The 62,936-nt window shown below is 40.4% G+C and overlaps 2 protein-coding genes and 1 long non-coding RNA gene across 5 annotated transcripts; 2 read left to right on the top strand and 1 right to left on the bottom strand.

Moving 5' to 3' along the window:
* The first annotated feature begins 2,238 nt into the window (after positions 1–2,238).
* Positions 2,239–15,069, top strand: CHRNA3 (cholinergic receptor nicotinic alpha 3 subunit). The gene is made up of 6 exons (XM_048867536.2): positions 2,239–2,576; positions 4,766–4,905; positions 4,998–5,042; positions 9,524–9,633; positions 11,038–12,049; positions 13,826–15,069. The coding sequence occupies exons 1-6, from the start codon at positions 2,498–2,500 to the stop codon at positions 13,952–13,954; spliced, it is 1,515 nt and encodes a 504-aa protein (XP_048723493.1). The 5' UTR covers positions 2,239–2,497; the 3' UTR covers positions 13,955–15,069.
* An 8,499-nt stretch (positions 15,070–23,568) lies between these two features.
* On the bottom strand, positions 23,569–51,918 carry CHRNA5 (cholinergic receptor nicotinic alpha 5 subunit). Of its 3 annotated transcripts, none has more exons than XM_048867333.2 (6): positions 51,641–51,918; positions 33,440–33,591; positions 32,339–32,383; positions 31,312–31,421; positions 29,413–30,244; positions 23,569–24,310 (listed from the first exon to the last, which is right to left on the bottom strand). In XM_048867333.2, the coding sequence occupies exons 1-6, from the start codon at positions 51,792–51,794 to the stop codon at positions 24,149–24,151; spliced, it is 1,455 nt and encodes a 484-aa protein (XP_048723290.1). In that variant the 5' UTR covers positions 51,795–51,918; the 3' UTR covers positions 23,569–24,148. The 3 variants fall into 3 exon arrangements, with proteins under 3 accessions (XP_048723290.1, XP_074989096.1, XP_074989095.1); XM_075132995.1 differs by lacking the exon at positions 51,641–51,918 and adding an exon at positions 37,826–37,956; XM_075132994.1 differs by lacking the exon at positions 51,641–51,918 and adding an exon at positions 35,410–35,652.
* LOC125643982 (uncharacterized) lies at positions 43,597–47,520 on the top strand. Its single transcript, XR_007358882.2, has 2 exons — positions 43,597–44,138; positions 45,798–47,520. It is a non-coding gene; the product is annotated as an uncharacterized LOC125643982 (long non-coding RNA).
* Positions 51,919–62,936: the final 11,018 nt, after the last annotated feature.

Consider the following 62,936-nt stretch of genomic DNA (forward strand, 5'->3'; position numbering starts at 1 on the left):
CGAATACAGACTAACACAGCTGTTACTCTGAAAACTGACTTCAATGTAACTGAGATCAGAATCTGGACTACTCAAAACTGCCATGCTCAAGAGGAAAAAATCCTGAGTAGCTCACCACACCCAAAAAATTCATGAGATTGGCCCCCCAAAATCATGTGTTTTGTTTTGTTTTTTTTAAGGATTATACTGTGTTTTTTGGTCAGTCTTGATTTTTTAACTCTCCTTTCCCATCCTCTGTATCTCTGAGTGACAGTTCATGCCCCCTATTCTACCATATGTATTGAGTAAGAGGATTTTGGCCCCTGCTACAGAAGCTCTTGCTGCCACATCTCCTGTCCCCTGCCCAGCAATTAATGCTGCCCCAAACTTCCAAATCAATACTGTGCAAAGCAACCCTGCATCAGTTCAGTGCCCACCAAGCCTCACCTCCGCTCCTCCTGGGGTTCTTCACCCCCACACCAAGTGTAAGGGGGCTGCAACAGGGCCCCATCTCTCACTTCCAGGCTAAGCGGGGCAGCCAAGAGGCTCTTCATCACCACCCCTTTATCCATTCTGCCTCTTTCCAAGCTAGGTGTTGCTCAGCCAAATTTAAGGAACCAGCCTGAGAAAGTCATGCTGGGGGAAAAGCTATGGTAAGAGCCCAGCCCCGCACGGAGGCGAACTGATAGTGACGAGGAAGGCACTCCATTGGTATGCTCCCCTTAGGGTGACCAGACAGCAAATGTGAAAAATCAGGACAGGAGGTGGGGGGTAATAGGAGCCTATATAAGACAAAGACCCCAAAATGGGGACTGTCCCTATAAAATTGGGACATCGGGTCACCCTTGTTCCCCTCTCTGCCTGGAGAGAGAGTTCTTTGCTGGAGCAAGATCCTAGGCCTGAGAATTATTCCTGAAATTAAAAAGATAAGCTCTCAACAAACAAGCCCTTAAACATCATCCACCCCCAGCTGCTTTCCACCTCCCTATGACTAGAGGGGTGTTAATGGACCTCTTCACCTTGAATGGTGAAGGTGACACCTTGACATATGGGGGAACTACTTACACGAAACAATCTGTTCCACCTTGTATTTAGTTGTCACTTTCTGAGTTAGTTTCCCAGGCCTGAGGAAGAGCTCTGAGTAAGCTTGAAAGCTTGTTTTTCTCATGAAAAGAAGTTGGTCCAATAAAAGACATTACCTCACCCACCTTTTCTCTCTAATATCCTGGGACCAACACAGCTACTGCATACAAAGAAAAACCCTGGCAATTGAAAAAAAAAAAATCAGTACATTTGATGCCTCATAGGAATTTGAAACAGTCTCCTGTTAAATTCCAAGGAGAGGCGCAAGTGAGCTTTTAAGCCACTATCCAGCCATTGCTAGAGATGGGCCTCAGCCAGAACATCAAACCCAACCCCTCTCCCTCAATGTTGGGTTTCGGAGGAATCAGTCTGGAGTCGCTGCATCCTCCCCTTCCCTTTTGAATTTGGTACCAACATTTAATTTTCCTGACCCAAGATGGCAGGATTCTAGCAAGCACAGCTGTTCTCTGGAGATTTCAGTGCTGTTGGACCCAAACTAGTTTAACCTCAAACCTGAGCTCTTGGCCTAACTGTGGTCACTGTACCTTATGTCAATCTCTGGGCCCCAATCCTGCAAACACTTAAGCATGTGCTTAACTTTCCTACTGTGGGTAGTCCCATTGATTTCAAAGTAGGGGAGCAAGTCTACTACTGCCCTCACAGAGCACCCCCATCAGGAAGCTGAAAGTGAAGCTAAAGTAGATGAAATGCAACATCAGGATGAAGTAGTAAATACTTTCACACGTGCCTACAGGATTGGGGCTCTCCTCACTACAAAGCCTCAAACAGGTACACATTTTTATCTGTGTCAGTTAATTAACTGTGCACCTGAAGAAGAGCTCTGTGTAAGCTTGAAAGCTTGTCTCCCTCACCCACAGAAGTTGGTTCAATAAAAGATATTACTTCACCCACCTTCTGGCGGTTTTGGTCTCTTGGGCTCAGTTTACTGATAATTTGAGTGTCTCTAATGTCAATATCCATTTCAGCACAGTTCAGTTATAAGATTTTTATTAATTAAACCTGTTCTAATGGCTTGGCACAAAGTTCCTATAAAGATTCATATCCTGTAAAGGAGCTGATTGGAAAAACTCTTAGCATTATCCAATTACTGGGCTCATTTATGCATCCACTAATGGCCTCTTGCCTACCCTTGTTGCCCGATGAATCGATGATTGCTTCTTGCCTACAGTAACTACATCTATTTGGTCTACGATTTATTTTGTGTTTCCAGTGCTCTCTGTTTATGACAATATGAACAGCTGAAAAGGGGGGCAGCACATCGTTGCTAATGGGATCTCCATGGTGCAGAACTGTTCTTCAGGGTCCTGCAGTCTGCCTTATACAAGGATTTTATACATTGGAAGATTGGAGCTGTCTGTATTTCCCATGCCTGTGCAATCCTAGCAGCTGAGCTTGTCGCCAGCAGTCTCTGTTGATGACAGTAATTCATAACGCCATGGGGAGCACATTCGCTCTATTTCTAGCTGCTGCTGCTGTTTTCTTTTTCTTTAAAGGTGAGTGGTCCTTGAATTTTTTTTTTAAAGGAGGGGGTTGAAAGAGGATGGGTTATGGCTTTGTACAATTGTTTTTAATTGGTCTGGACTTAGGTTCAGCACTAATAAGTGGCATGCTGCAGGATTCGTATGAATCCCAGCTTCTTTTGTTAAACAATTTTAAAATCTCACCTTATGAACTCGTAACAAATAGCAGCCCTGATTGGGCATGCCAAATGGGTCCCATGATCCCACAAAGCCATTTAAACTTTAAATTAAAAACTTCAATGTGGTTTTAAGGTTTAGCTCGCTGTGGATACGTGCTCTAAAGTGCTGGGGCATCAGCAGAAATAGGTGATGCCAAACAGCTGCTTGAGATAGCCTTAGAGGTGGCTCTGAACAGTGCACCTTATCTCTGCAGAACAAAGATCTCCTTCTTGCTATTACTGGTGCTCTGAGATGACAGCAACTTTAACCAGAATGTTGAAACACTGGTTTATATATACGTAGTTATTGTCTACAATGTGATGGATGCTGGATGTGTGGTAAACACAGAGATTTAATTCACATGTTATGGAAATGTAAGTTGGTCAACAGCATTTGGGAAGGAGCTGGCAAAAGGCTGAATATGAATCTTAAAACCCACCTACATAAAGGACTCAGGCATATTTAATCCAGGGGACTCCTGACTTGCTAATAATTATAGGTGAGATATCACTAAATGATTAAAGCAAGTCTACTGGCTAAAAAGTTAATTTTCCAGAAATAGGAAAGTATAAAGCTATCTATTTTAATCTGGTGTGTTGGTTTGAGTGACTTTACTACCCTTGAAAAAAATAGCCTTCAAAATGAGTAGAGAGTGGGGATTTTTAACTGTATGTGGTCTGACATTGTGCCAGTCTCAGACTGGATGTCAGCAGAACTTCCAGAATAGGTCGGAAGGTAGATATTTTGTTTGTGAAACTTTATAGATCAGTTATTGTGCAGATGAGTACTTCTGCTGCCCTTCTGTTTGCTGGAAAATACTAACCTAGTATGACTGGGGAAAAAAACCTCTCAAACATATCCTAGCAACTGCATGTAAATCTATATGCAGTCATGCTGTCATATTTTAAAAGATCAACAGACTCTGTGTAGCTATTCCAGATTTACACAAGTGTTTCTGAAAGCAGAATTTAGCCCTTACTGTTAGTTTGTCTCACCAGCCATGTTGAAATATAAAATTATCCATAAATGGAGAAGAGATCTAATTTTTTTTAATGAAAGGATTTGGGCATATCACATCCAAGTACCAGTAGAGAGTCTCTTTAGGACAAGGCCACTAAATTCCAGGCAGGATCTGCCTCCCACAGTGTTTATCTGTTGCCTATGAGAATGGAAGCATAGTTTAGGGGACAGAAGATTCCCAGTTGTGCTTTGAGACCTTCAGTTTATAGCCATAAGATACCACAGATAGCAAAACCAGCATCAGAAAGGGACAATTGCAAATAGAATGTACTACCTATTACCAGCAGGACAGTGGGGTGGGAGGAGGTATTGTTTCATGGTCTCTGTGTGTATATAATGTCTTCTGCAGTTTCCACGGTATGCATCCGATGAAGTGAGCTGTAGCTCACGAAAGCTCATGCTCAAATAAATTGGTTAGTCTCTAAGGTGCCACAAGTACTCCTTTTCTTTTTGCGAAGACAGACTAACATGGCTGTTACTCTGATACCTTTGAAATAGTGAATCAATTTTTAATCCTTGTTTCCTTATTTATAATGAGCAAGCTGTTAGCATCATTGCAACCATCCTATAATGAGCCTCAGTCTCCTGGGACAGTAAAATTTCCCAGGAGCTGGTCATATTAGAAAGTGTAGTTTTAGCTCCTCATGGGCTTAAGTTTGTAAGAAACATTTTTTTCTCTGACCTTGCTCAACCCCAGCTCCTTTTTGTAGTGGTGAGGGACAAGGTGAGCCAGGGAAAAGGGCTTTTTCAGCTCCAGTTTCTATGATTTTATTAAATTATCCTTTAAACTCCACTTGCAGAGACATATGAAAATCTCCATCTACCATTACATTTTATTCTTCTATTTTCATCTTAAATGAATGCCAAATTAACATCATGCAGATTTAATGTCTGGTTATTTAATTTTCAAAGGAAATAGCATTTGGCCACAAGAAGCTTCGTGGGTTGTTTCAAAACCAGAAGCCAACATAATCTCTTTTCAGGTTGCAGTTGTTCAGAAGCGGAGCACAGACTGTTTGCAGCCTTGTTTGCTAACTACAGTCAGTTTATCAGACCAGTGGAGAATGTGTCAGACCCTGCCATCATTCAGTTTGAGGTATCCATGTCACAGCTGGTGAAGGTGGTGAGTACAGGCTTCTTTCAGAACCTAGTAAGTATTACATTATTAGCCCAAAGAAAGGCCCACTCCTTTTTCAACATGGCTGTGTTTTTCAGGATGAAGTGAACCAGATAATGGAGACCAAGTTGTGGCTGAAACATGTGAGTAAATATAATCCCAGCACTGATAATATCAGCTCAGTTAATTTTTCTTTTAATGTCAATATGTAAGGTTTCTTGCTGTGTCCTCCACCCGCAATTTGCAAAGCAAAATGTTATATTGACCATCCTTTGCGTAATGCTCATTAATATCAACATTTAGCTAACTACTATAAAAGTGACATTGCACGTTACATTTATATACTACTTTTCATCCAGACATTTCAAAGCACTGGAGCTAGGTGGGAAAGCATTATTATTGCAATATTATAGTTGGGTGAACTGAACAAAAAGGTTAAATGATTTTGCCAAAAAACAGAATCCAGATCTGCTGCCTCCATGCTGTCACCATTCAACTACACTGGGTTCTTCCCTGTAACCATTAGGTCCCATGCTAGGAGTTCCAAGGTCTAACCATTAGGTTATCCTGAATCCCCATTTTTCCATTCAATCTCTTTAATGAAAAATGTAAACTGCTAACATTAAAGATTTGTAAATAGGAATATTTAGGTCAAAAGCAAGGAATACCAGCTAAATCTTATGCTCAAATACATCTGTTAGTCGATAAGGTACCACAGGACTCTGCCGCTTTTACAGCTAGATAAACTGACCTAGGAATATTTTGGGAGGAACAGAGGAGGAAAATGGTAAACATTTTGCTAAATACAAACTGTTTCTACTACGTAAAGTGTGACTATTGTGTAAAGTAAATAAAACGTCCTTTCAGTCATGAAAAACAGTACAACAGAAAAATGCCTCAGCATAAGTAAACAAAAACTTAAATAAGCCAATGCTCAAAGATGCTGGGACATTCTTCCTAGCCAGCATTTGTATAGATTTGACTCGCATTTAAGAAAAGGAAAGATCACAGCATCAGAGGTGCTGGCCTGGTAGGGTACTATGCTGCTTTGGTGCAGAGATTTGGGTTGGCCACACTTACCTTAATCCATTGCTGACACCTAGTGGCTGGCTATTTATTTGCATTGAATGATTATGCAGCCTCCTGTGATAAAACCCACTGGAGCAGCGCAGGAGGCCTAGGAAACTCTGTGAAGCTCATCTTGTGGAGCGTAATTACACCGGCTACAGCCAGTCACAGTGCAGACACTGTGCAAGTTTCCCCCTGCATGTCTGCTAGTGCACTTTAGTTCTGTGAGGCCTCTGCAAGCCTAGCTTGGAATTCTTCTCACTATAATCTTTGTTGAACTGGACTACAGGTTATTGTTATGGGTAGAGTCGGATTAATGCAGGGGCTTTAGGGGCCACAGCCCAGGGCCTCGGGCTAATGGGGACCCCACAGGCCGGATGCGGCCCGCTGCTGCTTTTAATCTGGCTCACAGCAAGTCTCTGAGCCACAGGCTGGACGCTGGTCCCCGAGCCTTGGCACCCCCGCCCAGGGCTAGAGCCGCGAGCGCTGGCTGGCCGATGTGCCCCTGTGGCCCCTAGGTGAGGGGAGTTCAGGGAACCTCTGCGCGCTGCCCCCAGCACCAGCTCCACAGCTCCCATTGGCCAGGTACTGTGGCCAATGGGAGCTGGGGGGCAGTGCCTGCGGTGCCTGTTGGCACAGGCAGTGTGCACCACACAGAGCGGCCTGGCTCCTCTGCCTTGGGAGTGGATGTGCCGGCCACCTCGGGGAGCGGAGCAGCACGGAGCCAGGGCAGGCAAGGGATCCTGCCTTAGCCCTGCTGCACCACCAACCAGGAGCCTGCATCCCCTCCTGCACCCCAACCCCCTACCCCAGCCTGGAGCCCCCTCCTGCACCCAACCTCCCTCCCAGACCCTGCACCTCCACCTGCACCCCAACCCCCTGTCCCAGCCCTGAGCCCCCTCCTGCACCCAAACTCCCACCTGGAGCCTATACCCCGAACCTCCTGCTGCACCCCACCCCCCGTCCCATCCCTGGCCCCACCCCAGAGCCCACTCCCCCAGCTGGAGCTGCATCCCCTCCTGTATCCCAATCCGCCGCCCCCACCCTGAGCCCACTTCCCCACTCCAAACCCCCAGGGGCCCAACAAAACCTAATAGCCCCTGGCCCACAGGAGAGTTAATCCAGCCCTGGTTATGGGCTGTGAACAAAATGCCTGTTGGAGACCAATATGGAACCAAACCCAAGGCCAGGTTGTGCTTGGCCTTTGGACAGGGGCAGAGGGAAATGAGGAAAGAAAGGATCCTTCCCCACCCCCTTTCTTGTATCTCCCATGAGAGTCCAGGCACACTTACAGTTCCTGGGCTTTGAAGATATTTACTTCAATGGGAGTTAGAGTCAAATCCTGCCTGAGCACCTGCATGACCTGCACAAGGTCACACAGCAAGTCAGTGGCAGAATTAGGAATAGAATTCCCAGTACAATATTATTATGCAAGGTTAAAAGCACTACAACCACCTAATATAGGAGACTGCTAAGAATAATCTCTGCCAGTCCTAAGGGATTTTTAGTGCCCTGAATTGTAGAATACTGTCTCCCAGGGAATAGCAGTACTGTAGAACATGTGCTGATTAAGGTGTTAACTACTGTTGGTCATACTGTTCAGAAATATGTCAGGCACACGATGAATCAATTAAATCGGTCATTAACTACAGTATTAACCTTTCCAAACTGAAAGCACAGACCCATTAACGATATCCTTTATCCAGAAGGATCCCAAACATACTAACTCTATAGACCTATCTATACCCAAGAATTACCTCACCCACAACTGAAATGCAGCCACCCCTGGAATGGAACATGGTAATAGCTTAACACCATACAGCAACACCACAGTACAGGACAAAAAACACAGAATATCTGACCCAGTTGGAACTACATGGAACTTTATGTAGAGACAATGTACGTACCTATCCGGGGCCTTGTCCTGGACAATAGCATTAACACCCTGACTCTGAAAAAGAACCATGGCATTTTAATGACCAAATTGACCAAGATTTTAGTTTTTGAGTCTCACCAAAACAATGATATCTGCCACACTCCTTAAAATATGCTGGATTCTTTGTTCAATACTGACTCGTTTTGTAGTATGCAGTGTTGCAGTAGCTGTGTTGCTCCTAGAATATTGGAGACACAAGGTAGGAGAGGTCATATCTTTTATTGGACCACTTCTGTTGGTGAGAGACAAGCTTTTGAACTTACACAGAGCTCTTCTTCAGCTCTGGGAAACTTACTCAGACTATATCTACAGTATCACTTTTGTTGGTAAAACTTATGTCACTCGGGTGTGAAAAAACACTCCCCTGACTGACATATGTTTCACCGACAGAAGCACAGGTGTGGACAGCGTTATGTCGGTGAGAGAGCATTCCCCACCCACATAGCTACTGCCGCTTTTTGGGGGTGATTTAATTATGCCAACCGGAGAGCTCTCTCCTGCTGGCATAGAGCAGCTATATGGGAGACCTTATGGCGGCACACCACTGCAAGGTCTGTAATGTGGCTATGTCCACACTGCGCACCTTACAGTGGCACAGCTGTGCTGCTGCAAGGTATACAGGGTGGCCACTCTTTGTCAGCAGGCGAGAACTGTCCTGCCAGCAAAATAAAGTTGCCCCCAATGAGACGCTCTCCCACCGACAAAGCAGTGTCCACACCGGCGCTTTTGTCAGTTGGGGGGTGAGGGGAGGGAGTTTCACAGCCCTGATGACAAAAGTTTTACCAATGGAAGTGCAGTGTAGACATAGCCTTAGTTTCCCAGAGCTGAAGAAGAGCTCTGTGTAAACTTGAAAGCTTCTCTCTCCAAAACAGAAGTTGGTCCAATAAAAGATATTACTTCACCCACATTGTGACTCAGAGGGAACTGTGTCACCTATTGAATTATCATCACTTTTTCTGATAGTACTTTGGCATTCCTTTGATATCTCCTATTCAAGCATTAACCAAGCCCTACCCTCCTGTGCTGCCTTAGCTGGAGGGATCTGGCGTGGAGCTAGTTTACAATCTCAGAAATCTCTCTGGTTGCTCTAGAGATAGAGCAAGATTGCTTTACCTTATGAGTGGTGATCATAGCATGAAAATATCAGGAGCAATTACATTCTAATATAATTGGGGGCTGAGAGGAAGAGGAGGCAGCCTGGTCTAGTGTAAAGGGAACTGGGACTGGGCATTAGGAGACCTGAGATGTATTCCTAGCTCTGCAACTGATCTGCTGTGTGACTTTGGTCAAATCACTTTACCTAATTGAGACTGTTTCCCATGTCACCCTTGGTCCATCTTGTCTATATAAAATGTATGCTCTTTGGGGTAGGAGCTTTCTCTTGCATGTATACAGCACCTGGCACAATGGGTTCCCAATGTGTGTGCTAATGAATACAAATAAATAACATGGTCTTAAAAGGTGATACATCTAGTCATTAGAGATTCTGAAAAAACAAACACCAACTTTATAAAAGTGACATTACAGCACTTTGTTTTTATGGAAAGAAGGGGCAGTAGTCCACAATTTGAGATGGGTCTTTTTGTAATTCTAATGAAGTTTGGTTTCTTCTGTGATTAGATCTGGAACGATTACAAACTTAAGTGGAATCCAGAGGAATATGGAGGTGTTGAGTTTATTCGAGTTCCAGCTGATAGGATCTGGAAGCCAGACATTGTCTTATATAACAAGTAAGACTATGCCTTATCAAGTGCCTTTACTCTTAATTTGTTTTGGTTTTGTATCATGCATTTTAAAAAAAATTGAGCATTCCCATGACTATTACAAAAGACTTAAGATTTTGATCAAACCTGGGTAGCAATACACAGCGACTACGGTATATATTGCAAACTGTTACTTCTCTAGTAGAACTACCCCCCAATCACTGCTTCTGTTGAACATCAATACTTTTGGAGTCTGTTGAGCTAATAAGTATTAAAAATTGAAAACACACACATTTTAATAAGAGAAACAGACAGGAAACTTTAGACTCTGCATCCCTGTGCTCCTTCTACTCCCCACTCTTTCTATAATTGTTTTTGGAACTATATGCAAGGCTGGCAGTAAGAAGGAGCAGATAGTTCTGCCACACAACTTTCCTCTCATTTACAGATGAGAAACTCTTCAGTAATTCAGACCTTTCATTGAAACGGAGTATTAGATCCAGACATTTTTGCAGTTAAAATTGCTACCCATCTGACATCAACACAGCATTAAATATAACTATATAAAAGCCCCAGGGTTGGTACACACTTAGGACTTTTGCTTCCAACACGTCAATAGGAGACCAAATGTGTTACTGAGATGATACGTTGGCTATACACTATGTAAGGAAGCTGGCCTCAGTGAAACATGCTTGAAATACTCTCCAATACAGGAGTTCCCAAAGTGTGGTCTGTACAGCACATGCTGGTAGGTCCATGAAGAGCTGGCTGGTCATGTGGTGCTGGCTTCTTCTCTTCTACAGTTTTCTAATCACATAAATAGCTAAAAATGCTTTCCCAGTCTTACTTTTCCATGTAAACAACAGCTGAAATTGCCCCAGGGATGTTATGTGATTGTGAACAGGGTGGACAGATGGCCCTGCTCTGATCCATGCATCCACAGTGACAAGCTGCGGCAGGAGCCCTGAATTCCTGCTTTCTTAGAGGAGTGACACTGCAAGGTACTGTGGGGATGGAGAGGAAAGAGAGAGTGAACCAAGCACAGTAAGGAAGATCAGCTTGTCCATCACTTTGTTCTGACACAAAAGAGCTCAAGTTTGCTGCCTTGGGTATGGATCACATTTAGCCAGGTTACAGGAGTAGAAAATACTACCATCTTGATCTTCAGCAGTTGTAAGTCCATGTAGCTCCACTGATGACAATGGAACTACGCTTATTTACATCAGCCATGGATCTAGTACTACACATGCAATTTAGCACAGTTAACATTATTGCTGGAATGCTGAAGTGTGCATTTGCTCACTTACAGTGCATGAATCCAGAGTCACTGTATATACATAAACCTATGTTCTTAACCTTTTCTTATATGAAAGTGATTTGATTAGTTGAAATGCTTATCTATTTTTTCCCACCCTGGTTTATTTTTTACAGTGCAGTTGGGAACTTCCAAGTTGATGACAAGACAAAGGCCTTTTTGAAATACACAGGAGAAGTGACCTGGATACCTCCAGCTATTTTTAAAAGTTCATGTAAAATAGATGTGACCTACTTTCCATTTGACTATCAAAACTGCACCATGAAGTTTGGTTCCTGGTCTTATGATAAAGTTAAAATTGACTTAGTTTTAATTGGCTCTACAATGAACCTCCAAGACTACTGGGAGAGTGGAGAATGGGTTATTATTAAAGCTCCTGGATATAAACATGACATTAAGTACAACTGTTGTGAAGAGGTATATCCAGATATCACTTATTCTCTTTATATTAGGCGCCTGCCTTTATTTTATACTATCAACATGATTATCCCATGTCTGTTGATTTCTTTCTTAACTGTTTTGGTGTTCTACTTGCCTTCAGACTGTGGTGAGAAGGTGACACTATGCATATCAGTCCTTTTATCCTTAACTGTATTTCTCCTAGTGATCACAGAGACCATCCCCTCTACCTCTTTGGTGATCCCACTTATTGGAGAATACCTCCTCTTCACCATGATATTTGTAACTCTTTCCATTGTCATTACTGTGTTTGTACTTAATGTGCATTATAGAACACCCAAGACACACACAATGCCTGAGTGGGTGAAGACCATTTTCTTGAACTTACTTCCCAAGATCATGTTTATGACCAGGCCTGCCCGCGATAGAGAGAAGAATCAGAAGCCAAAGCCACTTTACAGTGCTGAGCTCTCAGACTTAAATTGCTTCAGCAGCTCTGAAACCAAATGCTGCAAAGATGGCTTCATATGTCAAGATATAACATGCAGCTGTTGTTGGTGTCAACGAATAAAGTTTTCTGACTTCAGTGGCAATCTTACAAGGAGTACAAGCTATGAATCGGTAGATGCTCCACTTTCGTTTTCAGTTTTGTCACCAGAAATGAGAGATGCAATTGAAAGTGTCAAATACATTGCAGAGAATATGAAAATGCAGAATGAAGCCAAAGAGGTAAGAACAACTTTCAGCATTAGTTACTGAGGTTACAGGCATTATTTACCATGAGTGTCGGAGTGTGGGTTTGTTTTTTTTTGTAGGAGTAAACATCCCAGCTGCCTTTCATAAAAACATTGCAGAACAATTCACAATTTCTTGATACAAATAACCCACATTGATTCATGGCTCCATACACCTGTAATGTAAACAATCAGTGGATTGAAATTCATATTGGGGAAACACAGTGTTGCACTGAACTCCTTTTACTGCCAATGCCAACCCATCTGCTAAAGTGGAATCTATTACATTAACTCTTTTGGAGGGAGTAACAAGCACAAGATTTGCAGTCAGAATGAGAGCTTGGGAAATCCTAGCACCGCAGTTAGCTCACTGTGTGCCCTTGGGCAAGTCACCACTGCCGTAAAATGAATATTTACTTACCTGTAGTGAGGCTTTCCCTGATAATAATTCTCATGCTGAACTGCTTCTGTGGATAAATACAGAACAGCGAAGTTCAGGGCTCTCAATTCGGCATTTTTCTTAAGTGCTAAATTCACACAATTTTTCTGTTTCAAAAGCTAGGAGAGCTTCTGATGGTTATCACTACTTCTCAGTCATACAGAGAGCAGATACAAGTAACTCATATGCAGCAACTCTATCATTATCTTTACCACCTGTAGGTCATGTTCAGCAAAGCACTCAAGCACCTGCTTAAATTAAGTTTGGGCCTAAGTATTTTGTTGAATCTGGGCCTTATTCAGGATTCATGTGTTCTATATGCTCTTTTGATCTCCCTCAGCTTTAAGAATTATGGTTCTTTTCTAGAAAAATCTATTTTCTACATCAAAAGTAAAATGCATTGTTCTTATTTTTCATAATAGCATTCAAGAATGAAGTACGCACATATGCTATGTTCATCTAGGAAAGTTGAAGTAAAGATTGAAATTTATTAAGCTTAGCTTTACTTAGGATACTTATTTAACATTTATTTCCAACATTAACTTAAGGTTATGCATTATTTCAAAGCCATTTATCATTTTATTTCTTGTTATCAACATAATCATTCAATGTAAAAACCACTCCTGCTGGAAAGCTTTTTTTCCAGTCTTGATACAGTATATGAAGGAGAAAAGTTTTTACATCATACATAAGCATCTTGCTTTCTAATACAGTATTAAAAACTGTAAGAAATGTCAAGAGAATCTTTTAAAGTCATTGACAGATTAATTAAGTTGCATCCGCCCATGCACTTACCACTTCAACAGGAATGGTGCGTTTCAATAGGACTTAGATATGTAGGTGCCCAAGTGACTTTTGAAAGAGCTCCCTCTATAAAGTCTCTTTCACCTTCAAATTTCTGTCCCCATGGAAGAGGGGCCATATGTCCCCTGTGTGTTTAGTGAAAGGGACAGTTCTATTATCTTAAAATAGTGTTACGAAGTTGGAATTAATTTAGAAAGATAGCTTCTTCAACTCATGCAAAGCAAGTTTCAGCCATAATGAATCAAACCATTTGGGGGCCGAAGAGATAGTAAGTTAATTCTGCACTGTTTTTGGCCTGAATGTTTTTGGATGAATGATGGATGAATTTCTGCTGCCTCAAAAGCCAGGTTCGAAGTTGTGGTCTTATGAAAGAGGAAACATTCTGTACATGGAGGAGCTCCCATGTACATTTTTGCCGAACACAGAAAGGAGTTCTGATATTACCAACCAATTTAATGATTAGTAAACTTTACCTTTATCAGAACATGCCTGCTTCCTGTCTTATTTGTCTGTGTTTATATTTTTCAGATTCAGGATGATTGGAAGTATGTTGCCATGGTAATTGATCGCATTTTTCTGTGGGTTTTTATTCTGGTATGTATTCTAGGAACAGCAGGATTGTTTTTACAACCATTGATGGCTGGAGATGAAATGTAGGAATTCAAAATACTCTGTTGTAAAAGAAAGTTGTTTGCTGACCAAACATTTTATGCTCTTTTTTGTTACTTTAGCTGCTTCTGTATATACTGCTTTATGAGTAGGATAAAAGATGTCTGTAGACTCATTAAGCTTCACCCAGCAAAGCTTCATTATAAATGTGAAAAGCTTTAACTGATTTTAAAATGTAATGACAGCCAATCTGAAGGTAATATTCTCCAGACAGATATTACAAGAGCTGGGGAAAAGGAAGGTAGTGTATAAAAATTCACAGAAGTGAATGTTAAAAAGTATTTATGATATAGACATGTCCAACAGAAATTGGAAATCACAGCATTTCCACAGGAATGTTTAGAGGACTGTCAAAAGGCTGAAGAATTTAGGTTACCTGACCTACTTCCAACACTCATGTCCAGTGCTATATCCTCCAGGATGCGACATGCTTCAGTACAATTCTTCTGGGAGCAAGATCACAACTAGTGCCATAAAGCCACTCCAGTATATAGCCATTTAGAAACTGTAGCTCTTGAATTGCTGTACTAATATGCAACTTGTTGGTATATGATGTACCCATTATTATGCCGGGTTTTGAGGGGAACAAGTAGCGGGTAAGTTACTTTAGAACAAGGGGAACTCATTTATAGCTGGATATTATGTTAAGGTAGCAAAGTGGCCATTGCATGATTCTGCTCACCTCCCATTTTGGAAACAGAACAAAATCGCTAGCAAAATGTCAAGTTATTCAGACCTAATAATATCATTACACGCGCGCGTGCACACACACAGCTCACATGAAGGAATTAAGATATTACAGGATAATTTTGTTTCACGTGCTATAGACAAGTACTTAAATAAAAGGTAGGTAGATATAAAATTTTCCTGTAAAGTGTAGTAGAACTGCTTCTCATACATACATCCCATATGTTTTTACCAGTAACCGTAGAGATACTTAAACAGGAGCATGAATATAAATATAGTACACTAAAAGGGTCGGGGAAGGCACTTGGTAAAAATGTGAATTGTTCTCTCTGTGCAAATTGGAAATTTCATGGAAATGTGGAAGTAGTTATATAAAATTTTTGAAAAAATAAACAGAATTATGTAGTTTCAAAACATATTTGTTATTCTGGTTGCATGACACTCTGTGTAGAGTAACATTAACTACTGTTTGGTGCACTCAGACCCCCAGTAATTCACAGAAGCACAGACCCAGGAGTAGGGGGATCTATTAGAAATTATTTGGTTTTAAAATGCTTAGAGCAGCAATTTGAGGATGAACTGTAGAGCCCAATAATTGTGGTGTGAGCGATTTTGTCTTTATGTAATACATAAAAATTATGGAAGTGACTGAAAGCTTTTCTCCATTTTACAAAAAATGTTACTTAAATCAGGATTGGGGCCCTGTTGTATTAGAACCTGACAATCAGCTCAACTGTAAATACAGCATAATTTTCATTTTTGTATTGAAGCAAGAGGGGAAATAAACATTAGCAGCAAGAAGGTTAGAACCAGGTATCCAGTCCATACTGTTGCTCTCATTTTCATACAACGTGACTACAGTAACTAAACAATGTGCGCACTGCAACTGTAAGCAGAAGCAATGAAGAAAACATGAATGTGAGAGGAGATCCAAAACATGTTCTGTGTCACCACTCACAGGCAATGGACTAGGGTGCTGAAGCACCTTAATACTAGGAAAGATAAAAGTTGAGTCATACCACAGGTCAAATCAGATACCTTATTAGACGTCTACTTTTGAAATGAACTGTAACAACAAAGTAAGACAAGTTAATGTCTGATTACATATAACTATATACACAAAGGAGATAAGTTAGAATCTTTTCAATCACATGTACCTGTAAATTGAAGGCTGGCAATGTGCATTTTTTTCTCCTGTTTGTGAGTGTAATTATATACTCTGTACAACCTAGAAAGTTACTTCACAGATTAAATGTGTTGTGAAGTAACAAGCAACTATATTGAAAATGTTCACAAAATAACTTTTATAAATACTAAATATGAAGTAATTCCAACCAGTATGAAAGTCAGCATGACACCAGATCCAAATAGAAACAAAAAGAGAAATATCTAATTCCCCAACACTGCAGCCACTACCATATACCATTAACATCAAAGGACAGAATGTTGTAATTTTCACAAAAGAAACACCTCTCTGCAATTTACATGAAACTCTTCACAGTAGCTATCAAGGTTCCTTCCCCACTCTGAACTCTAGGGTACAGATGTGGGGACCTGCATTAAAATCCCCTAAACTTATTTTTACCAGCTTAGATTAAAACTTCCCCAAGGTACAAACTATTTTACCTTTTGCCCTTGGACTTTATTGCTGCCACCACCAAGCATCTAACCAATATATAACAGGGAAAGAGCCCGCTTGGAAACGTCTTTCCCCCCAAAATCCTCCCCAAACCCTACACCCCCTTTCCTGGGGAAGGCTTGATAAAAAGCCTCATCAATTTGCATAAGTGAACACAGACCCAAACCCTTGGAACTTAACAATGAAAAAGCAATCAGGTTCTTAAAATAAGAATTTTAATTGAAGAAAAAATAAGAGAATCACCTCTGTAAAATCAGGATGGTAAATACCTTACAGGGTAATCAGATTCAAAACATAGAGAATCCCTCTAAGCAAAACCTTAAGTTACAGAAAGACACAAAAACAGGAATCTACATTCCATTCAGCACAGCTTATTTTATCAGCTATTTAAACAAAACAGAATCTAAGGCATATCTAGCTAGGGATTATTTACTAAGTTCTAAGACTCTGTTCCTGGTAAAACAACACACAGACAGAGCAAACCTTTGTTTCTCCCCCCTCCAGCTTTGAAAGTATCTTGTCTCCTCATTGGTCATTTTGGTCAGGTGCCAGCAAGGTTATCCTAGCTTCTTAACCCTTTACAGGTGAAAGGGTTTTTCCTCTGGCCAGGAGGGATTTTAAAGGTGTTTACCCTTCCCTTTATATTTATGACAGTAGCTAAATAGCAAAATCAATATTTTTTCTAGCTTTTAAAACAAGTATTAAATAAAGATATTCTCTAAAATGTTCTTGTTTGGTTACTGAATTAAACTTGATGTGGGGGTGCTGCTATAGTCTGACATACTCATGTTAAAAACAGCAGTGTAGAATAGTCAGGGAGACCTTAGATTCCAGGGCACAATATGAGCATAAATTCAATCCAGATGGTGTTACTGAAACCTGATGGGAGGGTTGTAAGATTGGAATGTGACAATCAATGGTTATAACCTCTTACAAAGAACTGAGTGAGCAAAAGAAGAAAGGTAGTGGCACTCTTTCTCAAAAGTGGCATTACTTTGTTTCCAAGTCATTGATAATTCAGAAGAAAAATGATTTTGAATGCTTAAGGATCAATGTCCTAAGAGATAAAGCACAAGATGGAGTATTAGTTGGTGTCTGCTACAGACCACCCAATCACATGAGGGAACAGGATTACCATCTCCTTTTGCACCTATTTTTAATGTGCAGAGGGAAAAGCTGCATGATCATGGTGGACTTCAGTTTGAGTGACAAATGCTGGAAATCTCATGCTGCTGGTACTCAAACATCCTTGGGGTTTCTAAATATTATAGCTAATAATTTTCTAACTCAAGAAGTGTTGCATCCACCACGGGGGAATTCTATATTAGACAGCATCTTGACTGATAAAGAGGAAGTGATCATAGAACATGATCACACTCATAATGTGCAAACACATTAAAGTCCAGACCAGTAATATTTATACTTGGTGCTTTAAAGGGGCAATTTCACAAAGCTGAAAACAATTATGAGCCAAATCAGCTGGATGAATTTAATCAGAAAAATATGAATGATAATTGGGAATCATTTAAGGACACTTTACTAGATGCCCAAAAAGCCACAATTCCACAATCGAGGAAGAAGAACATACTGGCTAAAAACTGACTTGAAATTGAGAGGGGAAGTGAAGGGAGCTATACAAAAATAATATATAACAAATGGAAGAAAGGGGAAGTTAACAGTAATGAATATAAATCAAAAGCTAGGAATTGTAGAAAGATTGATAAGGGAAGCAAAGGGACACAAGGAGCAATCCATGGACAGCAGAGTTGAGGACAACAGTTTTGTTTACAAAAAGAATCCTGACAATGATATTGGTCGATTACTAGATGGAAATGGTAGAATCATTATTAATAACGCAGAAAAGGCAGAAGAGTTCAATAAACATTTCTGTTTTATATTTGGGAAAAAAACAAATGATATAGTCATATCATATGAGAACACTCTTTCCATTCCATTAGTATTACAGGAGGATGTTAAACAGCAGCTACTAAAGTTAGACATTTTTAAATCAGCAGGTCTAGAAAACTTGCATCTAAAAGTTTTTAAAGAACTAGATGGACCATTAATACTGATTTTTAATAAGTCTTGAAACTTCAGGAAAACTCCAGAAGACTGGAAGAAAGCTAAAGTTGTGCCAGTATTTAAAAAGGATAGATTGGATGACCCCAGTAATTATATACTTTTCAGTCTGAAAATGATCCCGCACAGAATAATGGAGCAGCTGATTCAGGAGTCTATTAATATAGAATTAAAAGAGGATAATATAATTAATATCAACAATCCTGGGTTTATGGAAAATAGATCCTGTCAAACAACTTGATATTTTTTGGATGAAATTACACGTTCAGTTGATAAAGGTAATAGTGTTGAAGTAATAGACTTAGACTTTTGTAAGATGTTTGTCTTGGAATCACACAACATTATGATTACAAAACTTGATCTATATAAAACTAACATGGCACACATTAAAAGGATTTAAAACTGGCTAACTAATAGGTCTCTAGATGTAGTTGTAAACAGGGAATCATTGAGAAGGTGTGTTTCTACTGGCATACTGCACAGATCTGTTCTTGTCCCTACGCTATTTAACATTTTTATCAATAACCTGGAATAAAACATAAAATCATCACTGAACGTTTGCAAAAGACAAAAATTGGAGGAGTGGTAAATAGTGTAAAGGACAAGTCATTGATGCAGAGTTATCTGGATCACTTGATAAAAGCTGGGTACGTGGGAACAATATACATTTTAATATGGCTCAATGTAAATGTATACATCTAGGAACAAAGAATGCAGGCCACACTTACATGATGGGGAACTCTACCCTGGGAAGCAGGATCTCTGAAGAAGATTTGGGGGAAGGAGGATGGATAATCTGCTGAACATGAGCTCCTAGTGAGACGCTGTGGCCAAAAAGGCTAATCTGATCAGTGGAGGCATAAACAGGGGAAGCTCAAGTAGATGATGGGTGCCCTCCATACTGGGGGGATACCAGCTAAAAGGGAGGACACATGACCTCTCCTCTCCTGGCTGTTCAGCTGCTCTCCTTGGCAGCCAGACACAGGCAGGGAGTGGGACTGAAGCACTCCTGGATGCTGCCCAGGGCAGCGCAGCAGCTGTCTGGGAGAGCACCTGGTGGCAGCGGTGGTGGGCTGCCTCCCGGGCTTGGCTTCTGGGACAGCGGCTGAGCGAGTTGGAGCGTCCTTCCCCACCCCCCACCCTCCAACCTTGGCATGTTCTGTGTCCAGCAGTGAGAGTCTGGCTGGGGAGGGATGGTGTCAATACCAAGAGAGAGAAAATTGCTTTTGTAGTGAGCCAGCCACTCCCAGTCCCTATTCAAGCCCAAATTATTGGTGTTAAGTTTGCAAATGAATTGTAGCTCTGCAGTTTCTCTTTGAAGTCTGTATTGACACCTCTTCATCAATTATTGGGAGTGGACCACAGCCACCCTGACTGAATTGGCCTTCAGCATTGGTTCTCCACTTGCAAAGTAACTCTCTTCTCTTCATATGCCAATATATATTTATGCCTGTATCTGTAATTTTCACTCCATGCATCTGAGGAAGTGGGGTTTTTACCCATGAAAGCTTATGCCCAAATAAATCTGTTAGTCTTTAAGGTGCCACCAGACTCCGCTGTTGTTTTTGTGGATACAGACTAACACGGCTACCTCTGATACTTGCGATGCACTAGGCAGCGTGGCAGGAAGAGGCTCTGGTCCCACCCCTTCTCTTCCGGCTGTGGCCCTGCCCCTTCCGCTCCCCCACTCATCCCCTTCCCCCCGCCCCACATGAATCACCTACAGTAGAGAGGTTATTTTACTGTGTTTTGTGTAGGCCTTGCTAGAGCCCTAGGCATAACTAACAGTGTGAACCAAAGGCTGTGAACCAGAGTAGGCCTGGCCTTGACAAAATAACAACACCCTACGTATTAGCTAACACCAAGTAACCACATTCCTGACCTGAGAGGATGGTGCAGGATGTCCAGAGTTCTCAAGTAACTACATAAACACATTCTTAAGAGGTGGCACAGGAACACACCAACCCCTCGTAAGATAAGGATTGGATGACAGGATAATGGTGTTTTGTTTGAACTAGCAAGTACAAGGTGTAGGGCTGGTAACTAACAACATATGGAGTGTAATACGTAACTTGTTTGTATCAGTGTATATAAGAAGTCATAGGAGAGGCATCTTTGACCGGCCTAGGGGGCAGTGTCCTGGTGCGCTGACTGAGCTGGTACCACTGTTGCAGGCATACATGTATTAGTGTACCTGTAGCTCCTATGGGACCCTAGTACCGTGCTTTGTCAGCCGCGTGCCTTCACCACTGAACCAAACCGGTGGTCGTTCTTATGAATAACATCAAGGTCTGCTGAATTAACATGTTTCAGTGTCTGCTAATGCAGCTGACATCAGAGCTCCAAGACCAGTAACAACACTGTTGGAGCAGCAACATAGAATCATAGAATCATAGAATATCAGGGTTGGAAGGGACCCCAGAAGGTCATCTAGTCCAACCCCCTGCTCAAAGCAGGACCAATTCCCAGTTAAATCATCCCAGCCAGGGCTTTGTCAAGCCTGACCTTAAAAACCTCTAAGGAAGGAGATTCTACCACCTCCCTAGGTAACGCATTCCAGTGTTTCACCACCCTCTTAGTGAAAAAGTTTTTCCTAATATCCAATCTAAACCTCCCCCACTGCAACTTGAGACCATTACTCCTCATTCCGTCATCTGCTACCATTGAGAACAGTCTAGAGCCATCCTCTTTGGAACCCCCTTTCAGGTAGTTGAAAGCAGCTATCAAATCCCCCCTCATTCTTCTCTTCTGCAGGCTAAACAATCCCAGCTCCCTCAGCCTCTCCTCATAACTCATGTGTTCCAGACCCCTAATCATTTTTGTTGCCCTTCGCTGGACTCTCTCCAATTTATCCACATCCTTCTTGAAGTGTGGGGCCCAAAACTGGACACAGTACTCCAGATGAGGCCTCACCAATGTCGAATAGAGGGGAACGATCACGTCCCTCGATCTGCTCGCTATGCCCCTACTTATACATCCCAAAATGCCATTGGCCTTCTTGGCAACAAGGGCACACTGCTGACTCATATCCAGCTTCTCGTCCACTGTCACCCCTAGGTCCTTTTCCGCAGAACTGCTGCCTAGCCATTCGGTCCCTAGTCTGTAGCGGTGCATTGGGTTCTTCCGTCCTAAGTGCAGGACCCTGCACTTATCCTTATTGAACCTCATCAGATTTCTTTTGGCCCAATCCTCCAATTTGTCTAGGTCCTTCTGTATCCTATCCCTCCCCTCCAGCGTATCTACCACTCCTCCCAGTTTAGTATCATCCGCAAATTTGCTGAGAGTGCAATCCACACCATCCTCCAGATCATTTATGAAGATATTGAACAAAACCGGCCCCAGGACTGACCCTTGGGGCACTCCACTTGATACCGGCTGCCAACTAGACATGGAGCCATTGATAACTACCCGTTGAGCCCGACAATCTAGCCAGCTTTCTACCCACCTTATAGTGCATTTCTCAGCACTTAACATTTGGCACTGCTGTGACAGCTGTTGGAATACTGTGTCCAGTTCTAGCATCCACAATTCAAGAAGCATGTTGAAAAATTGGAGCGTGTTCAGAAAAGAACCATGAGAACGATTGAAGTATTAGAAAGCATGCCTTACAGAGACAGACTCAAGGAGCTCAATCTACTTAGCTCAAAGAGAAGGTTAAGGGGTGACTTGATTACAGACTAGAAACACCTGCATAGGGAACAAATATCTGATAACAAGCTCTTCAATCTAGCAGAGAAGTGTAACACATCCAATGGCTGGAAGTTGAAGCTAGCCAAATTCAGACTGGAAATAAGGCATAAATTTGTAAACAGTGAAGGTTTCAGAGGAACAGCCGTGTTAGTCTGTATTCGCAAAAAGAAAAAGAGTACTTGTGGCACCTTAGAGACTAACCAATTTATTTGAGCATGAGCTTTCGTGAGTGAGCTGTGGCTCACGAAAGCTCATGCTCAAATAAATTGGTTAGTCTCTAAGGTGCCACAAGTACTCCTTTTCTTTAAACAGTGAAGGTAATTAATCAGTGAAATAATTTACAAAGGATCATGGTAAATTTCCATCACTGGAAATTTTTAAATCAATATCAGATGACTTCTTTCAAGATATGCTCTAGGTATCATTCTGGGGAAAATTATATGGCCAATGTTATACAGGAAGTCAAATTAGTCCAGTGGTGGGCAACCTGAGGCTTGTGGGCGCCCGTCAGGGTAATCCACTGGTGGGCCGTGAGACATTTTGCTGATGTTGACCATCCGCAGGCACGGAGGCCTGCAATTTCCAGTGACCACGGTTTGCCGTTCCTGGCCAATGTGAGCTGAGGGAAGCGACAGCCAGCATGTCCCTGTGGCCCGTGCCGCTTCCCGCAGCTCCCATTGGCCAGGAACGGCGAACCGCAGCCACTGGGAGCCGCGGCTGGCTGTGCCTGTGGACAGTCAATGTAAACAAACTGTCTTGCAGTCCGCCAGTGGATTACCCTGATGGGCCGCATGCAGCCTGCTGCCCACAGGTTGCCCACCACAGGATTACACTATCACAATGGCCCCTTCTGGCTTTGGAATCTATGAATTACATTAAAAAAAAATTAAATCCAGAGACAGAACTTTGCTTCAGACCAGATGGCTGTACATTGAATAGATGTCCAATAAATAGAGTTTTATTTTAAAAAATTAAAAAACTAAAAAAGCTGTTTTATTATGCAAATATATTTAGTTGCCAATACCAACTAAGCTTAATTCTTATAATTCAGATTTATGCGTGAGTCCAAAAGTGAAGAGAATCTAGGGAGACTATTTTATTAAGAATGTGGATATTAAATGTGTGAAACTTGAATTAAAAAGGCATACACAGCTTTCAGCAAGTTTTCTTTAGAAACCAGGACTCAAATTCTTGTTTTGTATAAGTGTTTACAAACGTCATTTTGAAAAACAAAGGATGTTAGAGAGGAAGTATAGTCTTGTGGTTATAGCACAGGACTAGGAATCAGAATTATTTCAGAACTCATGTGCAACTTTGGACAAGTCATTTAATTCTTTGCCTCTTTTTCCCTATCTGAAACAATACTATATACCTGTTGCAAGGTTTATATCTGGTAAATTACAGACGCGCAAAATAGTATTAATTCCAAACTTAAACTGATAATTGAGCTATGTCTTTAAAGTTAATAGTATTTTTCATTGAAAATGTATGAATAAAGACAAATATAGAACCATAGATTATTTTAATTTACATATTACACCAAGTGTATTAGAATAGATGGTTAATATTTGTAATTTACTCTAAAAACTCAAATTTTCAGAACACTCAAAAGAACTTAGCCTCTTAAAATCCTCTTCTGCTCATTATAGTAAGTTAAGTAACCAACCACAATGCTCTAATACATAAACATCTTCACACTTTTAACATTCAGTAGTACAGTGTATAGTTTATATAGTGTTTTGCCAATTCTAAAACAATTAGCATCTAAAAAGTTTTTTAAATCCCTCTAGTTCTCAGCAGTTATCTATGTACTGTATTTTGGGGATTGGGGGGAATACAATACATGCAAGTGTTTGAAAAGGTGTGTTTGATTTTGTCCAGATTTAAAAATGAATTAGTAGGCTAACAGCTAAGCAGTAGGTATTGCACATGTCCTAAAATGCCATGCTTAAATATAGGCATGATTCCTTATACTAAGTTTATAATTCTATTAAAAATGTGCCATACACACTATTTGCACGAACATAGAACTACCATGTATCTTTTAAGAATCATGTTCATAGCAGAAATGGTACCCCACAAATATTTTATGTGTGTGTGTTTCCAATGTGGACTGGTACTATTATATTTGCCCATTTATAAATAACAGGAATAAACAACCCAAGTGATCCAATTATTGAAGCCAGAAGAAAAGTCCATAAAAACATTCGATCAAGCACCTGAGCTATAAATTTCCAGTCTTCAACAACCTAAAAAACAAAAACAAAAACCCAAGAATTACTCAATATTCTAGAACATTTACAAGTACAGGGCCAAATCCTACAGTCCTGATTCAGGCAGAAGTCCTATTGACATTGTGATGTCAATGGGATAAGGACTGAAGAAGCAAGCCCATAGTATAAATTTTTCTATTATGCCTGTTCCATAAACATTCAAGATCTTTCTATTGTTACACTTTGAGTTAGAGCAAGGGTGTCAAACTCATTTTGGGAAGAGGGCAAAATACTTTAGTTACAGCCAAAGAATCAGGGCCTGACCCTGCAAGGTGCTGAACACTTTCAACTTCCCGGGAGATTAAAGTATTCAACACCTCAGAGGACTGGACCCTTTGGGCAATATGCTAACTTCAATCTATAGCACAATTCCCAGAGATCAGTCAGAGGCTTGTACGAATATTCAGGGTAGAATATGGCTCTTCTGTAGTAGCTATACCTACATGTAAGTAAAGTTATTGTTGCATTGAGTATCACATCAGGGAAAAAATGTGCAAGGCATTTTCAGGACTACCATTTCTTTGCCATTTTTAATGAGGTTATTTGTACATGCAGTCTATCAATTTTGCGCACACAAGTGCTGTAGTGGTACCCGCAAATTAAGCACACAACTAAACATTTTCAAGTGTGGTTATTAGATTTCAGAGTTGACATGTCATTAAAATTACCTGTGGCAGTAGGCCTACAGGTTTGGAAAAAGGCAATGTAACATAAATTCCCATTAGGTAAGGTTTTCTTTGCAACCATAAGGGCCAAAAAAAAAAAAAAAAAAAAAATTAAATAAAAGCATTCTTCAGAAAAGAGCCAGATAACTACATCAGACAGGCTCAGAATTCGACACCCAGGGTTGGAAATTTTCAATATAAAAATGAAGACATTTTTTTTACCATGGTTAGTAATAGTGTCTTTTTCTGTGTTCCCCTGTAGTAAGACGTTATCCAAGCATGGAAACAAACTTAAGAATGCTATACTAATATTTGATACATGGAAATAAGTTAGTTTGGTAAATTAAAGGCTATTCCTACATAATTATGTGATAGTTATCAATGACCATTCAATAAAAGATGTCCTTTTTAAAACAACTTTAAGATCTGCTGACTACAGAGTCTTTTTGAAGTACCTTATTACTTTAGAAAGAACAGGAGTACTTGTGGCACCTTACAGACTAACAAATTTATTAGAGTTAGTCTCTAAGGTGCCACAAGTACTCCTGTTCTTTTTGCGGATACAGACTAACATGGCTGCTACTCTGAAACCTATTACTTTAGAGTGACTCAGCAACAACAGTGAACATTTTGATGAGTAATAGTATTTTTAATTGTTTTGATAGCATTTCATTTTAGAAAAATTAATACTATTTTCCCCAAAGTTCCATAAAAGCATAATTTTGCCTTGATTTTGTACTCTTTTTAAACTAAATCAGCCAATTGTTTTTGCATTTAGTAGATAATGTTTTTTGGGGCTGAAACCAAAGAGTGAGAGAATTGTGTTTGATCAACTCTTCAACCATCTATCTAAACATAACTCAGCAAATAAGACTTTCCATTTAGTCTGTGATATCCAGAAGAATACTCCACCCTTATATTTGAGTGGAAATCCATGGTCCAAGCAATTCCTACTGGGAGGAAGAAACAAAAACTAAGATCTAGAGGTGCAAAGGGGTAATGCATCTCTTGAGATCTAGGTTTGAGTTCCAGTTCAGGATACATGAGAAATGAGTTTGATGGTCTAATAGCAGAGGCCTTAAATCAGGGGTGAAAGTGAGCGGGTACTGGCCGGTACAGCATACGGGTAAGAAGCCGGTACCGGCCCGTATGCAGTCCATGTTAAAGTGCTGCTGCGGCAGCGCTTTAACATCTCTGCCCCTTTTGCCTCCCCCATCGGCGGCCCTACCAGAAGGGTCCACACCGGCAGGACCGCCAATGGGGAAGGGGCAGCAACATTAAAGCGCTGCTGCGGCAGCACTTTAAGGAGGGTCCTTTACCTCGTCAGAGCTTTAAGGACCCTCAAAGTGCTGCTGAGGCAGCGCTTCAACGTTACTATCCCTCCCCCCTGCCCCCGCATTGGCAGCCCTGCCGGTAGGGACCCTACCGGCAGGGCTGCCGACTGGGGAGGCAAAAGGGGCAACAAGGCTTTAATGTCATTGCCCCTTTTGCCCCCCCCTCCCGGCTGCCGAAGGGGGCGGGGCAAATGGGCAGCTTCCCCAGGGTCGGTGATTTAAAAGGGCTTGGGGCTCCCGGCTGCTGCTGCCACTACCTCAGCAGTGGATGGAGCCCCGGGCCCTTTTAAATCACCGCCGGAGCCCAGGGCGGCAGAGGCCAGGCAGCGCAGATGTGCTGGCTGGGGGAGGCTGACCCTCCCAGCCCCGCCCCTTCTGCCTGAGGCCCCGCCCCTTCCAGGGGCTGGAGCCGCCTCCGTACCGTTAATAATTTATTATTACTTTCACTCCTGCCTTAAATGGACATTTGTCCATGTCACTAAACTACCACAGTAGCCATTTCTCAAGAAGATTATAACTGGAATAGAATGGGTTTTGCAGTTTAGGAGAGAGGTACATTTTGCAGAGTTGTGTGAACTTGTATACCTCAGGTTTTTTTGATGAGCACTAAATTAATCCGCATGATTTTTAAACAGCAGTTTTGCCAACAAGTAATGGAAATTATCTCCCAGAAGACATTGTCATTATTCTCTAGCTATATCAAAGAGAAAGAGAAAGTCCAGTATGGTTAATCTGGAAGTTTTGGACAATTAGCCAATAGTTCAAGCTGAGAAATTATCAGAAATCTCTCAGTATGGGTGTTATACAGAAATTGGTTTCTTTCATATCTGATGTTTGTAATTTCTTTGTGCAAGTCATCTTCACCACACAACCCTAAACTGAACAAACTTTTGGCGCCTGGTCCAATTTCAAAGGCAAGACCAAAAATTTAAATTTATATTGCCTTATATTAAGGTAAATCAAAGAAGACAGATGTGAAATCTAATATTTCTATATTATTCCTATATTGTTATACTTTATTAAAATTAAACACATTATGTATATCTTTAAAATTGAAGAGGTATGATACTGTTGGCCACAGTGAAGAAGTGTTTTCCTAAGGTAGTAACTGTTTTCAGGTTTGGGCCTTATTACTATTTATTATTTGTATGACCGTAGCACTTACTAGCATACTTCAATAGCAATATTCACAGTAGCAAAAATTCCACTTGTAGCAACTGTTAACAGGATTGGACCCACAATGAGAAATCAAATTAGTTCTGTTTTTTCTTCACTTATTGAAAGATAAGTAAAATATTTACAAGTGATCCAGCTACTAGACCAAGACCCTGATCCTGCAGGTGCTGGGGCCTACCTAGGGGAAGCTCATTGTAGGATGAAGACCTTAGATTATGATTTTTCTCTCTTATTAGTGTTTTCCCTCACACTATATAGACTGTATTTATAAATATATATTTAAAATCAAGATATTGCACAGTATGGCAAAGAATGCAGGTGATAAAAAGGAAATTGACCCAGAGCAACTGTTGTACCCCTAGCACACATTCAGGTATGCAGTTATTTGAATGTGTGGTTGCTGGATGCATAAATACACCTGCACATATTTTCCTTACAAATACCCCTTCACTTGTAGTTCAATGCAAAAAACATATGTTGGTGCAACATCACAGTTGAAAAATAATTCTCCATTCACTTATTCTAGTGTAAATCTAAATCAACAAATTTACACCAGTGAAAGTGAGAGAAGAATCAGACACATAAAATACAACATTATGGTTCTGACAGTAACCATATTGTAGCCATAATACATATAGGAAATACTGTACATACAGCTATACTATATATAAAATGCATGAAGATAAGATACCAGTACAGCGCCTAGCACAATGGGCCTCTGGTCTATGTCTACATCTCCTAGGCACTACAGTAACACAAATAATTAATAATAATGCATATGCACCAAGCTATTCACGTAGCTCTCCCATAAGAGCAAATGTCTGGGGCAGAAGCAAATAAGCCAGCTTGCAACTAAGGCCAGACATGGGAGAGGAGGCAAGCAGGCCAGTTTTCCCAACCGGTCACCCCTGGATGGAGAAATGTTGGTAGACTCCCACACTGCCAGAAGACACTCCATGATTGTCCCATGTGGCCAGACAGCAAAGTGGATGCACTCACATTTCCAAACACGTCAATAGTGCCCTGAAAATGGTTCTTAGGTCATAGAAGAAAGAATAGTTTTTGAAAAAGGGGAAACTAAAACAGCACATTTAAGATTCATTCAACTGATGTCATTACTGTCATTACTGTCTATTAAGAAATGTATTTTTGGTGATTTAAACATATTGATTAAAATAAATCTTTTAAAATGCTCTGCCTTAGCATACTTTCATCCAAAATACACATTGGTTACCACTTAAATTTAATCCTACTATAATTTATGGTAGTACTTAGAGAAGGACTATTATAGTTCATAACAAGAATTGTTCTGGTTTGGACTTAGGACTGTAAAATTAAGTTTAGTTCTATTTTTGCTGAACTGCACATAAGACAGCTTTAATGTGGTTTTCTTTTAAATTATAAAAATCAATTAAATTTAAAATGACAAAGATATCTTGTCATGTGTTAAAATTAAGAATACATACTCCCCAACAATAATGTGATAATGAAACAGTCCAGTAGCACTCTACAGGCAAATAAGATTTAGAATATTCATTCACTCTACAGTTGTAATTAACCAAACATCTCTATGGGATTTATAATTATAAGAAAATATTTTGAGAAAGACCACAACAGGCTTAACTGTAAAAGGGAGTGAGACAGATTTTGATCACCATTGCAGAAAGTGTACACTACCCATATGGAGTCTATCCAAAAATGTACTTGTTTACTGGAAGGTCTTTTTATTGCTTCCCGGAAGCAGGACATCTAGAAACAAGGCTAGCATTTCTAGCTACTTCAGGAAATAATTGGTCATTGCTATAGTAGATAAGAACAGAGACGGGTACTCTAAGCCATTGTTTAGATTTCTATTCTAATTTCTAATCTGAAAAAATGAGTGCAACATCACCACTACACACACCTCGCGAACATCATTCTCCTTCATGATATGTCTTGTAATGTATCGGATAGAATCTAGAGCTGCTTCCAAGGTGTTCCTCGATGATTCTGATCCACTGATATTGCTAGTTTCTTCTTTCTGAGGAAAGTATCTATCTACATGACTTCTCATGCAAAGTAGCTTTGGAAGTTTATGAAGAAATATCTTGCGGACCCAAGGTGCCATAGCATTGTGAGTAGAAGAGGAACGATGATGAATATTAATAGCAAAGACAGTTACCACAATGGATAATGTCACAAAAATCATAGTAAACACCAAGTACTCTCCAATAAGTGGTATAACTTTAGAAGATGATGGTATTATCTCTTCAATAACAAGAAGAAAGACAGTCAAAGACACCAGTACTGAAGTGCAGAGAGAAATTTTTTCACCTTCATTTGAAGGGAGATAAAAGACAAGGACAGTTAAAAATGAAAGTCCTATACACGGAATAATGAGAAACAGTGTGTAAAAAAGAGGCAACCGTCTAATTACAAATGAATATGTAATAAATGGGTACCAGCAGCATCCATCAGTTCTCTTCCCTTTGCTCCCTGTTGCAGTTACTATTTCCCATTCTCCATTATCAAAGAAATCTCTCTTGTCAACATCATAATCTTCTAGAATAATATCAACCTGTGAGCCATCATAGGTCCAGGAACCAAATTTCATAGAGCAGTTTTGAAGGTCAAATGGAAAGAATGTAACATCTATGGTACAAGAACTTTTGTAGTTTGCTGGGGGAGTCCAAGCAACGGTCCCATCATATTTTACTACTGTTTTTGTAGATGTTCCTTCAAAGCGACCATCTGCACTGAAAGGAAAAAATATGCACATTTGGCTATGTTATTACACACATTACAACCAGATGCTTTTAGTTACGGTTTCCTATTAAGTGTTACCATTCCAAAGTGTCATTCAGATGCTTATCACTCTCAGATTTTTACCTTTTGAGTGGAAATTTTGCACTTTTGTCCTCAGATCAGGACTCTATTTTTTTTTAATTTAAGCTGACTGAGGAAAAGCAAAGCGTGAAAAAACATTTTTCCCATTATAACAATATTTGTGCAACTTTTCTGAACAGGTCTAGTGCCTCAGGAGAGTGGGTCAAAACTTGACTTTTGATAGGAATCGTCCCTGCTTAACAGATGTGCATATTGGTGGGCTGGTGAAAATCAATTTTACTTTAACTTAATTATGCATGCAAAAAACAAACAATACACTTGGCACTTCCAAACTTTTTTGTTTTATAAATACAACAATAGGTGTTTTTACTAAACAATCAACCAGTGTTCTACGGGCACTGAGTATGCAAATATAAGTTGAGCAGAAACTTTCATTCAAAATTCAGTCTCTCCAAGTTCTATTACCTCTCCGCATAGATTTATAAGAAAGGTGAGTAAAATTTCATTTCACATATTTGTATATTGAGTATTATATATATATGAGGATGTATATTGACAGCCTCAGCCTATTAGTTTGTATTCAGAACTGTGCACTCATTCAGGTAGGACTCTGCAGGGGCCCTAGCATAAAAGAATGCATGTTTGTGCAGGATAGTGTTCTTCTTCTGACTAGCAAACCACTTCATATGAAGGAATTAAACCATTTAAAAAAAAATCCTAGAAAATTCCATAGAAAAAGGCAATGTCAAAAAACATTAAAATTGTAAAGCAAAGCACTCAGAAGTCTGGAAATGCCAAAGGTAAGGCAGTCCATGCTTTTTTAATTCTGACACCTTATGTGCATGTATTATAATACAGTCTAATTATGTGATCACAGACTATTTATCTTCAGAACCCATGCCTCATTCTATGTGTAGAGTGGACAGTCAACGTGGCAGGGGTAGATTTATTTTCTAGAATAAGATTAAAATCTTACTTGTCATACAACACAATATCTGGAATCCAGATAGACTCTGATGGGACACGAATAGATGTTATTCCAGCATAGTCTTCAGGGTTCCACCTTAATTTTACATCTATCCATTCCTATAAACACATGATAAAAGATATTACCGCATCTACATTGTCTCTCTCATACCCTGGGACACAACGGCAACAACACTGAAAACAACTGAGTATACATGGCAGTTACTTGGGAATGAGGAAAACTGAGAAAGTTCTACAAATATAATTTAGTAAACCGTGTGTTCACTGCAGGTAGGGCAGGGGCCCTAAACTTTTCTCAAAGTCAATAAAGGTGCAGGGAAGAGTTAGAGGACTGAAGATGGTAAGTGGGATGAAAGGAGGAAACATTTTGTAACAATTTAAGGGTAACTCAGTGACAAATATGTCTAAAGATAATAACTGCATCAAAGTTTAGTTCTGGATTGTGATTATTATAACTTGAGTGCACTTCCTGCTTATGAGCTAATACCTATACGTAGGGCAGAATAAACCAACTAGATGTTTATAGCAAGCCCCTCCTCGACCTCCAGATAGATTACTGGCCATGAAATTAAAAGTCCTGAGCTTTGTTAATCAAAATAGGATAAAAAATATCTTAACAGTGTAATTTTAAAATAACTTTTTAAAAGCAATTATACAAAGCTATACTATCTTGTGTTTGTGACAGTTTCTGACTAAAAATAGGATGCTTTGTTATAGGAATTTCAAAATATATGTCTGAATATATGTAGCTTCATTTAATAAATGTATCTAAAATGTGTCACTTTTATTAGAAATTTTGTTTTTTGAGAGAGCTTTTAGATTTATTTTTTAATTATTTAACTGAATTTTTAATTCTTTCAAGCATTGTAATGTGCCTTTTGTATTAAACATGCTATATAAAATAAAGATTAATATAGCTTTTAAATGAAGATCCTATAAATACACAAACACCTAATAAATTGATAACTTTACATTTTAGTCACTCAGTGGACTCTTCAGTTGACATTTGCACATACCTGTTTCAGCCAAACATTTGTTTTCATCAACTGATTTTTCTCATCCTATAAAAAATTTAAACAGCATGTTTTTATGGGAACAATGATTTTACACTGCTTATTCACGGTAACCAACTGTGGTTTTGTTCAAAGGAGGCTCATAAATTGCAATACAAATATATTAATTGAGAAGGACTCCATTTGAAAATCACGTTTGTCTATTTTTTCTAAGTACTATTGTTACAGCCACCAACTACGATTACAGTAACCAAAAGAAGTTAATGAAAAAGTAATTTCCCCTCCCCCTCACATCCAACATTGATTTACTTTGTATATTTTACAGCATTTCATGTATAGTACTACTGTTTCCCTGCAGAGTCATCAAGGAACGAAATGACTAATTAAAAATACTCTTTAAAACCATTAAGGGAGCAGAAAAAATCTTTACAGATTTTTTTTTCTGTTTAAATTCAGAATATACTTTTCAAAAGGTGCTCAATTAGGAAACATTTTTTAAATTAGTAAATTTAAAAAAATCAAGTTGACATCTTTAATGTTCTAAGCTATGCCATGCCAGTAGATTAGCTCCTCTTTTATGAAACTGACATTTTCAAGGACATTATCTTTATTTCTTCTTTTTTTGTGCAATAACTTTCCTGTATTTTATATTTATAGAACCAACAACAGAACAGATTGCTATAATTGGAAAACATATATTTTTGTATTTATTCATTGAAATTAATTTTAAACAATAGAAAACCCAATAACTCTACAAATACTAAAAGCTTTAGTTAACAAAGTTTACAGAAAACAAAAATATGTCCAAGGACCACTTATTTTCATCATTCTCTCTGTGGCCTCTGACAATTCTCTATTTTTCTTCGTTCATCTTCACTTCTCTGAGGCTCTCTCTTTCTGGGGCTTCCCTCCTCATTGCACCCTTACCTATATAAGCCTCTTTTTAAAATGTTTCATTTATTTTATATAAAGAAAATATATATATATATATATATGATATGCACAATTATTTAACAATAGAATATCAAGTTATTTTTCATAAGCACTTCCCTATTCCAAAAGCTTTGCTCAGTTTTTAGTTTTAAAATTATTTATCATACATACCACATCCACTAACTGAGAGATTGCAAGACCAAACTTTATTTTTATTGTGTCATTCAAGTGTTGGACTGGGCGAACCCATTTTTGATAGTCTTGAAATAAGTGTTTAAACAAACAATCTTCACTTTTAGCAATAAAAGAAGGTTCTGATACACCTACACAACAAAAGAAATATGTTTAATGTACACATATAGTGAAATACAATGTACTCATTTTCATGAACATTGGTACAATTTGATATTTAATTATATAGATTCAGGTATGTACATATAGAAATTTATTTCTCATCTAATCACCTTTTTGTCTGTGAGGGTGGTGGAGGTTAAGCCACCTAGGGTTAGCTTGATAAAATTCACTGATTTTATTATTCATTACTCTTGTTAGCACCATCATACTTTCCAAATCTGAAGCCCAAAAACAGTGGATCCTTATCTCACCATCTATGAGTAACACTGGAAAAAGTAAAGGAGTACTTGTGGCACCTTAGAGACTAACCAATTTATTTGAGCATGAGCTTTCGTGAGCCACAGCTCACTTGGCTCACGAAAGCTCATGCTCAAATAAATTGGTTAGTCTCTAAGGTGCCACAAGTACTCCTTTTCTTTTTGCGAATACAGACTAACACGGCTGTTCCTCTGAAACTGGAAAAAGTGAGACATAACCAAAAAATTTTCTTGTGCCATTTTTACAAATCATCCAGGCCCCAGGTAATTGGAAAAATCCTACAGAGAGTGTTTTTTAAACTAGATAATGCCACTAAACTAACTACAGCTATTTATTCATAATAGTGTGGTTTCAAACACATTTTAACCATACTACAAAACCCTCCCCAAAATGGGCACCAGTCAATGTAAGTCTCATCCTCCCATGACGCAAACATAAAAACTGAGTCAGAAAGGAGTTGCAGCATCCTTTATAGGTGGGATGACTGACAGGTTTTTTTGCCTTCTTGCTTCGGTGGAGTAAGGTGGAAGGAATTCAGACAAAAGGAATACTTTCATCTCGTGGTTAGAACAGCATCATATAAAACATTCACTAATATGGTTGTATATGTCCTACTCTACTGAACCTTGGGTGTAATTGTTTCAAATCAGAGCAAAATGAAAGACTATTGTGTATTTTTCCTCTTAACACCAGGTAAGGTCAAGTTTTAAAACTGTTACTGTATTTCTTGGTTATTTAAGAACTCATGTTTACTAGAGATGTAAATATCGTTTAAAAAGTTAACAGTTTAAACAATTAAAAAATATTTTGTTTAAATGGTTAACCGATTAAAGGGAGAGGGGCTGGGACCGATCCGGCTGGCGCGGCTGGGGTTGGTGGGCCAGCCTGCTCGGGGATTAACGGTTAAGCTGGGTTAACCAGTAAGACTAATGCTTATCGGTTAACTGGTTAACATTTTACATCCCTAATGTTTACTTTATTAACTCATTTGGAATGTAGGAGTTGCAGCTATTGTGAGGGGGCGGGAGGAAGGGAACTACTACTTGAAAAAAACCTAGCAATAACTTGGAAACACATCCAAACTCAAGGGAACTTGCAGCAGAAAGTAAATGCTGCCTGGCTCTGGCTCTTCCCCATCCCTCCCAACCACAAACCCCTATACCAGCAAGGAAGGGCCAGGAAGAAAGTAGAGCAGCAATTCTTCCCTCTCACCCTCAACTCTGCTGGTTTGGTTTCTATTATGCCAGCCTCCGCACTGTGCAGGGGAGGGTAATGTGGTTTGTGGTTAAGGAACTGAACATATATAATGGAAGAAAATGTAAATGCTCATATACACCAATGAGGTTCTAGATTGACTGAAACCACTCAGGAAAAATAGCTAGGCATCACTGTGACCTGCTCAAGGTAAATGGAGTAAAAACAGACAATAAAAAAACCCAAGTAAGATATCAGTATTATTCTCTATTCCTTTCCTAATATAGCCTAAAAATATTATAATGTCATTACATAAATTCATGGCTTGTCCTCACCTGAAATTCTGTGCTCCGTATTGGTACCCATCTAAAAAGGATATTGCAGAAACAGAAAGGGTCCAAAGAAGGGCAACAAAAAGGATTAAAGACATGAAAAGATTTCCATATGAGGAGAGATTAAAAAGATTAAGACTATTTAGTTTAGAGAGGAGGTGAATCTATCCAACATACAGAAGTAAATAAAATAGTGAATGATACAGAGCTATTACCAGCAGGACAGTGGGGTGGGAGGAGGTATTGTTTCATATTCTCTGTGTGTATATAAAGTCTGCTGCAGTTTCCACGGTATGCATCTGATGAAGTGAGCTGTAGCTCACGAAAGCTCATGCTCAAATAAATTGGTTAGTCTCTAAGGTGCCACAAGTACTCCTTTTCTTTTTGCGAATACAGACTAACACGGCTGTTCCTCTGATACAGAAAAAGTCACTCAGATACTCCTATATACCCCATCTTATAATAGAAGCACAAGGGGACAATAAATGCAATTAAAGTAATACTTAAAACCAATTACAAATATTTTAATACAAAAATTAACACGCAACACTCATTGTGACAAACTATTAGTGAGGAGAGATTAGTAGGATTTAAAAGATGATTAGATGTTCATATGAATATGCTGGCCTCAGTTACACTAACCAGGATGAAAAAATATACATGTTATCAACACTCATGCTTCAGGACCTAAGATTCACTAACTCCCTAGGATTAAGCCCATAATAGCGTTTTTTCATTTTCCTTTGGTGCAGTTGTTACTTGCCAGTTTTGACTATGGGACTAAATAGGCCACTGATCTGATCAGTGCTGCAATTTTTATGGTCCTATAAAATTGATACACAAAGCATGAAAAGATAAGGGGGTTTGACAGGTTAAGAGTCATCTACCTCTGTATACTCTATGGCAGGCAGCCATACTGTTATTATCAGTAATCCCTTTGAATTTTGTTTCTCTGATACAGTACACAGGCTTTTCCATTGTTAATACATAAACCTTGGAAAATACACATATCGGTGATGGAGGATCTTTTTCTTTCAACAACAGGCTATGGACAATATTGTTGCCACCAACAGGAGAGAGCAACAATTATTTTTGCCTTGTAGATAGCAGACTGTATCCTGGAAATCCTAGCAATAGTGTTAACAAATTCAGTTGTAGTTCACTGTAATATTAGTAATATTTTGTAGTTAAATCTGAATTTCCTTCCACAAACCCCTGCATGAATGAACATGTACAAAAAATGGATATGAAATGGAGCCTTAGACCAAATACCTTTCAGCAGTCTTCCCCTAAACCATAAATTCTCTTTCAGTAAGCAGGAATGAGATCTCACTGAGCCTAAACTCCGGCAATCCATTCAGTATTCATTAAATACAGAAGATTTACCCTATTTGTCAACAGCATGTAAAGGTTTGAGTTAAGTTCACCCTAAAGTTCCAGGCATATCAATTTGAGGGGTAAAACTAAATCAGAAATAGCAAGGTTTCAGCATTAACACCCCGTTCATCTGAATGGAATAGTTCACACGCTTAGAGGCAAACAATTCTGTCCCCTTCTATTCAGCAGTGGAGGGACCTCCTGTGGCAAAATCAGTGACATTCCGCTGTGTAGGAATGGGAGGTGGGATCTGAGGAACTTGTAAAGAGAAGGCCCACAACCTGTGCACTACAGAGCCCAGCTCCAGGGGGATACCCTGCATTCTTCTGCACAGTGCAGATTTGGGTCAGATTTGCCACTATGGCTATTAACTAGCTCTTCTTTCGCCCTCAGCAGGAGAACAAGTAGCAAAAACACTACTCTAGTCTTCAGAGCTGGAGTAGCAGCAACAGTGCAGGTCTGCTGCCAGGGAATGGTTTTGGGTAAAGGACTCCTTCTGCCACCAACTCCGGCAGCACTTTAATGCCTCGTGTTGTGTGCTGCTTTCAGAATTAGGGTAACACCTCAGTTTCAGAATACAACTCTATTAGTTTACAGTTAATTTAATTCATATTCAGAAAGTTATCTTTGCAGATGCCCTAAGGGCTGGAAATTTCTGTTTGTTTGTTTTTTAGTGAAATCCTATATTCTGCAGAAGCTGAATGTAACCCTCACGAGCCAGGGAATGTTTCCTATTTGTGACTGATAAGTGGGCAAGTGAATTTGTCAAACCCTGCAGCAGTTTATACAGCAGTTTAAAATTATACTACTTGAAGACACAATATACTGAGAGAACTATTCCTCTGTCTCCATATTTTTCATTTCTTCATCAAATCATGAAGTGTTTTCTACATTTGAGCCTAATCCTTTGAAAATACATGAAATATCCTTTTTTGTGTTACGATTAATACAACTTTCTTTTCTATCACTGACAATTATCTGTTGAATTTGTCATACAATTTGAGTGACCATGCAGTTTGACATTCTTTCTTCATGAACTGACCTTGGACCAGGGGCATAGAAAGTTGTGCATTGATGGTGCTTGGCACTTCACATTATCTTCTACATTTCTGTAAAGAGATATCTTGAACAGAAATTTGTTATCTTCAGGCTACACATGCTCTAAATGTTCACATGGAAATCCTATTAAACATGAAATTTAATTCACTAATGTAGATGGGATTTTTATGTTCTTAAATGTTTATTTTAGACATTTGGCATTCAATTCCATTTTAAACAAAGGTGTGCACAATTTTCCAAAGATCTAATTTATTTCATTGGGGGAGTATGCAAATAATAGCTTCTGTGATGCCTTTTAATTCCTTTTCTCTTTCAAGACCACAGATCAGTACTTTTTCAAGTTATCAGCTACTCATATTTATAAGCAATACCTTGGGCTTCAGTACGAACATTTTTTGCAATATGATAAACCCCCAAATCTACAAACTTTATGCTGGCCCTCTTTTGTATTCATACAGGTTGTATGGGTAGCAGCTTGTTACAAAATATTTTAAATACCTTCCAGATAGTAACTTAGATAACACTCCGTATCATTTTGCCAATACTCCTTTTTTGTTATCAATTATTTTTTTAAAATCAAGCTGGACTGGATGACACATAGGGCTAGTAAAGAGGCTAGTCGAGGCTGCTCATTCAAATTCAGCCCAGACCATTAAAGGCTGGGAGAGTCCAGAGTAGTTTGGAAGACTGTGTGAAATGAATAATTTGGTTTCTAATAGGCAAGAATCCACATCTTAAAATTAGCACCTGATTAGCTTGATTTCTTCAAGTCTCAACAGAAAGGCAAAAAATTGAAAGGACAGCACAATGCAGACCGAAAAATCCTCTGACCCCTACTGAAAATCAGAACTACTGTTCCAATTTTGGAAAAGAATCCATCTCCAAAGTGGCCAGACCTGAAGAGAGTAGCCAAACTGGATACAAGGGCTAAAAGAGCTTATGAACACTTTTACAACAGATGTCATTCAGAGAACTGCTGGGTCTAGAACCTGGTCACTGTGTTCGTATTTAATTGGATGGAGAAAAGGGATGGACAACTCTAGCTGTCATAAAGAGAAATAATTCAGCATCCAGATCATATTTGATCAAGACCAACAGTAGAGAGTTCAACAGAAACAGCTGGCATTGACAGTATGCGCCTCAAAGAGAACAATCAACAAAGCAGACTCTACAGATGGCAGATGCAGAACAAGACAATGATGATTCAAGGATTCTGGACCAACCACAGCCAGTTGTTGCAACTAATGGCTAGCCAGATGACAAGTTGTTACGCATGCAGGTCGTGTAATTAGAAAACCAGCATGATTCACTTAGCAGACATACACTTAGCAGACACTTAGCAGACATACATACTTCAAAGACAGCATGATAGCGTACACATTGTAAATGGCAGGAATGTAGAACATAAAAGGGGAGGTGTAATGGAATGCTAAACTGTATTATACTATTCAGCGACTAGGTGGTGTTATGAGTAAATACCTAATTTAAATGAACCTCAGCCATGTCTGGCAGAGCATTAAAGCATCTTATCATGAACACATGTGATGTGTATAAGCAAACTCTGTGATCAGTCCATATTAGGGTTGCCAACCCTCCCAGATTGTCCTGAAGGCTCCAGGAATTAAAGGTTAATCTTTAATTAAAGATTATGTCATGTGATGAAACCTCCAGGAATATGTCAAACCAAAACTGGCAACTCTAGTCCATATCTGGTACATAAATACATGACAACTATTCTGTAGAAAGAAGCTGTCAGTATCCACAGCTGTCAATCTCACACTGATTTTTTTTAAAGTTAGGATATGAGTGTGCTACTAATTAAGGCATAATATCTATAACTGGGATATTTCAATTCTCAGTGAAAAGATAATTTTCTTGCTTCTAGTTAAACTTGAAGCTATTTCTGAACGATCTAATTGCTCAAGTGGCTAGCGATAAAGTTGTATCAATTGTTTATTATATCCAGTTTAATTCAAAGCTGATCAAGACATTATTTAAAATCTCACCTACTGTCAACAGCTCTGTACTAAGGAACTGAGAAGCAAGATTATTTTCATCAGCTTTCTATTGCCACCACTTCAAATATTTCCAAAAAAGAGTATGAATGAGCAAATTTTTCTGGTCATTGAGTAAAGTATGTGTTTGCCATTTCCTTTTTAAAATTCATTTTCCCAATGCAATGGATGTTTGATGCTGTTCCACATTGTATAAATATACTTATAAAAGTACAAAACTATCAGGAAAAAGCCTTTGCTAAATTTGGAGCACGTATGGGCTGAGAACAGGGCAATTTTAAAAACAAGTCCTTTGTAGGTCACCTTTAAAATTGTTGCCTGGGATGACATATGCTCTACATTTTTAAATCTACCTATTTGGTTAATCCACTATGGACAGCAACAATGTAGTCAGTGTTGACAGAGGCCTGACATGCTTTTGTATTTGAAAACTATTCTGATTTTATTGATATTGGCATATAAATAATCAAGAATGGTAAATATAAAAAAAATGAGCCATGTTTACTTCTGCTCCATTACCAAGCAAGAGTCTTACTTTTAAAAGGGTGAAAAAGTTCTATAATCTAAAAGCTGTACTTTAAACAGTACAAAGTAAAAAAAATAAGCTTAGAGTAATTAACAGTAACACTTTATTAAAAATCTTATGATTAGGGATGGCTGTTTTGTACCAAACACTGAATAGTTTTTTAATGCCTAAGTGACTTAGGAGTTTCATTCCCATTTACTTACTTTAAGGCTTGAACCCCTAAGTACCTAAGTCACTTTTGAAAATGAATTTAGGCATTTTTGGAAATTTTACCCTACGTGTTTTTCTGACAGGTATTTATATTTTCAAGAAATACAATAAAAAAACTAAAATTAAACTTTCTAATCCTATTAGAATATATTGAACATCTTATTTTCAGTATTTGGAAACATAAGTAACAACTCAAGAATAAGTGTACTTATGAAGTAGCTATAAACACGTTTAAATGTTACAAAGATTCATTTTTGTGCTTTAAGTGTGTAGATAACAGCAAGTCTGAAGAACAAACTTTTGACTAAAATGATTCTTTTCCTTGAGATTCAGAGATGTAGAGCACAATATTTTCAACAAAAAAGGGACAATGTATTGCCCACTCTAAGTACTCACAGGAGACAGGAATAATGGTACAATCAATTATAGCACAGCAAACTTTATATATATCTGTGATATCTTATTCATCACAAACTCACATCCTGAAATGTGTCAGAATGCAGTGATGGATTGTCAGTCCCAAAGAACAATGTCCCTCCTTTAGCCACAGAATAGAAATGACCCATGGTGAAGCAGCACAAGTTTCCCCACACTACTGGGACAATCTAGTTCTTCAGAAAAAGCCTGTAGTGGTGAGAAGAGTTTGCTCTGTACATTTATTTCAATCTCTGACTGCTCTACAAAATGCCAGAGGTGTAAAACACCATGTCATCCAGTCTTCCAATAACTAGTGTTAATACTAACTTAAAGAAACTAAAGTAAAATGATTTTTAAAGAAAATTGCTACCAGTAATACCTTACTACATATCAAAATTTGATAACATATAAAGGTTTGGTCATGAAACTTAATTAGAATAAAGCCTCTTTGCAAATTTTGTAAATCTTAATATTAACAAAATATACTGAAATTTGCATGCCCTTACCTCAATTGTTAAAATTAAATATTTAAGAAAGTGTTTCACCAGTGCCAATGAATGGGGAACTCAATTACACAATTTCTGTATTGCAACTCATAAAAAAGAATAAAAAGTTTTATAGTTGCCATCGATGCAAACAAGCAGAATATGTAGATTATAAATATTAAATCTATGGGCAGATTTGGTAGAGCAGCAGTGAAAGGGGAACAGAGGCCATATAACTGAAAGTATAATAGGTACATCTTCAGACAGATTTGATGATTTCCTGGTCACATAGGTGCTGGAACTAGGGGTGCTGGGGGTGTGCACCACCCCCTGGCTTGAAGTGGTTTCCATCATATAACAGGGTTTACGGTTTGGTTCAATGGCTCTGAGCACTCCCACTATACAAATTGTTCCAGCACCCCTGCCTGGTCATGCAATGGAAAAAGTTACAGTAATCATTACACCTCTTTCTAACTTCCTTCTATCACATTTGCCCTCATTTTAACATAGTAATTTAGTTACTTATTTAGAGATTCAGTCCAACTTGTATCCCCTTATTTCAGAGAAACTTCAACTGTTGATAGGAAAAGTATTTTTAGAGTTACACAAACACTTTCATTACAACCCCCAAAGGTACCTTTGGGTTAAACTGAATTTCCACTTTTATTTCTTGATGAGTTTTTCAAAGATGAAAAATGCTCAAATCCTTGGTAGAAGAGATGAAAGAATTTACATCTCAATATTGGGTGCAATGCATGAAGCAGTTTACCATGCTTTGCCCAGAGAGAAACCTCTGTCGTTTTTTGCCTCTCCATTGAGCAATGGAATATTCACTCCACTGCATCAGATTCAAGCTCCCGAATAAAGGAGCATGACTGACAATGAATTTAATATTCAATTGATGCCTGTCAATTTGTCCTAATCACAAATGTAATCTGATTGCAAAAAATTGTTTCGTTCAAGGCCAGGAGCCCTAAAGTACTTTAGACTACATCACCACATAAACAGCAATTCTAAACAAAACTCATTGTCCCCACCTAATGAGGTCCTGGATGCTGAATTTCCCCCACATTCATGCCAAAATCAGAAGTATTTAATCAAAAACTGAAGGTAGATTGAAACTCAATCCTTCAATTGCTAAAGGAAAATTCTTTCCCAGTGAAAACTATAGAATTGTTTCAGACAATCCTTGCTGCCCATCTTTTTCTAAAGATATTTTTGCTTTTTTTTTTTTTGGCAAGAAATCTTTGGCAATCCAGGTACCATTTAACAGTAGATCATTAGTTCCTTTTTCTGTAAAAGCAAGGTGACAAACTAGAAACAAAACAACACAAACAAAAAATTCGAAGGTGCCACAAGGGCTCCTCATTGTTTACACTAGGGAAAGCAGAAAAAGACTCAGAATGGTAATTTGTAATTTTTATATGTTTTAATAGAAATGAACAATGTTCAGTGTGTGTTCCTGGACTATTGATGCACTTGGAAGGCAGTGAAAAAATCAGGCTTTCATGCCATCCCCACAGTTACTCGGGCCTTTCCTACACTAGAAAGGGTTTGCCATTCCTAGTGAAGACAGAGTTTATGAACTGTAAGGCTTATCTTGCCCTAACTCTGTAAGCCTCTACACTAAAATGTTGCTCCCAGCAATGTAACTCGCCCGCTATGCCGACTTAATAATTACCTCTGCAAGAGACATAGCGCTTAGGTTGACGTAGTTAGATCAATTCAGTGTCAGTGTAAACACTGTGTTATTTATGTTAAACTTTTTATGTCCCACAGTGTAGAGACTGTGTTATGACCCACAGTGCCCCACCATGACTGCTCTGGTCACTGTTTTGAACTCTGCTGCCTGGTGGCCAGGCACCAGAGATGTAAATATTGTTTTAAAAAGTTAACCATTTCAACTATTAAAATTATATCGTTTAACCAGTTAACTGCCGGTTGCTCCTGTCGGCCAGCCGGCGTGGCTGGGGCTGCTCACTAATGCTTACTGGTTAACTGGTTACTATTTTACATCCCTACCAGACACACAGGTATATGCCCTGTCCTCTAAATCACTGTGAATTATTGAGATTCCATTTCCTGCTTGCTTGGTGTGGAGAGCTCACCTAGCAACTGCCCAGCTGACTGTGCTGGCTACATGCTGCAGGCTGCTCTAGCCTGGTGTACACAGGAGGTGGTGGGTGTCCTGAGTCTGTGAGAAGAGGCTGTGCAGGCACAGCTCCAATCCAGCTACTGAAAAGTCAATATCTACGAGCAAATCGCTTGGGGCATGGGGGAAAAGGGCTACAAAAGGGACCCGCAGGAATGCCACATGAAAGCCAAGGAGCTGCGGCAGGCGTAACAAAAGGCAATGGTGTCTGACAGTCACTCTGGTGCAGAGCCACAGATTTGCTGCTTTTACAAAGAGCTGCATGCATGTCTCAGCGGAGACACCACCACCACCCCCAAGAGCTCTGCGGATACTTCAGAGGAGTCAGAGTCACAGACCCCAGAGTGAACAGTGAGGAGGAGTTGTTGGATGAGGAAGAGCAGGAGGAGGAGTATGGGGGAGAGGCGACCAGTGATTCAGTAGCACAGCAAGCCAGGACCTGTGTTTTGAGTCCAGCGCAGGCAAGTCTGATGCAGGGGAAAGAACCTCTGGTAAGTATGTCGTTTGCTTTGATATTGCAGGGACATATCTGTTCATTTACTCCTTTTTAATCATGCTAGAAGAGGTAGTGAAATAGCAATTCTATTCATTATCTGCTTCTCATTCCCCTGTAGAGTTAGGCAGAGAGGGCCCTGCAGAACAGAACAGGAAAAGGAGAGGGATGTGCAGCAGGAGATGCTAGCACTTCTCAAGCGTCAAACAGACATGCTGGAGACTTTTGTTGATCTTCAGGTTCAACAGACCTGTGTTCTCCTCCCTCTGCAGCCCATAGAGAACGACATTCCAGGACCTCCTTACACCCCTCATTCCCACATGGTATCTGGGGCTGCTGCACATACACTGACCTGTGAGAGACACAATTGGTATATGTGTTTGTGAAATGACAATGACTGTTCTTTCCCCTTCAAATGTTCTTTTCTCTGTATTTATAAAGTTTCATTCAATTATAAATATGTCTATTAGCATGGGTTTGGAATAAAAGTCTATTTATGGACACTTAATCTTTATTAGTTCACAACATATGCTGGCTGGGGCTGACATCATTCACAGATAATAGCAATATGTGCATTCGCAATGTTATATTACTACACACACAGCATTCATTACAAGGTTCATACCAGGATGCAAAAAAACAATGCCAGGCGCAACACACATTACTGTGGCTCACAATTAAAATGGTCTTTCAAAGCCTCCCTGAGCCCTATAGCTCCCCATTGAGGTCTTCTTATAGCCCTGGTATCTGGCTGCTCAAAGTCAGCAGACAGTCATTCCACCTCTACCCAGGCAAAAACTATTCCCCCTTTGCCTCACAGATATTATGAAGCACACAGCAGGCAGCTATAACCATTGGGCTATTTTTTTCCCTGAGGGCTGATCTCCTGAGTAGACAGTGCCAGTGTAATTCTGCCTCTGCTGAGCCTGTGGTTGAAGCACTCCTTGCTGCTGTCAAGGTGGCCAATGTATGGCTTCATGAGTCACGGCAGTAATGGATAGGCTGGGTCTCCCAGGATCACTGTTGACATTTCAACATCCCCAATGTTGAGAAGTCTGGTCTGGAAAGAAAGCCCCTGCTTGCAGCTTTCTGAACAGGCCTGCGTTCTTAAAGATGTGTGCGTCATGCACCTTCCCTGGCCATCCCATATTGACGTAGGTAAAACGTCCCCAGTGATCACCCAGCACTTGCAATACCATAGAAAAGTAGCCCTTTCTATTGATGTACTCTGTGGCACGGTGGTCTGATGCCAAAATAGGGGTATGCATGCCATCTATCACCCCACTGTAGTTTGGGAACCCCATTGCAGCAAAACCATCCAGTATGTCCTGCACATTGCCCAGTCCTTCGTAGCAGGATTCCATTAATGGCCCTGCACACTTGCATCACAGCAACCCATACAGTGGATTTCCCAACTCCAAACTGATTCCCGACTGATTGATAGCAACCTGGCCTTGCAAGCTTCCACACAGCAATTGCCACTTACTTCTCCACTGTCAGTGCAGTTTCATTTTGGTGTTGCTGTGCTGGAGCAAGCTCCGCAAACAGTTCCAGGAATGTGGCCATGTGCATCTGAAAGAGCAGCAGCCACCGCTAGTCATCCCATACCTACATAATGATGCGATCCCACCAGTCAGTGCTTGTTTCTCGTCCACAGAACCAGTGCTCTACCATCTGCAGCTGCTCCGTGAATGCCAACAACAACCTTGAATTATTTCTTTCCATATCCCACAGCAAGCTGATCTCCAAAGAATTGTCAAGTTTCCCACGGTTCCTCTGCAGATACTGCAGGATCAGGTGCATTGTGCTTGCAACACTCATCAAAACAGTGCAGAACTGTGCATGCTTCTCAGAGAGATGGAGGATGCACGGGTTTGCACGGCTTTTGAAAAAATGCATGAAACATTATGGGATGCAGATAAAATTCTGGGATGGAAAAAACTACATCACGGAACATTGAAACCATGTTCCCAATCACTCCTGTATGACTCGTTTGCCCCAATGAGGCATTGTAAACCCTTCCCAAAACACCCTGTGCTAGATGGTGGTGAGTTCCACAGTGGGATAGCTACCCAGGGTGCACTGCTGTCTGCATCAATGCAAGCATTGCCAGTGAGGATGCGCACTGATGACACAAGAAGCATCGTGTAGACATGCAAAAGAGATGTAATTACTGCAGCAGCTGTACGTTGACATAACTCAGGTCGACCTAATTTTGTAATGCAGACTTGCTCTGAACCAGTAAGAGTATTTTTGCCAATATAACTAACAGTTCTTTGAATGAAATAAGCTGTACCAGCAAAAGGACCTTTTTCTGAGTATAACTTTGTTTATACTGGGCTTTTGTTGGTATGGCTACGTTGGTTGGGGGAGTGATTTCCCTCCCTCATGCCTAACTGATATAAAAAGGAAACGGGTGGTAGTATTTGTATTTTCCTTTTTTTGGGATGGGATGCAGGGGGGAGGTTTTGTTTTTTGTATCAGCTCTGGCCAGTAAATATCTTATGAGTATGAAGCTTCACTCTCTCTAGCTTCTAGAAAGGAAGAGCCTTCTGTTTCTTCTCCCACCATCAGAGCCATCTAGCTATTGCAGGGAGCAGAATTATTCTCTATCCTAGCAAATAACCCCAGAGCATACTTCTACTACTCCTTTTTCCTAGGCAGCAGCAGCAGAGTGAAATGGATGTACTTGACAGTTTCACACTGACAACTGCAAAAGTTTGAAAAGCAGCTGTGTGACTGACCAGATTTTTTAAGTTTGTTTCATAGAATATCAGGGTTGGAAGGGACCTCAGCAGGTCATCTCGTCCAACCCCCTGCTCAAAGCAGAGCCAATCCCCAATTTTTGCCCCAGATCCCTAAATGGCCCCCTCAAGGATTGAACTCTTAACCCTGGGTTTAGCAGGCCAATGCTCAAACCACTGAGCTATCCCTCCCCTGTGCTGGTACTGCTTGGCAACGTTATAAAGATGAGCAGACGAACAGAGCTGTGTTTGTGAAGTAAAGAAGGCAACACTGATTTTTTTATGTTCACATTTAGAAGGTTATTATTGCAGTCAGAAAAGCAAGGAACGTTTAAATCAAAACTTCGGCAAAATATCTACTAATGGCTTGGCAGCAGGGAAAGCTTACTACTTACCACTGGTTAATGGATTTTGCAAGTCTTGCTGAAAACCAGCATCATCATAGTATATGGCCATGCTGCTTACAGAGAATCAAATTGACATATATAGATTACCTATTTTTTCCCTTGCCCATGTCTGTCAGTCCTTAGATTAAGAGCTCCTCAGACCTTACACTGCCACCCTTCTTGAATGCCTGTACTGTGCTTAGCATATTGTGGGCACGACTGTAAATATTAAAAGATAACAATGTCTCAACCTATGGCTTGCCAAGATGTTTATTGCTCCACCAGTCTCCAGGATCACTGAATACCAGCAGCACTGTTGTGCATATGATAAAATGCACTGCTTTGAAGAGCCCTAGCAATATTCTTTTTTGGTTTAGCATTAGTTTCTTCTGCTCAGTGATAAGTTCAGTGGGGAGCAGAAGTGATGTCTACTTCCTGCTGAACAGCTAAAGTAGATGAAGAAACCAAATGCCAGATGCTGGCTGGCAGCCTCGGAGTGGAAAGCAGAGCCACTGTGTGGCAATCCTGGCCTCATTGAAGTCAATGGGATAGGCCACTATCAGCCTAGGAACAGGATAGGGGAAAGGCATCATTCTTGCTGACCAAGGACCTGGCAGTGAGGACAGAAGAAGGGACATGCAGAATGTTGGGGAAGGCTGCAATTAAACAACTGATGGGGAAATCTGGAAGGAAAAAAGACATCTGAAAGGTTGAAGGAGAGAGAAAAAGTAGGAAAAGTGTACAAAGTAAAGTGGGAAGTGGAAAGAGGAAAAGGAAAAGACATAATGAAGGATTTTAAGGTTAGAAACATTTTATTCATACAAATTTAATTTATTCTGTACACATCATGGAATTAAATTGACAATTTTGTAAATACTTATACAAATAAGGTACAGCCCTCAGGCTCCTGGCAAGTTGCCAGTGCAGCCCTTGATGCTGCAGAGGTTGTGCACTGGTACATCATCTGTCCACAGCAGAATTCTGCTCATGCAACTAGATTCCAATCTCAGATACACAGGTATGTAATGTCCCCATGGCTTGTACAAATCAGGTACTCTTCTTTAGTATGCAAGAACAGTAGTAGATTTCAGAAGATATGCCAGTATGTTTTCCATATGTATTTGCCAGAATATAAAACATTAAGATTTTCATTTCTGGACAGAGTGGAACTATACAAGAGGTCCCTTCCCTAATTTCTCTACAGTCTACTGGAAAATTCAATTTTTTTATATTCGCAAAAGAAAGCAAAATCATTTAAAGGAGAATCATGATATAAGTAAACTGATAAATATAGGAAACTTTGTCCAACAATTCTAACAGATGCAGCTTCTCTCAGAGTTCACTTCAGAAAACTAATTCTTATCCTTTAAGTTGAAATTCTTCTATATTACAAAACACTTCACTGATTTAAAGGCAATCAACTCATATTTTGTTTTGCAACAAACAACTACAGTTTGTAAAACTGGGATACTCCAGGAAGAAAGAAAAGGAGTACTTGTGGCACCTTAGAGACTAACCAATTTATTTGAGCATAAGCTTTCATGAGCTACAGCTCACTTCATCGGATGCTGTAGCTCACGAAAGCTTATGGCTCAAATAAATTGGTTAGTCTCTAAAGTGCCAAAAGTACTCCTTTTCTTTTTGCGAATACAGACTAGCACGGCTGCTACTCTGAATCTAGGAAGAAAGTTACAACATGCACACTCACACATAGCCACGTTGTAATGAATAGAAAACTGAAGTTTAATTTTCAAGGGTTTAGAAAGCATACATAATAACCAAGTGATATGGAATTTAGTACACCTACATCTGATAAATTGTTTACTAAATAACTTGTAAAGGATTTCCCCCACAATTTTAATATACTATTCTAAAGCAATACTATAATATAGTTTACTGCCCCAATGCACCACAGTTTTCAAACAACTAGTTAAATATCTACTACCAATTTCTATTTTTTAGTAAATTACAATTTTATTTTAGTTAAAATGGCCAAGAGAGAAACAAATTCTCCCTTCAAGTACATACAGATAGTTCTCACTGAAGAAAAAGTTGCATGCTTGTACCCAAGGGCAAGATTTGGCTCCACAAAAGTACCTGACTATGACCTTTTTTTAACAGCTCTATATAATTATTCTTTCTATTGTGATGAGACTCATTTAGTGAAAACATAATTCTTCCAACTACTACAATTCACAGTAACTTTAAAAATCACTTTTAGCATGATAGTAACGTAGGTAAGGATTTGTTACATTTCAAACTAAAGTTCACAGTTTTAATCCAGTTTAAATTTCAGGATTTGCACTGTTTATTTTTTGCATCCCAGTTCAGAAAATGAAAATCAATTAAGTCAATTTCACTTTTGCTTCAAATGAGTTTAACTTTCAGGCTTTTAATACTGCCATGTTAGGACTTTAAACTGGGTGGAATATTTATCTAAAACCAACTGTTTGGAAGACTTATACATTTCACTGCTCTTAAATTCTGTAAAAGCAATATTTTACAACATCTGTATTTTGGGACAAGCTTGAGCTGACTACCCTTTTAAATTTGCACAGTTTTATCTATACAATTTTGTTTTGTGGAGTGTTTTATAATTTAAACTGTACAACTCAAATCCTTACTTTGAGATTAGCCCCTAGGACTTCAACAGGGTTAACTCAATGAATAAGTCAAGCAGAATTTTATCATAAATCCATAAGAATGGTATTTCAACAATAAGAAATATTTGTCATGTATCATAAGCATTCCTATGGTTTGCCTCTGGCATGTAGATAAACACACAAAGCAGATACATCACAAATCCATGACCACATCAGTTGTGAATAAATGCAATACACCTTACAGAGAACAAAACACAACAAAAAAAACCCCACTAAGGTCTGATATTATAACAATAATAGCATTCTTCATTATTTGGAGTAGTTGTACAACCACCTAATGAGATGTTGTGATCAGTATTTGTAAATATGTATGTGTGCACCCAGAGAAATTTTGCTTGACAAGGGCAAAGAAAAAAAGACTCAACCTCTAAACAAGGTTGTTTGTGGGGTTTTTGCCCTATCTTCTGGTAAATAAAGCTGTGTCTGTTTAATCGTGGTCGCTCTAGATTACTTTAATTAAAAATCAAATAAAAAATTCTTCTGAGCTCTACTTCTGCACTGGCCCTAAGGACTGCAAAGCTAGTGCTCAAGCCTTGACTTGTTCTTCAAATCAGATTTAAAATGTTTGAGTCTGGTCTTTCAAAAAGTTGACATAGTATGCAAAACCCCTCACGACCCCCTCTCCTACATCCTCCTTCCCCAAACCCCTCCACGACCCCCTCTCCTACATCCTCCTTCCCCAAACCTCTCCCCGACCTCCTCTCCTACATCCTCCTTCCCCAAACCTCTCCCCGACCTCCTCTCCTACATCCTCCTTCCCCAAACCTCTCCCCGACCTCCTCTCCTACATCCCCCTCCCCCAAACCCCTCCCCGACCTCCTCTCCTACATCCCCCTCCCCCAAACCCCTCCCCGACCTCCTCTCCTACATCCCCCTCCCCCAAACCCCTCCACGACCCCCTCTTCTACATCCCCCTCCCCCAAACCCCTCCACGACCCCCTCTCCTACATCCCCCTCCCCCAAACCCCTCCACGACCCCCTCTCCTACATCCTCCTTCCCCAAACCTCTCCCCGACCTCCTCTCCTACATCCCCCTCCCCCAAACCCCTCCACGACCTCCTCTCCTACATCCTCCTTCCCCAAACCCCTCCACGACCCCCTCTCCTACATCCTCCTTCCCCAAACCTCTCCCCGACCTCCTCTCCTACATCCTCCTTCCCCAAACCTCTCCCCGACCCCCTCTTCTACATCCCCCTCCCCCAAACCCCTCCACGACCCCTCTTCTACATCCCCCTCCCCAAACCCCTCCACGACCCCCTCTCCTACATCCTCCTTCCCCAAACCTCTCCCCGACCCCCTCTTCTACATCCCCCTCCCCCAAACCCCTCCACGACCCCCTCTCCTACATCCTCCTTCCCCAAACCTCTCCCCGACCCCCTCTTCTACATCCCCCTCCCCCAAACCCCTCCACGACCCCCTCTCCTACATCCTCCTTCCCCAAACCTCTCCCCGACCTCCTCTCCTACATCCTCCTTCCCCAAACCCCTCCACGACCCCCTCTCCTACATCCCCCTCCCCAAATCCCTCCACGACACCCCCCACATACCCCTTCTCCAAACCCCTCCACGATCTCCAACATACCCGCTATATCCCCCTCTCCTAACCCCTCTTCAGCCTCACTTCACCTTCCCTCCTAACATACACGCGGCTGCCTCCCCGACACCCCCAAAGCCCACACCGGGGAGCGTGCAGCCGTGGTCCCTTTACCCGTGTAGGGGGTGCGGGCGCTGCCCCTGGCGGCGGTGGCTCTGCCGGCCGGACCGGGCACCCCGAGCAGGGGCACGAAGAGGCAGGTGAGGAGGAACAGGAGGCGGCTGCCGGGGGAGAGGACGCGCCGCGCCTGGATTCCCCGTTCCGCCATCGCTCAGCGCAGCGCGGCGCCGCCTGGCAGCCCAGAGAGCGCGCGGAGCCGCAGCCTCAGGCAGCTCCGCCTCACACTCGAGGAAGGAGCGTCTCCCCAGCGCGGCGAGGCTACCCTGCTCTGCCCCTCGCTGGGGGCGGGGGGGAGAGGAGGAGTGGGCGGGGCACGGGGCGAGACACCCCCGCTTCGGGGCGCTCCGGAAACCGTTAGGGACTCGTTGTGTCCCTCCCCGCGGGGCGCGTGCTCTCCTCCTCTGAAGGGGAGGGCGGGAAAGGAGCGGCCTGCTCTGTTGCCCTGAAGCGAGGGGGCCGAAGGGGGGGGGGGGTATCACAAAAGATACATGGGGGCGGTGCTTAAAGTGGTCTGAATAAAGTGGAGGGTCTATCTTGAGCTGGAAGCTTTGTGCTTAATGTGCGCGACTCAGCTTGATTATACATGTAGCCAGGGGTGCGAGCCCCCCTGCCACTCTAAGCCCCCTGCCTGGAGGGGTCCCGGAAGGGCCTGGGCACAGCAGGGGCAGCACACCTGCCGCAGCTGAGGTAATGAGGGGTTTGTTTCTCAGACCTCTCTTCCTTGCCCTGTGGCATAGGAGCAGCCCTGGCCCTCATGCAGCTTGAGAATGACCTGGCAGGCAGCTAACACTGGGCACAATAGGGTTGTCCTTGTTTGGACGCTGTGCTGCACATCTGTGGCCCGTGCTCAGATGCTGTAGGCCATGTGTATGAGCTTATGGCAGGCATCACAGATGGCCTTATGTTTGGACATCATGCCAGACATGTACCATCCTGTTGACCCCGGGCTTTGCTGCTCTGAGCAGCATGGTAAAGGCGGGGTTGGATAAGGGCTAAAGGGTCCTGGGGGACAGGGAGCAGGGGGCAGTTGGATGGGGCTGAGGTTTTGGGGGGGGGGGGTAAGTCAAGAGACAGGGAACAAGGGGGTTTGGATAGGCATGGGAGTCCCGGGGGGGGGCTCTCTGGGGGCGGGGGTGTGAATAGGGGTCTGTGCAGACGGGAGGGAGCAGGGAGGGTTAGATAGGAGGTGGGGTCCTGGGGGGCAGTTAGGGGCAGGGGTGTGAATAGGGGTCGGGGCAGTCAGGGGACAGGGAGAAGGGGGAGTTGGATAGGGGGTGGGGTCCTGGGGGGTGGTTAGGGGCCAGGGTACAAGGAGCATTGGATGGGTCTGGGGTTCTGATGGGGGGGGGAAGTGGGAGGGGCAGTGGGAGGGGCAGATAGGGGGCAGGAGCCAGGCTCTTGGGGGAGGCACAGCCTTTCTTACCCGGTCCTCCATACAGTTTTGCAACACCGATGTGGCCCTTGGGCCAAAAAGTTTGCCCACCCTTGAGTTAGACCCTCCAAAGCCATGAGTTCTTTAAAATATACTACTATGGGTTTTGCTTTTTGGTCTGTCTTCTATTTTTTTAATTCCCCCTGCTCCTCCAGTTTATGTGTGTGAGAATTAATGTGGCTGTCTCTCCCAGATGTATTGATTTTCGCCCCCACTGCAGCAGCTGTCGCTCTCACATCTGTCCATCTGCCTGCCCAGCAATTAATTCTGCTCCCACAACCCAAGATCAATCCTGTCTCCCCAGCCCCCACATCAGTTCTGCTCCCTAAACAACCCACTAATTCCATCCACACATCTGATCCTCCTGCAACTCCAGTGGGCCTCACTCTCCTCCCAGCCCTGAGTGGGGGCTTAGCAGTAAAACTGATTTTTAAATGCTTTATTGATTTTTCCTTTATTAACATAATATATACTTTTAAAAAGGTACATAAGAAAACAGAAAATAGAAGTAACTGACATACTCAAACAATATATTTCTGATTTGAGGTATTACCTGATAATACTTTTCAGTTTGTAGAGAGAAGGAGAGAAAAAAATAGGTTAAATGACTTTAACACAATATTTATTAGCCACAATGTTTATTAACCTTATGTTAAAAGATGTTTTGGGTACTAGTGTGAGGTGTATCTACTGTGTGTATTTGTGTCTCCAGAGACTCTATTCTCAGAAAATGAAGAACATTTTCAACTCATATCATTTTTAGCAATTCTTTATCTCCTTTTCAATATGGTTATTATATGTGTTTGGGATTTCATTGTTATACATATTGTCAATGATCAAAACTATATTTTATATCAATTATTTGTTTTACAGAACAGATCAGTCTGCCTATTTGTATACATCATAACATGTTTGGTTTCAGAGTAGCAGCCGTGTTAGTCTGTATCTGCAAAAAGAACAGGAGTACTTGTGGCACCTTAGACTAAACTTGTGGCACCTTAGACTAACAAATTTATTAGCGCATAAGCTTTCGTGGGCTACAGCCCACTTCATCGGATGCAAAATATTAAACAGTACTTCATCATGTCAGACCTTAATGAAAATTGTTTACCTTAATGAAAATCAATACTTTAACACTTTTATATTATTTTTTTCCTGTATGCTCTTTGTTTTAATATGCTGAATGTCATATTGAGATTATTCATGTCTGCAGAAGGCATAATGCAGTCAGCATAAGCCATCCAAGGAGCGATTGCTTACATGGTAGTTTTTCCAGTGTAGTCGTCCAGTGGCCTGTTATATGGATTAGAATGCTCTGCAGTAAAAAATGACATTTCATACATTGGGAACATATATCTTCTTGTTTAGTCTTGACAATTTCTTACTTTACATACACTGAGTGATTGATTCTGCATCCATTGCACACCAGAACTTCTATTAATTTTAGGTGTTCAAGATGTAGGATTTAATCCTTAGTTTGCAATTTGTAGTTTACATGCAGGTTTCAGCATAAGATTATAAAATTAGCCATTTTGGCCTAATGTGTCATGAAAATATGTGCTGTTCTCATGTTTAATATCATTAATATAAATTTGGAGCAAGCAATTTTCTGAGCACTCCAAAAATCAGTCAGCAACATTTCTATTGTTTATCACAAATTTAAGGTTCTGGCTGCGATTGATCTTTGACCACATTGCACTGTCTGTATTCCTAAATCAAATTTGCTTCTTAAGAGCTATATATATACTACCCTTATGTAGGAATTGCATGAAAGGTATTTTATTATGGTAGTTTCTGGTTAAAGGTACTGGATGTAGTTTATTGACTTTCCAGCACATAAAAGATAAATTATTTTTAATTCATACCCATGAATTTGCTTGCAAATGGGTGCCATTTGGGTAAAATAGATGTTGCAAGATTGAAAAGGATTAAAGTCAAGGTACATGCCCATCATTATGCTAAATATATCGAGGGTCATCTGATCAGTGGCGGATTTAGAGTTAGTGGGGCCTTCTGTGCAGCTTCATTTTCAGGGGCCCCCCCTCGGGACCAGCTAAGAAAAAGAACATTCTCTCTTATCTCCCCCATTTTTTATTCATCCTCCTCCTATAAGTAATGGGAAATAAATGAAAATAAAGTGAGGTACCTTGACTGGGACAGGGTCGGGGTATGGAGGGCAGGCTCTGGGAGGAAGTTTGGGTGCTCGGTGCAGTCTCTGGGCTGGGGTGTGGGAGGAGGGGGAAGGGGTGCGGGCTCTGAGAGGAAGTTTGGGTGCAGGCTCTGGACTGGGACGGGGTTGGGGTGTGGGAAAGGGTAAGGTGTGAGGGCTCTGGGAGGAAGTTTGGGTGCGAGGTGCAGGCTCTGGGCTGGGGCAAGGGATTGGGGTGCGGGAAGGGGGCAGAGGGGTGGCGCTTAACTCGGGCAGCACGGCTCCCAAAGCAACCTGCACACACACCCCTCCAGCAGCGGCTCCTAGGCGGGGGGCGGGCAGCGGGGCAGGGCGTCTCTGTGCACTGCTGCCTGCAGGCTCCGCCCCTGCAGCTCCCATTGGAACTGTGGCCAATGGGAGTTGCGGAGTCAGCATTTGGGGCAGGGGCAGCGCGCAGACACACACATACACTCAGGGACCACAGGGACATGCTGGCCGCTTCCAGGAGCGAAGTGGCGAGGAGGGAGGGAGGCAGAGCAGGCAGGGAGCTGCCTTAGCCCTGCTGCTGGCACATCTCTGCATGCCCCTTGTGGGGAGGGGGCAGCAGGTCTCCGTGAGCTGCCTGGGGCAGGAGCAGCATGTGGAGCCACCTCCCCCACCCGCCAGGGGCACGCAGACACATGCCAGCAGCTGGCCGCTGTGGGGCCACTGGCCACGGCATGCAGGCAGCCTGCCTTCCTGAGCTCTGCTGCACCACCAGCCGGGACTTGGGGGCAGGCTGTCAGATATTTGGCCTGCATTTTGGAGGCCCCCGTGTCATTGGGGGCTCTGTGCCACCACATGGTTTGTTTCATGGTAAATCCACTCCTGGATCTGGTGAATGTGTAAATATTTTTATGGTAGTAAATAACATATATAAATAAAGAAACTAATTTTCCACTGGGTGTTTTGAACTTGAACAAAATGTTAATATTGCAATAGCTAGCATTAAGCATATAATTGTGTATATCAAAATAACTGCATAAATAATACTTTGATTTCTGGTATCTTTAATAGGGTCCACTTAACCAGAAATGGAGATTCTAAAAGTCCCTACTAAAGTGACTCCTATGAATCATCCATCAGAGCCAGTAATGCAAAAAGTAAATTGGAAGTTAATTACAGATAAAAATAGCAAACTGCTCAGTTCTATTAGTAAAATAAGATGTTTTTCACAAAATTCTGTGAAGTGCATTTTTTTTTTCAGACTATTACTGAAATTACTGAAATTACTATTACTATTACTGAGCAAAGTAGTAGGAAATTAGCAAATGGGATACTAAAATCAATCCTTTTAAAATGCTAATTTAAAAGCCCTGTCTGAAAAATCTGTTATAATAGAAGTGAATGAAGCAATTAAAACTTGAAAAGCAGAGGTCTTTAGAGTTCGAAAGTCCTGATGGAGAGTATTTTAAGTTTTTGAAAGAAATTGGGAAAATGTTTGGATGACATTTTTTAATTAGAAGTCTTGTCTGAGACTATAAGAAAGAGAGAATATTTGTACTACAATTATCTGGAAGCATAATCTCATTGTGCCAAGGTGATATATACTACTCACTTGTCTGTAGGTGTAAGGGAGTTTATCATCTCTCTATTTAGGTACTTGCATAGTCTCCATTACCATATTATCTGTGTGCCTCATGAGCTTTAATGTATTTGTTCTCATAGCACACCCTTGTGAGGCAAACAAGTATTATTATTCCCATTTTACAGATGGGGAAATGAGGTAGCATCAGACTTAATCACTTACCCAAGGTCAGACAGGAAGTTTGTGGCAAAGCAGGAAATTCAACCTGGTGCTCCTGAGTCCCAGGCTAGTGCCATAACAACTGGACCATCATTCCTCTCCTTAGTCTGACACTAAAGCTCTAATTCTGCAAGATAATCAGTGCAGATGGTCCCTTGCATCTGTATAGAGAGCCAATGAGGTCAGTGGGGTTCTGTGCAGGTAGATCCCTGTACCATGCAGAGCTCCATTATAATCAATGGGTCTCCATACAGGTAATAAAAGATCATCTGCACAGAACAGCCTGCAAGATCAGGGACTTAACTGGTGTAACTCATACATTAAGTGGCAAAAAGGGAGAAGTGCAGCAGTAAAGAAACTAAAGCAGTAGGATACTTTCAAGTAGTTCTTCTCTTCCACTTAAATTTAACTTTCTGACATTTGTTCAGCATGTAAGTTACACCAACGTAGATTGCTCTGCAGTCATTTAAACTCCTTACCCCCCACTTACTTATGTGTAACTTATACCACCACATGATTTCTGTACTTTGCCTCTCTTCCTTAATGCAAATACCTATTGATTTTGAATAGTTTTGGCCTTGATAGGGGATACGTACTTCCCCAGTGTCAAAGGGATCAAACATGATTAATAAGAATAAGTCAAATAATGGACAATGTTATTTTCATTATTTATATAGCATTATGATATACATGACTTTACATATTTATATAAGTTGCTTGGGTGGCCTTCTTAATTTGTATGCTTTTATAATTAGATACCAAATAGATATTTGATTGGACCAAAAGAGTATATCTGAAAGAAGCTCTGGGTCGTCTACCCAGGATACATTGCTATACACAGGCAAAATACAGTAGGTCAGAAAAAGAACGTCCATAAAGGTGAATAGAGCATAAAAAATAAAGAGAGCATAATAATCTGGAGAACAAGTTTACTGAGCCCTTGGCATTTTTGTAATTATTTTTTGTAATTATTATGGTACTGTTTCTGTAGAGGCCAAAGACAGTAGAGATATTTTAGGAATGATTACAAGGAAAACGGGAAAAGGTTGCATTTTATGCAGATGATATATTGATTATAGTTAGTCCTAATTTGCTACTAAAGAATTTAAATAACTTTTGTGATTACAAAAGGATCCCCAGATTTCTAACAATTCCTTAGTGAATACTGACTTTAACGAGTTCCAGCATCCACTGAAATGAGAACTATGCTCCATTCTATTTTTATATATTGTTCAGTATCATCATCTAATGCAAACATTTCTGGAGAGGGAATATGTTCATTTGAAACATGAACCTTAGTAGACAACACCACATGAACTTACATGTAGGAAAATAACACTAAATTTAGAGGGACAGCTAAATAGAATACTTAGGTACTAGTATATTGTAAACAGTTCCTACTTTGTGCACTAAAAATAAATATGTAAATAGGTAGAAAGACAGTGCGGATTATTAAACCTGACATAACATATTGTTAAAATCTGTTTTTGGTATTTATAACCTGTCAAGATTCCTTCCCCACTCTGAACTCTAGGGTACAGATGTGGGGACCTGCATGAAATACCCCCTAAGCTTATTCTTACCAGCTTAGGTTAAAAACTTCCTCAAGGTGAAAACTTTGCCTTGTCCTTGAACCGTATGCTGCCACCAGCAAGCGTTTTAAACAAAGAACAGGGAAAGAGCCCACTTGGAGACGACTTCCTTCAAAATATCCCCCCAAGCCCTACACCCCTTTTCCTGGGGAAGGCTTGGTAAGAATCCTCACCAATTTCTACAGGTGAAAACAGACCCAAACCCTTGGATCTTAAGAACAATGAAAAATCAATCAGGTTCTTGAAAGAAGAATTTTAATTAAAGAAAAGGTAAAAGAATCACCTCTGTAAAATCAGGATGGTAAACACCTTACAGGGTAATCAGATTCAAAACATAGAGCGTCCCTCTAGGCAAAACCTTAAGTTACAAAAAGACACAAAAACAGGAATATAGATTCCATCCAGCACAGCTTATTTTACCAGCCATTAAACAAAAGGAAATCTAACGCATTTCTAGCTAGATTACTTACTAACTTTACAGGAGTTGTAATCCTGATCTGTTCCTGGCAAAAGCATCACACAGACAGACCAACACTTTGTTCCCCCCTCCAGATTTGAAAGTATCTTGTCCTCTCATTGGTCATTTTGGGTCAGGTGCCAGCTAGGTTACATTAGCTTCTTAACCCTTTACAGGTGAAAGGGTTTTGCCTCTGGCCAGGAGGGATTTTATAGCACTGTATACAGAAAGGTAGTTACCCTTCCCTTTATATTTATGACATAACCCATTCCTAATTTAGCTCTGAAAGAGGCACAGATACTGTGGTGGGCACAAGAAATACATTCTTGCAAGGCTAAGGAATGTAGACGGTAGGTTTAGCATGGTCAAATATTAGATATACTTCTGGGAAAAGCAGATAAGAGTCTGGGCATAGTGTTAATATACCTCTACAAGGTTCTCTGGCATACATTTAGTGTTGAATATACCTTTCTACTTCTGATCAAAATACAGCCAGAAATTGGGAGGAAATTGACTCAAGCGTACTATAACTTTTCTAACAGGTTTCAGAGTAGCAGCCATGTTAGTCTGTATCCGCAAAAAGAAAAGGAGTACTTGGGGCAGCTTAGAGACTAACCAATTTATTTGAGCATAAGCTTTCGTGAGCTACAGCTCACTTCATCGGATGCATCAGATAAATTGGTTAGTCTCTAAGGTGCCCCAAGTACTCCTTTTCTTATAACTTTTCTGTATATTTCAGATGTTAGAGGACTGCTAGTTATTGAACATCATCTTGGTAATGCTGCAGGCCTGCATCCATTTCAAAGTTTTAAGGGACATTAATGGAATATTGGCCTTCTCTGTTACTATAACAGTTCAAATAAAAAAACCAGAACTTTTAAAAATGTAGTATTACTCATCATTTTATTCTAATTATTTGCACTACTATAGTGCCTAGGAGCCCCAGTCATGAACCAGGACCTCATTCTGCTAAGGTGCTGCACAAACACAGAACAAAAAGATAGCCCAAAGATCTTACAATCTAGTTATAAGACATGAGACAATATATGAAACTAACAGATGAGAGTGCAAGGGAAAAAAGTAGACATTTGGTCAATGGGAGTTAGGCTACTAAGTGCCTAAACCTCTTTTGGAATGAGATTTAGGCTCTTAAATCAGCAAGGCATTGCAATGCTGAGAGCAGTAATGCCCAAATACTTTTAAAAATCTGGGCCAAAGACTTATCAACCTTATAAAATGTTATAGGCATATTTATAGGCTTGTTAGTGATTGTATTCCTGGATCAGTGGGTGAGCTAATGGACCTAAAGACACTTGGGGGTAAATAATGCAAATTCCCAATACTGAAACAACGCAGAGTAAGTCTTTTGACGCTACACCCCCTGAAGCATATCTTGTGGGCGTGGGGCCTGCCCGGGTTCGGGACATGTTTGCCTTGGCCCACAAACATGCCCCCTGCATCCTGTTCATCGATGAGATCGACGCCGTCGGCCGGAAGAGGGGCTGGGGGAACTTCGGGGGGCAGAGCAAGCAGGAAAACACCCTGAACCAGCTGCTGGTCGAAATGGATGGGTTCTACTCCCACACCAACGTGGTGGTGCTTGCAGGAACAAATTGCCCCGACATTCTGGATCCTGTGCTGAATGGACTAGTTTGACCTGGTTTAAGATGACTAAGACAACAAAGAACTTGAAACTGTATAAAATATCAGCCCTGACCTTAGTATGTGGTCCTTAACACTAGCTGGTAAGCCAGGCATGCAGAACAGCTGTTTATTGTTTGTAAGATGTTTTCTCTTAAATGCTTTGGTTCTAAATAAATAGTACTTTTCTTCATGAACGTAGTCTGGTCACTGAATAACCCTGTTATTCCCCGGAGAGACAAGAATTGCAGCTGCTGAAGTCACACCTGCTGAGGTGATCACAATGAACTGCAGGAATCTGGAGCCTAAAACCCTTGGATGGAGACAGACATTTCGTGGGATCCCAGCCTGAGAAAGGTGTGAGCTAGACTTGACACCTGAAACTTAAGTGGGGTGCCCTTAACTTCAACTGTGACAGCCCCTCCACAGACTACTATATATATGCTTAGGCGATAGTTGTGTGTACATCATTTATAGAGCACGCACACAAGCCAACTGCTGCATAAGATTCCCAGAAGCTAGAGAGAATACTTACTGTGCATACCCAATCTTTTTTAGATGGTGTTAACATCTTCAAAAATAATCTATTACTTTTGGAACGATCACTATTGGGAACTAGGTACTTATATGGGCCCCATTACTGTAATATGTGTGCTTCTGTGAACTTAAAAAGTGAAAAGGCTCAAAACTTCTGAAATTTCTACATTAGTCTAGATTAATGCACCAGGAGCAACTCCATTATGTACAAGAGTTTAAGCTTCATTTTTATGATGCCCATATATAATGAAGGGAATTTAATTCTTTGCATTAGTCTACATATAATGAACAGTTTTAGTCAGGATTTCATTTTTTCAGCAAACTTGCTCTTATGGTTAAAGCTGAAACGGAATGTCAAAAATTCCTCCTACTCTAACTACACTTAGTTATAGTTAATAGTAAATCAGTACATAAATCCAATTAATGTAAAACCTTGGGATTAAAATATTTTTAAGTCCACTTTGATATATAATGTGCTACTAAAAGTTGAAAGAATTCAGTATAATGTGCAGGTATCAACTAGATAAGTCTTAAAAAACAAACAAGAAGAATGCTATCTATTAGATAGACACAAATGCCTCATCTTAAAATATAGTTATGATCCCCAAATCATTTAAACTTTTAATGCAGGATGTTTGGAAACAATCTGACAGAATTCTAAGGTTTCTTTGAGGCAACAGGCTATATAAATTTACTTTTGTTCAGACTGCGGGTTGTTTCTGGCCACATTTGGAGGAGGTACTTAACCAGTCAAAACTATCTGGGATAGATTATACAAAATAAAATGACACATGAAACTGAACTTAACTTTTTTCAGATCAAATTCAATCCTGTGAACCTGGTTTCCTTTAGAGGAACAATAAGAGATAGTGAATATTAAACTGAAGGCCCAACAACCAATATTACAGCTTGAAATGCATCAGTTAAAGCCCCTCAGTTAAGGAACAATCAGTTAGTCCTATTTTTTAAAATTACCGGTGATATTCTGGGATGTGTCAGAGAATTGAGACTATTGAATAGAAAGGACAGTAAAAACGCACATCACCACCTATACAATACCTATTTGGCTGTTTACCCTAGATGAAATCCCTTTAGCACTGAAGGAAAAGTTAGTTGTTCTAAGTTGTAGGACTTCATTGTATATTTGTTCCATATGGATTTTTATTTCATACTTAGTGTATAGAACTTTAAGTTTGGGCTAGTTTTTTTGGTTTTGGTTTTCTACCTCTCCCAATAATTTGTCTGGTTTATCAGTACTTAGTGAGGAGTATTAAAGAGGAGCACTGCACATTGATTTAAGCTTATTCAGATTTTTTAAAAGCATTTTCATAACATTTTAAAGCAAATGGACACAGCTGTTGGGAGCGGTTTAATACTTCACTGCAATGTCAGAAAATCCATTAGCATCAAGCCAGGGCATGAAAACAAGACAGAAGTGTTTAATGCCCTTCGAATACAAAAAACAGTCAAACAGCTTAAGTTCTGTGGAAGTGGTTGATTTAAAGATAGTTTACTTTTTCTTACAAATACCTTCCTTAGGGAGGGCCATGTTCCTTTCTTGTGAGAAAATAGCTTATTTTGATATCTTGGTCATTTAAACTTGGGCAATTAGTTTATTTGAAAGTGTATACTTTTCTGGAAGATTATGTTAAACTAACAGTATTTACTACTAATTAGAAGTACTCTTGCTGCTTAC

Source organism: Caretta caretta, chromosome 10 (assembly GCF_965140235.1).
Source record: "Caretta caretta isolate rCarCar2 chromosome 10, rCarCar1.hap1, whole genome shotgun sequence".
Classification (NCBI taxonomy): Eukaryota; Metazoa; Chordata; order Testudines; family Cheloniidae; genus Caretta; species Caretta caretta.

What these genes read in the sequence shown, in the direction of transcription:
- CHRNA5 (XM_048867333.2), bottom strand. Translation starts at nt 51,794, where the DNA reads ATGGCGGAACGGGGAATCCAGGCGCGGCGCGTCCTCTCCCCCGGCAGC. An exon ending in GATATTGTGTTGTATGACAA is followed by an intron (nt 30,245 to 31,311) that starts GTAAGATTTTAA and finishes TTTTCCTTTCAG; the next exon opens with TGCAGATGGTCGCTTTGAAG. An exon ending in AGGAGAATGATGTTCGCGAG is followed by an intron (nt 24,311 to 29,412) that starts GTGTGTGTAGTG and finishes TTTGTTTTTTAG; the next exon opens with GTTGTTGAAGACTGGAAATT.
- CHRNA3 (XM_048867536.2), top strand. Translation starts at nt 2,498, where the DNA reads ATGACAGTAATTCATAACGCCATGGGGAGCACATTCGCTCTATTTCTA. An exon ending in TGTTTTCTTTTTCTTTAAAG is followed by an intron (nt 2,577 to 4,765) that starts GTGAGTGGTCCT and finishes ATCTCTTTTCAG; the next exon opens with GTTGCAGTTGTTCAGAAGCG. An exon ending in GACATTGTCTTATATAACAA is followed by an intron (nt 9,634 to 11,037) that starts GTAAGACTATGC and finishes TATTTTTTACAG; the next exon opens with TGCAGTTGGGAACTTCCAAG.